The 63,635-nt window shown below is 42.6% G+C and overlaps 3 protein-coding genes across 4 annotated transcripts; 2 read left to right on the top strand and 1 right to left on the bottom strand.

Annotated features, from left to right (window-relative positions):
- Positions 1–7,617: 7,617 nt before the first annotated feature.
- Positions 7,618–35,842, top strand: LOC106612456 (myeloid leukemia factor 1). The gene is made up of 7 exons (XM_014213602.3): positions 7,618–8,111; positions 9,421–9,583; positions 27,574–27,660; positions 27,842–27,982; positions 30,250–30,409; positions 33,580–33,727; positions 33,948–35,842. Exons 1-7 carry the CDS (start codon positions 8,065–8,067, stop codon positions 34,030–34,032), a joined length of 831 nt encoding a protein of 276 aa, XP_014069077.1. The 5' UTR covers positions 7,618–8,064; the 3' UTR covers positions 34,033–35,842.
- Positions 35,843–36,940: 1,098 nt separating this feature from the next.
- Positions 36,941–45,761, bottom strand: LOC106612459 (mediator of RNA polymerase II transcription subunit 29). 2 transcript variants are annotated; one of them, XM_082956149.1, is made up of 4 exons: positions 45,684–45,761; positions 38,763–38,821; positions 38,577–38,661; positions 36,941–38,405 (listed from the first exon to the last, which is right to left on the bottom strand). In XM_082956149.1, exons 1-4 carry the CDS (start codon positions 45,738–45,740, stop codon positions 38,178–38,180), a joined length of 429 nt encoding a protein of 142 aa, XP_082812275.1. In that variant the 5' UTR covers positions 45,741–45,761; the 3' UTR covers positions 36,941–38,177. The 2 variants fall into 2 exon arrangements, with proteins under 2 accessions (XP_082812275.1, XP_014069079.1); XM_014213604.3 differs by lacking the exon at positions 45,684–45,761 and adding an exon at positions 40,186–40,384.
- LOC106612458 (serine/threonine-protein phosphatase 2A 65 kDa regulatory subunit A beta isoform) lies at positions 44,506–59,991 on the top strand. Its single transcript, XM_014213603.3, has 15 exons — positions 44,506–44,834; positions 45,706–45,796; positions 47,315–47,415; positions 47,555–47,787; positions 48,031–48,178; positions 48,575–48,730; positions 49,668–49,782; positions 49,900–49,970; positions 50,835–50,969; positions 51,899–52,072; positions 52,477–52,537; positions 56,689–56,843; positions 57,843–57,985; positions 58,305–58,396; positions 58,662–59,991. Exons 1-15 carry the CDS (start codon positions 44,757–44,759, stop codon positions 58,676–58,678), a joined length of 1,770 nt encoding a protein of 589 aa, XP_014069078.1. The 5' UTR covers positions 44,506–44,756; the 3' UTR covers positions 58,679–59,991.
- The last annotated feature ends 3,644 nt before the right edge of the window (positions 59,992–63,635 follow it).

Here is a 63,635-nt window from a genome sequence, read left to right on the forward strand (position 1 = left end):
CTTCAACATGTTGTCTGTGTGCATGGACCATTTCAGATTGTCAGTGATGTGCCGAGGAACTTGAAGCTTTTCACCCTCCACCCTCTCTTCTCCCTGTCGATGGGGATTGGGGCATGCTCTCTCTACTGTGTCCTGAAGTCCACAATCAGCTCATTCATAGTGTTGACATCGAATTAAGGGTTGTTTTCCTGGCACCACTCCGCCAGGGCCCTCATCGCTTCCCTGTAGGCGTTCTCGTCGTTGTTGGTAATCAGGCCTACCACTGTTGTGTCGTCAGCAAACTTTAGGAGATGTGTTAGGACAATAAGATGGCTGTCCAGCTTCCTCAGATGTCAGATCTATTTTCCTTGTTCTTAATAGAGCTCCGATGACTTATAATGCTGACCTATCTGCCTGTGAGAGTCAGGTGAGTCACAGTACACAAATAGAGCCCAGCGTTCTGTGTTACTGTCTGGGCAGTGGGGTGGCTGAGGGCTAGCCAGGTCCAGACTGCAGCTCTATTTGTGGGCTGGGGCAGATGGTAGACTTGGAAAGAGATGGAGGATCGTGGTTAGCTCTCGTATTCCCAGGCTGCCCGTGTACTAGTGAAATGTCACTGTGAGCGTGAACATACCTCAAGTTTTATAGGCAAATTATATGGAAGTGTTCCTATTTTCTTTTTTTCTGAATGAATTATTATTTATATGGCCTTGTGTTTGTGTTGTTGTGTGCATCATGATTACAAGTGGGTGTGTTCCCTGTCATATGCATACTCGAGCACATATGATTTTACACATCTGCATACCAGTCTGTCTCTTTTCTGTTTCAGTGTGTGCCCCCGGTGTGTGACTGTGTGCTCGCTCATGTGTGTGTGTTGTATGTTGATGGTGGGCTTCAAGGATCTGTTGGTTACTCTCAGCAGATGGTGCTCCTTACATCAGTCAGCCACATGCTAGAGTGTCAGGTAGCAAAACCCACTCCCAGAGAGCCTGGTGTTCTTGCAGTCAGCTGTTACTAAACATTTAGACAAAGGGCCACTTGTCAACTACAAGCAGGAGGATTCAGATTTTTGTGTGATGAGGCTACAGTAGGCCTTCTGACAAACACTTGACTACATGGCTTATTAATCATTAGAAGCACAGGGTTTAATGTAGGGGTTTTTAGTTTACTTTTATAGTTTGTTTCATAATTTGCCTCCAGAAGAGGAGTTACCAGATAAACTAGAGACATTAAATCTCCTTCCTCATCATTGAAATGTAAATGTGTTGCTTGTTATGCGCTTTGAGATTATTTTCTGTAATGAAAAGCTCTATACAAGTTTGTTTGGCCTTTTTACTTTATACATTTTACCTTACATGTGCAATGCTCCACATTTTTCAACATTCTATCATCAATGAGCTCGAGAAGATCAGATGATTTGATCCTGATTCGATAACCCTGACCGCTATCACCCAGTCACAATGTTTGTGCAAATTAGACTGATCGGAAAACGTTCAAACTTTGATAGAAGCGGTGAAGTAGGCAATGGAATGCAGACGTTCCATTGACCAGATTGGCACACATTCAACAAATCCGTTCTAACAAAGTGGATATTCTTCAAATACGTCATATCGACTCGGACTATGTATGTATAAAAAAGTATTATACCTACACAGTCGTAGTCGGTATTCACGTAATAATAAGGTAATGTTGCAATGTTTTACGTGAATACCGACTAGTCCGAGTCAATATTCACGCAATAATAAGGAATTCCCTCGACCATGGTGGTCAACCATCTTCCAGGAGAGCTAATAGGTGTGCAGGCTTTTATTCCTGTCCCTCTCAAACAAACCACATTTTAGAAATTAGCTGCTCAACCGGACCTTGATAAATAGTCTCTGATGTGTTTGAGCAGGGCTTGATCAAAAGCCTGCACACCCAGTAGCTCTCTAGACTGAGGGTTGACCATATATGTTTAATATAGTTGCTTAACAGATATTCTACTTTGTGGGGGGTTAAGTACCTTGCTCAATAACAGGAGATGGTACTGTACATGGGATCAGAGAGCAGCCTCACAGTGTCGATAGCATTTTACGTTTACTTTATTATTTGTTTATATGTTAGTTTTAGAATTGACTAAAACAAGCAGACAACAAGAAAATTGCTTTTTAAAAAGGTTACGTTTTTGCTCTGAGCCAATGGGGTAGCCTAGGTAACCAAACCCTGGATTGCTGAAGCTATGAATTGGCCATTGAGAGGCTTTGAGGCTCCGGTCGGCCATATTGGCACTCCCTACTAGGAGCAGTCCTCCATAGGAATGAATGGAATTCTACAATATTTCAATGAAATGTTTCAAGGACAAAATTACATTAATTTAAGTATGTTTTTGCTGTAGTGGGGACAGTAACATTAGTACTCTCTGTAAAAAAAAATATTTAAGGGACAAGTTTTTTAAAATTGTTTTTATGTTTAGCTCCCATAATATAATTTAAAAGTATGCATTAAGGTGTCTAAGGGTTTAAGCTTCGATCACACCGTCATTGCATTTTGGTACACCAGAATTACATTAATTTCCAATTAAACGTTTGCCTTGCAGCATTGCGTTGTAGAGGCAGTTGCAGTGCGTTCGGTGTGGTGCATACGTTGGATTTATCGCACGTACATGCCTCAAACTGTATACGTAGGCGGCTTGACAGAAATGGTTGCAGAAGGTGAATGTTTAACTTTTGTTGCATACATAGACAGATGATGCTGAGTACTATTTTGCGCAATAACACTGTCGGTGTGTTCGAATCGTTATACAACTCATTGGTTACGACATTCTATCTAATACCCAGTAGATCTATTGGGAACATTCTAACATTGGGCGTTCTGATGTAATACATTTAATTGTTCGTAAATTCACTCTGGCCATCTATGGACACACCCGTAAACATAAACATTGGGCGCGGGGAGAACAGGGGATTCACGTTTATTGCATTTTTACCACCAACCAATGTGATCACATCACACCAGAGAAGCTCTCGCCATTCACACTTCCCCGCCAGTTCATTGTAAACGCTGTAGCCTATTTTATATCCAGCAACGAAGAGCAAGGTAGGGCCTACTTTCCTCAAGTATATATATACAGTACCAGTCAAAAGTTTAGACACACCTACTCATTCAAGGGTTTTTCTTTATTTTTACTATTTTCTACATTGTAGAATAATAGTAAAGACATAAACTATGGAATAACACATTTGGAATCATGAAGTAACCAAAAAAGTGTTAAACAAATCAAAATATATTTTATATTCTTGAAAGTAGGCACCCTTTTCCTTGATGACAGCTTTGCACACTCTTGGCATTCTCTCAACCAGCTTCACCTGTGTTTGAATGTTAAATGACGAGACAGAGGCGTTGATGCGAGTAACAAGTCTTGTTCAGTACATTACAATATATCCGGGTATCTCAAGCACACCACTGGAGTTGCAGTAATTAACATTTACCAACAGATGGCATCACTGTGCCATTTTACACCCATAACAACCTGGGAATGCTTTTCCAACAGTCTTGAAGGATTTCCCGCATATGCTGTGCACTTGTTGGCTGCTTTTCCTTCACTCTGTGGTCCAACTCATCCCAAAACATCTCAATTGGGTTGAGATCGGGTGATTGTGGAGGCCAGGACATTTGATGCAGCACTCCATCATTCTCCTTCTTGGTCAAATAGTCCTTACACAGCCTGGAGGTGTGTTTGGGTCATTGTACTGTTGAAAAACAAATGATAGTCCCACTAAGCGCAAACCAGATGGGATGGCGTATCGCTGCATAATGCTGTGGTAGCCATGCTGGTTAAGTGTGCCTTGAATTCTAAATAAATCTCTTGACAGTGTCACCAGCAAAGCACCCCCACACAATCACACCTCCTCCATGCTTCACGGTGGGAACTACACATGCGGAGATCATCCGTTCACCTACTCTGCGTCTCACAAAGACACGGCGGTTGGAACCAAAAATCTCAAATTTGGACTCATCAGACCAAAGGACAGATTTCCACCGGTCTAATGTCCATTGCTCATGTTTCTTGGCCCAAGCAAGTGTCTTCTTCTTATTGATGTCCTTTAGTAGTGGTTTCTTCTCAGCAATTTGACCATGAAGGCCTGATTCACGCAGTCTCCTCTGAAAAGTTGATGTTGAGATGTGTCTGTTACTTGAACTCTGTGAAGCATTTATTTGGGCGGCAATTTCTGAGGCTGGTAACTCTAATGAACTTATCCTCTGCAGCAGAGGTAACTCTGGGTCTTCCTTTCCTGTGGCGGGCCTCATGAGAGCCATTTTCATCATAGTGCTTGAAGAAACTTTCAAAGTTGTTGAAATTATCTGGATTGAGTGACATTCATGTCTTAAAGTAATGATGGACTGTCGTTTCTCTTTGCTTATTTGAGCTGTTTTTGCCATAATATGGACTTGGTATTTTACCAAAAAGAGCTATATGCTGTATACCACCCCTACCTTGTCACAACACAACTGATTGGCTCAAACACATTAAGAAGGAAAGAAATTCCCCAAATTAACTTTTAACAAGGCACACCTGTTAATTGGAATGCATTCCTTATGAAACTGCCAAGAGTGTGCAAAGCTGTCATCAAGGCAAAGGGTGGCTACTTTGAAGAATTTCAAATATCATTTTTTGATTACTACATGATTCCATGTGTTATTTCATAGTTTTGATGTCTTCATTATTATTCTACAATGTAGAAAATAACAAGTGACCAAACTATATTGCTACTTCTGGGACACGCATTGGGCTATGCTACTGGTTCAAGAGCTATACACGGAAGAGAGAGGCCAGTGGAGATGCATCATGCATAAATGCACAAGAGTGGGACAGTGAAGATGGATATATGTAAATTAGAAGTTAATTCATTGGCTGGGCTATTAATACACCATTCGAATGCTAGCCTATAAGGCGTAGCCTACTACAGTGCATTTAGGCGACCACCACCTGTGCTCTGCCTGCCCGTTTTGTGCCAATTAATTGAAGTTGAACATCCCCAAATACGTCAGTTGAATTAAATGTGCAATATAAAGTATAGTGCCTAAACCTATTTAACCCCCTAGAGTCGATGTCCGCGCAGCTGAAACCTAATTAGCATAATAATAAACAGCCCCATAAAAATCTGTACATTTAAAATAGAGAGATACGTTTTTTTTTGCATTGGGTGCTTCTCAATCCACAGCGTCCGCCGATGTCACACTTCCACATATGCTGTGAAAAGTGACAGCGCTAGAGCGGTGTTTGTCAGACCATGAGACATCTCGAAAATCGGTCTTCTCACAAAATCGTCTGTAGTGTCAGAAAGGTTTGGCCTACGGGTAAAGCTCCACAAAAAAGATAAGGAGCCAATGACCCTTCTATGGAAATATGAGACTCTCACAAACACGGTTGTGTTCTCCGTTTTGCTCCATGACACCCACAAGTGTTTTGGGACTGGACATGCCGATCTGCCAACTTCTGTAGCGTTGAAACAGTGGACGTGGAAATGTGTTCAACATCCACTGAAGTAGCTAGCAAGTTTACTACTGTAGATAGCTACAGTAGTTGCCTTGGTAACCAAACAATCCGACTTGCTAGTTTAGCTAACCAAACCATCAGTCATAGCTAGCTATTATGAAAATGTTTTCAATTCGGCTTTTGCTTTCACAGCTCAAACATAGAACATTTAAGTGATAATGCCCTCGAAGCCAGTGTTTGGAGGATATATTGGCACGCCTCGAAGCCGGTGTTTGGAGGATATATTTTCACGTGCCCAATGTTCTAAAATGTAGCAAGTTTCGATAGTAACCAGGGGCTGTCACACACCGGCTAGAAGGAGCCGCTTCATAGATCGAATCAGAAAATAGACATTTCATACTTCACTTTTCCCCGTCCAACACCCGTGGAAATGTGGAACAGTCTTCTCAGGGAATTTGACGAGGACCCTTTCTTCTCGTAAGTAGTATCAATTATTGTATTCTGCCACTCCTTCATTCGACTGTCTGAAGATTTTTCTAGAAAAATAATATTTATTTTAAATATCAGTCAAAAGTCAACACCACTTTGAACATGACACATTGTTTCAGATAAAGGACAAGAACCACTGTACCCACCCCTTGTCTAAAATTATCTGTAGTGTAGGCTATTATCAATAACGTTATAGTTTGCCAGTGATAAGATTGTGTAAAATAATGAATGTGGAGAATGTATCAGCACTGTATGTGTGTTAGCTTGCTAGCCAGCCAGACAATCTTAGAGAGGGATTATTCCATTTTACAATTTTCAATAACTGCCAATATGCTAACATTCCATTCAAACAATTCAAAACTCTCATCCTTCTAGACCTATCTGCTGCCTTTGATACTGTGAACCATCAGATCCTCCTCTCCACCCTCTCCGAGTTGGGCATCTCCGGCGCGGCCCACGCTTGGATTGCGTCCTACCTGACAGGTCGCTCCTACCAGGTGGCGTGGCGAGAATCTGTCTCCGCACCATGCGCTCTCACCACTGGTGTCCCCCAGGGCTCTGTTCTAGGCCCTCTCCTATTCTCGCTATACACCAAGTCACTTGGCTCTGTCATATCTTCACAGGGTCTCTCCTATCATTGCTATGCAGACGACACACAATTAATCTTCTCCTTTCCCCCTTCTGATAACCAGGCGGCGAATCGCATCTCTGCATGTCTGTCAGACATATCAGTGTGGATGACAGATCACCAGCTCAAGCTAAACCTCGGCAAGACGGAGCTGCTCTTCCTCCCGGGGGAGGACTGCCCGTTCCATGATCTCGCCATCACGGTTGACAACTCCCTTGTGTCCTCCTCCCAGAGTGCTAAGAACCTTGGCGTGATCCTGGACAACACCCTGTCATTCTCCACTAACATCAAGGCGGTGACCCGATCCTGTAGGTTCATGCTCTACAACATTCGCAGAGTACGACCCTGCCTCACACAGGAAGCGGCGCAGGTCCTAATCCAGGCACTTGTGATCTCCCGTCTGGATTACTGCAACTCGCTGTTGGCTGGGCTCCCTGCCTGTGCCATTAAACCCCTACAACTCATCCAGAACGCCGCAGCCCGTCTGGTGTTCAACCTTCCCAAGTTCTCTCACGTCACCCCGCTCCTCCGCTTTCTCCACTGGCTTCCAGTTGAAGCTCGCATCCGCTACAAGACCATGGTGATTGCCTACGGAGCTGTGAAGGGAACGGCACCTCCATACCTTCAGGCTCTGATCAGGCCCTACACCCAAACAAGGGCACTGCGTTCATCCACCTCTGGCCTGCTGGCCCCCCTACCTCTGAGGAAGCACAGTTCCCGCTCAGCCCAGTCAAAACTGTTCGCTGCTCTGGCACCCCAATGGTGGAACAAGCTCCCTCACGACGCCAGGACAGCGGAGTCAGTCACCACCTTCCGGAGACACCTGAAACCCCACCTCTTTAAGGAATACCTAGGATAGGATAAAGTAATCCTTCTAACCCCCCCCCCCCCCCCCCCCCCCCCCCCCTTAAAAGATTTAGATGCACTATTGTAAAGTGGTTGTTCCACTGGATATCATAAGGTGAATGCACCAATTTGTAAGTCGCTCTGGATAAGAGCGTCTGCTAAATGACTTAAATGTAAATGTAATGTAAATGTAAACAATGCATTCAATCCCCAGCCGTACTCTGGCTAAAATCAGTTAATGATAGGATTTACACAAGTTGTAAATGCAACACGTACTGATATTGTATCATATAATAGCACTAACAGCTTTTCAAGAAAATATAAAACGTTATGGTCTTGTGACACACGCTGGTATAATAGTTAAGGCAAAACTTCGAATATTGTTTTTATAGAGCGAGCTCGGTTGTCACGACAGCTACTGCTCGAGCGTTGAATAGCCAGCCAATCGGAGGGTTCGTCGGAGGTCATGTGGCTGTTTGTTCATCAGCCCAACGTTCTAAAATGTAGCAAGTTTCGATGGTAACTTCATTGACACCGAGCGCGGGGGGCTGTCACGTTCACACACCGGCTCGTAGGAGCCGCTTCATTACAGGAGACAGAAAATAGATATTTCATACTTCACTTTCCCCGTCCAACACCCGTGGAAATGTTTAACAGTCTTCTCAGGGAATTTGACGAGGACCCTTTCTTCTCGTAAGTAGAATCATTATTGTATTCTGCCACTCATTCATTCGACTGTCTAAAGATTTTTCTCGAAAAATAATGTTTATTTTAAATACCAGTCAAAAGTCAACACCACTTTGAACATGACACATTGTCTCAGAAAATAGACAAGAACGACTGTATGCTACCCACCCCGTGTCTACAGTGACACTATGTAGGCTATTATCTATAATTTTATATTTTAAGAGCTGCATTCACAATCAATAGGTTGAAGATATTATTATGGGAAAATTGTGTTTCCAATGCTTTGTTATCAACATAGCCTATTTCCTTATATAAGCAGTTCCAGACTGAAGAACTGTTTATATCTCCAGGCCATCAGAATGCTGAACAGCTATCACTTGCTGCATGGCTACCTGCCTGTACTCTGCCCTGCACCTTGGAGACTTATGCCCCATGTGTATATATAGAGTCATATTCAAAATAATTTAAATGACAACTAAGGCACACCGAAATCGATGTTTGATGTGTTCAATAGCTACTGGTTAACATGTAGACTACAGTAATAGCATGGTACTTACTACTCAAGGCATAGAGTTACCGGTGTCAGCAAAACATTGCTTCATGTTTTTCATTGGTGAATAGATGCTGTGACCCATTCCCCAGGATAAGTGAGAGAATGAAATATCTATTAATCACCTGGTCTAGATCCTTGTCATATTTTAGGCCTGCAATAAAATCTGATAAATGTTACATTACAACCCCCATTTTCAGTCCACAAACCAGCCCTCCCTTGCAATGCCCAGTTGCATGTTCTTGCTATTACTATTTTTATTATTAGAATTTAATTTTTTAAAACATACATTCTACACAGAAGTGAAGCCGCTCCGAACACCCAAAAACCTTGTTGTCCCCGAACGCCCCCCCACCCACTCCACATCTAGCTATGACTATTTGTACTATTTTCACACAGAAATAAAAATGCCGATCACTGATTTGACCTAAGAAATAAGGCGGAGCAACACTGCCTCCTTCATTGAAGTGTTTGGGGAGGTGTTCCACTAATTGATAACTAATATAACTATGCCTACTCATATTAATTGTGAATTTGGTTGTATGACAGACAGTAAATTATGAAATGGTGAATGCCTGGTGTTAAGAAGTTTCCTTCCTTCCTTTATCTCCCTCCACTTTCCCTTTTTCCAATCTACAGCTCGTCAAGGTAGGACCATTTGTTTTTCACTCATCAGCACAGTCATCAATTCTGCAAAGAATTACAGAACCAGCATCTCTGGGAACATTGAGGCTAATTCCCTCTCCTTCTTTGTCTTCTCCACAGGGATCCATTCCAGGCACACAATACCCGTGTACAACAGATGATGCGGAGTTTCTCAGAGCCCTTTGGTAGGGACTTCATGCCCAGTCTGACTGGCGGGCGGGACAGGAGCCACGTATCCGGGGGCCAACTCAACACTAGCATGGTGCCACGGGAGGACCACAGGGTGAGGACTGCTGCTCTGACTGTGACACACTGACTGGGGTAGGGTAACTAGGGCCAATGTGTTGTTATGGTGAACCAGGTTAGGTCCCACACATAATAATAATATTTAAGTTGTAAAGTGCATTTCCTATGCTCAATGTGCATGACACGAGTAGCCTGGGAGTATCGATATTGGCTAAAGCACATACAGATCCTGACCAGGATATGTCAGGTCAGGAGAGGGTTGTTGGTTTGAATCTCAAACAGGTGACTGCTTCAGTGCCTCTAGTTCATACCCTATCCTTAAGCTGGTCTTCTTACTTGGAGAGCATGTCCCTTTGGATTTATTCTCCTTATCTGCTTGTGCTATCATGTCAACTCCTTATCATGCCAAACATTTGTCTGCACAAACAGATCTGGGACCAGGCTATGTTCTCTTGGCTTGAGAAACAGAAACTGGCGACCATACCTCCCAGTACATTGTAGATTCTCCCCATTCACTCGTACTCTCTTGATGAAGGTGTGAAATCATATCCTTGGCCCAGGAGTTGGTCAGTTCCTGGTAATGACATACATACTGTCCTCTTAATCTGTGTCAGTGAGTGAAGAAACCCAAACACCTGCACCACAACTCGCCCCCCTCCACCCACCTCCCTCATTTCAGCGCCCAGCATTCAAACAAACAAGAACGCTGACCAGCCGAAAGAGAAAAAAGAAAAGGGCTTAGGTTTACTGGGGTCGTGATGGAAAATGGCCATGGACATGTAACCGGATCCCCCCTGCTGCCAGGTCAGGCCAGCGATGCTGTAGTGCTTATTGAACCTCTGCTGCTCTGCTGGGGCACTGGAGAGTGTGGTGGGTTGTAGAAGGGCAACCCCCTCGCCTCTCTGGCCAGCTATCTTCGGCCTGAGGAGGGTATATTTAGAGCATTGTTCCACTGACACACTGCTTTCTCACTCAAACACACCAATGGCCCTCTTGAGGACCCTGCTGCCCGAGCTGTTGAAAAGACAAGTCAAAACAGACATGTTTGTTTTCATAGCTGTTTGGCCCATGGTTACATGCAGCAAATCAGGAAGGATACACTGTACACATTTCTCACGACAGTGTTGGTTATGAGTTTATCACAATATAGTTCTGTTTTCTCATAGGCCTGTATCTTGACTTGAGATCCTTGTACAAATGTTTTTGTGCAAATCATCCATTGACATTAATGCATGATTGCAAAGTTAAGCATGTGCAAAGTTAGGATTCAGTGTGTGGTTAATTTTCTCTGTAAATATGAACAGTACTGAATTACAGTTTCATTACATTTAAACACTAGCCTTTTAGCTCAGCTTTGCAATGCAGTTAGAAACATTTTCTATCAGAAGGCAAATAGACCATGTAGGCTGATGGGAAGACCACCACATTTTTTTAGGTACCCCTACCCAAGGTAGAACAAAGCACAACCATGTTTTTTTTTACATCCCTAATGTCTCCCATTTATGAAATGGATGGTTGTGTCCAAATATTTTTCTGCAAAAGTGGTTAAATTGATAGATATTATTGACACACACCCTAAATTCAAAAAGTACAGAATAATGCCTGGCTGTAGGGGGAATGGGCCGCATAAGCTCATGTAACCCAATATTGCAAGCTCTGATATCGCAACATTTTAAAATACAAGTAGTCAGTTGTCTGGTCTACATGCATACACAAACAAACAGCATTAGGATATCATAATGCATCTTGGTAATATAAACCTGTAAACACAGAGATACAATAGGCGGAAATGTCAGCTATAAATATTTATGATGAATGTAAGCTTTACTTTTTGCTACGTGCTTAAATTCTAACTTTCCATGTCAAATGTGCTCTCATTCAGTGATGTATCCTGCCTGACAAAAGTACATACAGTTACATGTCTTTTGATGTTGTGGCTAGTGTTATCTGCTCTAAGTAAAGCAAGTGGGCTCCGACATCGGAATTAGATTAGATTTTTTCCCATAATTGTATACAACACTCATGCCCATAAAGACTGATTTGGTGTAAATCCATTTTATTCAGAATCTAATATGGTCAACATGATTACATTCAAACACCTTCGCCTGCATGTAATTTGCCCTTGTTAATTTTGGATTGAATGTGTTATTCTGTCTTTAAAAAGGTTTCATCTTGACATATCTAGGACTATGGGTGGCACTCCCACTGCCTCTGTTGTTTGAATACCAGATCCAAATAGCTTTTCAATGTGTTTTCATGTTTCAATCTCATTCACACACTTACAATGGGCAATTCTGAAAAATATAATCACAAACCTTTGACGACACAAGCACATAACCAAGTAACAGGAAAGCAACCTGTAATACAACATTCACTCACTCTAGTAGCGTATATGTACAGCGCTAACCTTGCCCCTCTTTCCCCACTGAAACTAAGTGTGCAAAGTCTTTGAGGTGACCAGGACATGAGTGTGTCCTAACAGGGTGAGGAGACAAAGTAGCCAATAGTGGTTGTAGTTCTGGGGCCTGACCAGCTTGCATAGGTAACTGGCCATTCTAGGCAAGCTATCCTTCCTGTATGACGGGCAGGATAATGGGGCTGTGTGGTGATCAGTTTCCAATTCTACAACAGTTGGGTGCAGACTCTCAGGAGGTGCAGCTTGCATGCCAACCAGGGTTGGGCTCAATTTGAATTGAAGGCGGTCAATTCAAGAAAGTAAACTGAAATTCCAATTCAATTATTGAAAAAAGGGCATCAATTTTCAATGACTTCTCAACAAACTGAAAAGGAAAAGCTATTAATGTAATACGTTTTAACATTTTAGAATTTTTAATTCAAATCACTTCCTGAATTGACTGACTTCAATTCGAATTGAGCCCAACGAGACCCTTTGACTAATTGGAATGTTATCTCAGCCTGAATGATTTTGGGGATACTTCAGTAGTGAAATGGTTAGTTGTCGGGTTGTGAAGGAGAGTCTGTGAAAGGGCTGTCACAAACAGACCTGCCCATAGACATTTACATTTACGTCATTTAGCAGACGCTCTTATCCAGAGCGACTTACAAATTGGTGCATTCACCTTATGATATCCAGTGGAACAACCACTTTACAATAGTACATCTATATCTTTTTTGGGGGGAGGGTGGGGGGGGTTAGAAGGATTACTTAATCCTATCCCAGGTATTCCTTAAAGAGGTGGGGTTTCAGGTGTCTCCGGAAGGTGGTGATTGACTCCGCTGTCCTGGCGTCGTGAGGGAGCTTGTTCCACCATTGGGGTGCCAGAGCAGCAAACAGTTTTGACTGGGCTGAGCGGGAACTGTGCTTCCGCAGAGGTAGGGAGGCGAGCAGGACCTTTCCAACACTTAATAATTTAGTTTTTAATTTGTCACTATTCCTGCAGTTCACATCCTACAAATTCCTTAATATTCTTCTGGAAGTCAGGTAGGATGATAATTTGGACAATATTAACTGTGGGTAGTTGGCTGTGAATACAGTCTGGGGCAGGACCAGCAGGAGATGAGGGTGACAGAACCAGTGATGGGGACCTCAGGAAGAAGTGTTATGATGGACGTAGCACAGCTCCACACACATACTGTACATTTAAAGATGATCCCTGGGCTTTGATGGACTGTAAAGGGTTTGCAGAGGAGGTGGCGCTGGTCAAGCATGGTGCACAAAGACATTTTTACATTTTAGTCATTTAGCAGACGCTCTTATCCAGAGCGACTTACAGTAGTGAATGCATACATTTCATACATTTTTTTTCTCCGTACTGGTCCCCCATGGGAATTGAACCCACAACCCTGGCGTTGCAAACACCATGCTCTACCAACTGAGCCACACGGGACCACAAAGATCACTATCTCACAGTCAATCCCCAGCCACCATACACGATCACATACAGCAGGGCTGCCCAACCCTCTTCCTGGAGATCTACGGTCCTGTAGGTTTTCAGTCCAACCCTAATTTAGCATATCTGATTCAGCTAGTTAAGGTCTTGTTGAGCAGCTAATTAGTAGAATCAGGTGTGTTAAATTAGGGTTAGACTGAACCCACAAGATCTCCAGGAAGAGGGTTGGGCAGCCCTGACATATAGCATCTTTGTTTCAGTTTGACCATCCTAAGGGGCCTCTTGTTTGCCCTAGATGGCATATGTCCTTAAAGGGATGTTGGGATTACTGCACAGTTTCCCAGACCAATGCATGAGTCACCCCAACATGAAAGCTTATTCTTTACATGCAAGTCCAGTTCCGGTATCACATGGGCTGGCCAGCCATCGCAAAATAGGTACATATGATGGCAATGCATGGCAGCACTTTCCAGCTGGCATTTTGGTTATTGAACAGCCTACTGACATGTGACAGTCCAATTCCATGGTGTCTCTGTCTGTAGTAACTGCCAGTGGGGAGGACTGTTGGTGGATTGGACCTATCGAGGACAGTTCTGTGAGATACAGGATGGCATTGACATTGAAGAGGTGCAAATCCTATCATATGTGAAAGCCTAGTAAGTTGATGGCATTTCTCGTCAATGAGTGTCAGGTTGTGTTGGTTCAATGTGGGGAACACCTGCCTTATGAGCTTGTCATCATATGTGGTTACATCCTCCCCATACCTATAATGTCACCATTGTCAACATGTATGGTGACTCCAGGGCAGACTGGGAGATTTGGGATGGCATTGACATTGGAGAGCTGACATTCCTATGTCATGTGAAGGTCCACTAAGTTTATGGAATTTCTTGTCAATGAGTGTCAGGTTGTATTGCAAGAGTAGGGGCTGAACAAATAAAATCCACAATGAGAGTATTCAGTGTCTGAGCCCAATTGTTTTTCTTAGAGCCGATGCGATTACAATAGCCACAACATAAACGTGTAACTGTATGCATTTGTCAGGCAGGACTATGCAGCACTGAATGATAGCAAAGTTGTCTATTAATCAGATAGCAAAAATCATAAATATTCATACTGTGCCTTCAGAAAGTATTCATACCCCTTTACATATTCCATATTTTGTTGTGTTACAGCCTGAATTCAAAATTGATCAAATATATTTGTTTTCTCTCACATATCTACACACGGCCCCATAATGACAAAGTAAAAACATGTTTTAGAAATATTTGCACATTTATTGAAAATGAAATACAGAAATATGTCATTTACATAAGTATTCACACCCCTGAGTCAATACATGTTAGAATCACCTTTGGCAGTGATTACTGCAGTGAGCATTTCTGTGTAAGTCTCTAAGAGCTTTGCACACATGGATTGTACAATATTTGACCATTATTCTTTTCAAGATTCTTCAAGCTCTGTCAAGTTGGTTGTTGATCATTGCTAGATAACTATTTTCAAGTCTTGCCATAGATTTTCAAGCAGATTTAAGTCAGAACTGTAACTCGGCCACTCAGGAACATTCACTGTCTTCTTGGTAAGCAATTCCAGTGTAGATTTGGCCTTGTGTTTTAGGTTATTGTCCTGCTGAAAGGTGAATTAATTTCCCAGTGTCTGGTGGAAAGCACCAGGTTTTCCTCTAGGATTTTGCCTGTGCATTGCTCCATTCTGTGAATTATTTTATCCTGAAAAACTGCCCAGTCTTTAACGATTACAAGCATAGATGCAGCCACCACTATGCTTGAAAATATGGAGAGTGGTACTCTGTAATGTGTTTTATTGGATTTGCCCCAAACATGACACTTAATTTCTTTGCCACATGTTTTTGTAGTATTACTTTAGTGCCTTGTTGCAAACAGAATGCATGTTTTGGAATATTTTTTACTCTGTACAGGCTTCATTCTTTTCAGTCTTTCAATTAGGTTAGTATTGTGGAGTAACTACAATGTTGTTGATCCATCCTCATTTTTCTCCTATCACATCCATTAAACAGTTTTAAAGTCATTGGCCTCCTGGTGAAATCCCTGAGCGGTTTCCTTCCTCTCTGGCAACTGAGTTAGGAAGGATGCCTGTATCTTTGTAGTGACTGCCTGTCTTGATACACCATCCAAAGTGGAATTAAAAATTTTGCCATGCTCAAAGGGATATTCAATGTCTGCTTTTTACATTTTTACCCATCTACCAATAGGTACCTTCTTTGCAAGGCATTGGAAAACCTCCCTGGTCTTTGAGGTAGTTCATGCAACTTATGTGACTGGTTAAGCAAATGTTTACTCCTGAACTTATTTCAAAAAACATTATTCCACTTTGACATTATGGGGTATTGTGAGTAGGGCAGTGACAAAAACATCTATATTTAATACGTTTTTAATTCAAGCTGTAACACAACAAAATGTGGAAAAAGTGAAGGGGTGTGAATACTTTCTGAAGGCACTGTAGTTGCTATTTCCTTCTATTGTATCTCTGTATTTACAGGTCTATTTTTCCAAGATGCTAATTAAGATACACTAATGCTGTCTGTGTATGTAGTGCAGACAACTGACTACTTGTATTCAAAATCTTCTCAATATCAGAGCTTGCGATATTGGGTTACATAAGCTTATGTGGCCCTTCCTCCCTCCAGCCAGGCATATTCTGCATTTTTAGGGGGGTGTTACAATATCTATCAATTTAACCACATTTGAAGTAAAATATTTTTACAAATTTCATAAATGGGAGAGATAAGAGATGTGACAAAACATGGTTGTGCTGTTTTACATCGAGTAGGGGTACATTGGAGGCTCCTCAGAGCAGGACGGGGAGGACCATCCTACTCAGTTAATTTCAGAAAAAATATTGTAATACATTTAAGTTATCATTTTTAGTTTAAACTATACTAAATATATTCACGTCACCAAATAACTGATTTTAAAGCACACTGTTTTGTAATGAAGGTCTACATTGGCCTCAATGTAGACCTTCTAGAGGATAGCACGATGGTGTAGCCGGAGGACAGCTATTTTCCGTCCTTCTCTGGGTACATTGACTTCAATACAAAACCTAGGAGGCTCATGGTTCTCACCCCCTTCTATAGACGTAGTAATTATAATGACTTCCGGAGGACGTCCTCCAACCTATCAGAGCTCTTGAAGTATGAACTGACATGTTGTCCATCCAATCAAAGGATCAGATAACAAATCTAGTAATGAAAGCATAAGCTACAGCTAGCTAGCACAGTATATAGAGTGTGGTGAGTAGTTGACTCAGCGTGAGAAAGATGATAGTTGAACAGTTTTGAACAAATTAACTCCATCAAAAATGAAGGAGAAGCAGCAGAATGAGAGAGTTATATTTCATTGTACTTTTTTCTTCTTCTTAGTTTACCTTTCACTTAGCTAATGCAGCTAATTTAGCCTACTCAACAACCTGACTCAAACAAACAGAGTGGAATGCTATTTATGTTAGCTAGCTGGCTAAGGCTATCCAACACTGCAACTCTTCCAAGTCAAGGTAAGCTTTCTGTTTTATTGATGTATTGACAACTGAGCCCGCTGGTGTAACTGCTAATCTGCTTGCTGTACACTACTGCCTGATTGTACACATGGATTGGATTGTGGGTTTACTAACACAATAATTCTAGTTTGTTGACAATAGCATTAATATGGTGACAACAATGTAGGCTGTGTAGCGGTTATGGTATAAATGTTTGTCTTGGAGAGGTTTTTGCGCTTTGTCACAGACAGCTGTTTTGTAGTGCACTGGAGTTCACAAGTGAAGGGGAAAAGGTGAGAGCAAGTGATGCTGTGTGTTGCTGCTATGAAAGTGAACTGTGTGTGCGGGTGATTAAAGGTATATTCATTGCGCCAATTCTGTTGCAAAACGATTCTTAAATGGAAGCAAACAGAACAAAACAGGGAGGGACCTACCTAAATTTGTCCAATAGAAATTCTTGTTTTAGTTGCAAAACAGAATCAATCAATCAAATGTATTTATGAAGCCTTTTTTACATCAGCAGTTGTCACAAAGTGCTTATACAGAAACCGAGCCTAAAACCCCAGAGAGCAAGCAATGCAGATGTAGAAGCACATGGTGGATAGGGAAAAACTCCCTAGAAAGGTTGGAATCAAGGAAGAAACCTAGAGAGAAACCAGGCTCTGAGGGGTGGCTAGTCCTCTGCTGGCAGTGCCAGGTGAAGATTAAAAGAGTACATGGTCATTAAGGCCAGATTGTTCTTCAAGATGTTCAAACGTTCATAGATGACCAGCCGGGTCAAATAATAATCACAGTGGTTATAGAGGGTGCAACAGGTCAGCACCTCAGGAGGTGCAACTGTTTGGACTAATGATTACACACCCCAGATCAGCTAGATGCAGGCAAGAGTGTGCAAGGCGGTATTGAATGCATCACTGTTTGTCACCTTGATTACTCAAATTTGTCTCTCAAACCTTTGCAACTACGTTATAAACTTAAATTTTTAGGTTAGGTTGTAGCAACTTTATGATGGGTATAGGGCAAATTTCAGTATCATGTAGTAGGCTACTAGCCAAACCTATCAATGTTACATTGAGCTGGGTGAATGGAATATGAATGATAGTCATTCATATTCCATTCATATGAATGACTCATATGAATATTATAGTCATTATTTATATTATGTTATAATATAAATAAGGCCATGCTCATTAAGAAAAAAAATCTCCCTAATCTTAAAGGGCACTAGGGTTGCAAAACGACCCGTAGTTTACCAAAGTTACCGGAATCTTCAGTAATTATGGTCATTAACAGGAAATCTATTGTAACTTTGGTCAATTATACTTGAATAACTTGTTTTTTTTAAAATTCATATATAGTATTCATATTCTTCTGTGTCCATATTGTCCATGAGTTTCTAGTATGTAGACCATATGGTTCAAGAGAAAATAGCCTAATTAATGAAACTAATATCTAATCAACAATGGCATTATTTTGAAATATCTCTGCAACTCTTCCAATATTTATGCAAAAACATTGCCAACAAATGCATACTGATAAAATAAAATGTAAAAAACTAAAACAAATACAAAGGATATTTCAGGCTGAAACCCTCATTAACACCAATGGTATTAACTCAGTTGATGGTTTATATTAATGTTTACAGCTTTGTCATGAAATGTTTTATTTGAAAATTATGTTATTTAATTATTTGGTATATTTTACATGTGATAAGACCAAAAAGAGAGCAAGAGATAATTAGACAGCTGTAAAAATCAGAAGTACCCAAAAGGGCCACTAGATGTCTTGTGATATATTAGATAAAATCCTTGAATGATACCAAAAGTCTGGTAGTATACTGGTAAACTTAGAAAGTTTCCAGTAATATACCCTCCCTTTGCATCCTTAAACGGCACCGACCGCCACTGCTAAAAAACTAAAGCCCTTTTTGAGGATTGGCCGATGGTCTAATGGTCATATTCATGTTCTAAAACGTTTTGCAACAGATTCTAAAAATGTTCTTATTGGACAAATTCAAGTTGTCTCTCCCTTTTTCAGTCCGTTTTCTTCCGCTTGGTGCCTAATGATCATGACCGAGATCTGTCTAATAGGCCTTTGCTCCCATTTCCCCTAAAGACACCTTCTCTCCCAGTATAAAGGTCTCATGATGACCAGGCAGCTGCCCAGCTTTAGAAGCCCTGAGGTGCTAAACTTAGTCCCTGTGTCCTTTCACTAATCCTGCACCCCTCCCCGTGTGCCCAGTATATTTATCCCTGGTAATTACTTTCAACGGACACCAGCCTCAACTCTATCTTGCTGCTCGTGACCCTGTAACTTTTTATTAGTCCTCTCCTCTCTCCTCAGAGGCAAGCATGCCGAGTGGCCTCTTGTTGAGTACAGCACAGAGAAACTGTGTACTTCCCAAATGGCACCCTATTCCCTAAAGTAGTGCACTACACAGGTCATTAGTAGAGCACTACATTGGGAATAGGGTGCCATTTGGGAGGCAGACACTGTTTTAGAGAGCTTTAAAGAGCGCTACTGTAGCTAGCTAGCTCACAGTCGAAGGTGTTGTTGGTAAGAGCGTGTGGTGCACTGTGCACAGCAGTGGCTAGTTCTGTAGCAGTGGGCTGTTGTAGGGATCTTTGAAAAGCTACTGGTGGATGCAGGGCCAGATTAAGAAATCAATGGCCCCTGGGACTTTGCTTTTTTTAAATATAAAATAGTTTCTATTGGTTCTACAGACTGATTAGTCTTCTCTTTTAAGCAGTAGGAATTTCTTTCCAAACTGTACATTTTTCCTGCGATTGTATTTTAAAATCTGCAAAAGGCAAAGCAGCTGCAACCATCCATAGAAATATAATCCATAGATGGCAGTTCGCATTCAAGTCAGAACTGGCATCCATTGCTAGTGTACCCATGAGTTTAACAGTCAAATTGCCAGGTTAAGAGGTTACAAAACCCTTCTATGGATTATATGTCTATAGCCACAATGCAACAAGCTGTATATTTGGTGTGCATGCTGCCCAAACTGCGGTCTTCCTGACTGTAGGCATACCGGTAACTGCCAAAATAATGGAAACACCTGAGTAAATGAGGGATGCAAAGTATACAGTGCATTTGGAAAGTATTCAGACCTCTTGACTTTTTCCACATTTTGTTACGTTACAGCCTTATTCTAAAATGAATCAAATATATGTTTTTCCTCATCAATCTACACACAATACCCCATAATGACAAAGTGAAAACAGGTTTTTAGAAATACCTTACTGACATAAGTATTCAGACCCTTTGCTATTAGACTCAAAATTGAGCTCCGGTGCATCCTGCTTCCGTTGATCATCCTTGAGATGTTTCTACAACTTGATTGGAGGCCACCTGTGGCAAATGAATGTGATTGGCTATGATTTGGAAAGGCACACAACTGTCTATATAAGGTCCTGCAGTTGACAGTGCATGTCAGAGCAAAAACCAAGCCATGTGGTCGAAGGAATTGTCTGTAGAGCGCAGAGACAGGATTATGTCGAGGCACAGATCTGGGGAAGTGTACCAAAACATTTCTGTAGCATTGAAGGTCCCCAAGAACACAGTGGCCTCCATCATTCTTGAATGGAAGAAAGAACCACCAAGACTTCCTAGAGCAGGCCGCCCGGCCAAACTAAGCAATCGGGGAAGACGGAAGCCACTCTTCAGTAAAAGACACATGACAGCCCGCTTGGAGTTTGCCAAAAGGCACCTAAAGACTCAGACCATGAGAAACAAGATTCTCTGGTCTGGTGAAACCAAGATTGAACTTTCTGGCCTGAATGCCAAGCGTCACATCTGGAGGAAACCTGGCACCATCCCTACGTTGAAGCATGGTGGTGGCAGCATCATGCTGTGGGGATGTTTTTCAGCGGCAGGAACTGGGAGACTAGTCAGGATCGTGGCAAAGATGAACGAAGTACAGAGAGATCCTTGATGGAAACCTGCTCCAGAGCGCTCAGGACCTCAGACTGGGGTGACGGTTCACCTTCCAACAGGACTACGCCCTAAGCACACAGCCAAGACAACGCAGGAGTCTGAATGTCCTTGAGTGGCCCAGCCAGAGCCTGGACTTGAACCCCGTTCGAACATCTCTGGAGAGACCTGAAAATATCTGTGCAGCGACGCTCCCATCCAACCTGACAGAGCTTGAGAGGTTCTGCAGAGAAGAATGGGAGTGCCAAGCTCAAGACTCAATGCTGTAATCACTGCCAAAGGTGCAGAGTAAAGGGTTTGAATACTTATGTAAATGTAATATTTTTTATTTTTTTTATTTTTATAAATTAGCAACAATTTCAAAAAAACTGTTTTTTTCTTTGCCATTATGGGGTATTGTGTGTAGATTGATGAGGGGGGAAAATGGTTGACTCAATTTTAGAATAAGGCTGTAATGTAACAATGTGGAAAAAGTCATGGGTTCCGAATATTTTCCGAAGGCAGTGTATACAGTATATATAATATTTGTTTTTAATTTTTGTAATTTGTAATTTGTATATATATATATATATATATATATATATACACAAATTACAAACAAATATTATATATACAACCCGTGACTAATATTTGTTTGTAATTGGTGTGTGTATGTGTGTATATATATATATATATATATATATATATATATATATATATATATATATATATATATATATATATATATCTATCTATCTATACTGTATACAGTGCCTTCGGAAAATATTCGGAACCCATGACTTTTTCCACATTGTTACATTACAGCCTTATTCTAAAATTGAGTCAACCATTTTTCCCCCTCATCAATCTACACACAATACCCCATAATGGCAAAGAAAAAACAGTTTTTTAGAAATTGTTGCTAATTTATAACAAATAAAAAAATTATTATAAATATTACATTTACATAAATATTCAAACCCTTTACTCAGCACCTTTGGCAGTGATTACAGCATTGAGTCTTGAGCTTGGCACTCCCATTCTTCTCTGCAGATCCTCTCAAGCTCTGTCAGGTTGGATGGGGAGCGCCACTGCACAGATATTTTCAGGTCTCTCCAGAGATGTGGAGTAATGGGGTAATAATATAATAGTATGGGGTAATAATATTTATTTTTTATTTTTTGGCTTCCACTTGGGCCCCACAGGCCTGGGCACAGTGGTTTCAGCACCGGTAAGCCCCTGCATTAATCCGGCCCTGGGTGGATGTTGTTTTGGGTTGTTCCTTTTGCTCTTCCATCTGCTTGGCAAGCGTGCTCTGGCACCCACTGCAGAAGGGTTAGCAGCTATGAAAGATATTATTGCTCCGCTACCGATCTGAAGTATCACGCATGCTTTAGTGACTATGCACCCTATATCAGATACGTGCACACAGGAGCACACACACATCAGCACACGCACGGACGCATTCACGAAACACACGCGCACACACACACATGACCACACACACATTCACAGCATCGTTGAAGTAAAGCTGCTGTTTCTTTTGCCGATTTGCTGAGCATTCGATCCCCCCAGCCTGTGAATATGTTCCGTCTTCTCTCTCAAAGGTTGTTTGGCTGTTTCGGAATATCACATTTCGTTCCCTTCCATCACACTCAACTACTTGCTTAGTTAATATCATCTTTCATAAGATACCTTGGATTCAGAGGAGTTAGTTTTATTTTGCTTCACGTTATTTAATCGCTCATTAAAGAAAATATCAAATTGTTTTATTTTGGTTCATTTAATTTCACTGCTTTAATTAAAGCCAAGATCAAATCTCAGCTTTTTATATACCTGTCATAATAAAAAAAACTTTATCATGTGTTTTGATTTATAAAAGGAAATGGGCACTTTGTCGCTAAAGTTACGCCTACTCTCTGTATCATTAATCTGCTGACCAGTTTTTTATTTTTTATTAGGGTGGCATCTTTAGCCTCCCCAGTGGTTTATAACAGTTCCTAGAACCCATGCCTTCACAGCTCCCCTATCCCTCCAATCCCTGAGAGCTGAAATAAAAGCCCCATGCCCTGGCCTCAGTCTGACTCATAGCTCCACTTTAACCAGCGAGAGGGGGGAATAGATTAAGACGCGATGCCATGACAGGCTGGGAGGGGGGGAAAGAGGACCATGAGTTTAAAAAAAAAAATCGAGCAGTAGCACAGCCGCCCCCAAAATAATGTGTTAATGCTTTACATTTTGCATGATCAACCTCTGCGGCCATCTAAAAATATGCCTGACGTGGGAGCGTAACGGGCATTTATTAGTTTATACATGCTATTCAGAGATATAATTGGCCCGCCATGCTACATACAGGCCTATCAGGGGCAGCAAGGAGCGTTTTACATCACCCTGACCTTTGGAAAAGAGCTGAGCGAGCAACCGAGATAGACCCAGACTCTCCGCCCCCCACCCATCTGCCCACCCGTTGGGTCCATGCAGGTTTTTTTCAGAACGAGGATATGTTTTCAGTGTTAAACCTCCTGTAATCCATGGCAACGGGTCCCAATTACATGGAGAGCATAGCTCTCTCAACACCCTCCAGGCTGAGCTCCAGCCACCAGCCCAACCTCTCTCCCTCTCTCTGGTGTCTGTGTCCACATACGGTGCCCCTGGCTTGGGTTGGGATGTTTGGGATGCCTGCCCAGGCCTCCAGGGGTTATAAACACCCTGGAGTAGAGAGTCAGGGGAGCAGCGGCTAGGACTGAAATAGTCTTTCTCCCAATTTGCACATTCAGCAGGTTCTAGGCCCATGTAAATGTGGGAAGGGCTAAGGTTCAGATTCACAGTGTAATATAACAAGAAAACAAAGCTAAAGAGACTAGACTACATACTGAGAACAAACTGAATACATGTGTAAAGACGGACACTATTTTGTATATGAGCCTTCCTGCCTCAGTGGTGCTTTGCTTTCTCAGGCTTCTTTGTGCATGTGTGTGTATATGTGTGTGCTTATGTCTGTGTTGCTGCTGCTCTTCACTCTATGTTCATTCTGTATTGTACTGCTTTTCAGACGATAAGCCAGTCGCTTTTGCCTTTCGGCTGTGTTGATAGCACGGTTAGTACGGCAGACTACTCAAATGCTATAATGCAGCACCATTCCTTGTTTCAGCCTTAATCTGACCATTGGCAAGTACTAACCCCTCTCACCTACACTATATCTTTATAGACACACACAGCAAGTTTGAATCTAGCTGAAGTTATCGTAATACCGTAATATTTGTTATATTATTTGTTATATTATATTATTATTATTTGACCCTGCTTGTCATCTACGAACATTTGAACATCTTGGCCATGTTCTGTTATAATCTCCACCCGGCACAGCCAGAAGAGGACTGGCCACCCCTCATAGCCTGGTTCCTCTCTAGGTTTCTTCCTAGGTTCTGGCCTTTCTAGGGAGTTTTTCCTAGCCACCGTGCTTCTACACCTGTATTGCTTGCTGTTTGGGGTTTTAGGCTGGGTTTCTGTACAGCACTTTGAGATATCAGCTGATGTAAGAAGGGCTTTATAAATGCATTTGATTTGATATATTGTGAATCTGAGCAAAGGCCACATTCACAGTGCACATGTGCCATGCCAAATTGGTAAGATGTGAGAGAATGCATGTATTTACCCCATACCAAGTGTATGTGTAGGCTTACTAGGCTACGTGTGTGTGCGTGCGATTGTATCTACCAGTATCAGTGTGCGTGTGGTCATGCACACACGGCCTGGTTGTTTTACAAGCTGGTTGACCCCTCCTGTTGATGGTGTTGGGTCAAATATTACCCCAGCCAGCTGGCACCCACAGCGGGCCAGATCAACTCTGCTGGCTGGCTGGTACCCATGGTGGCTCAGCCAAGAGCTTTAGCTCACTCTAGCAGTTCTAGGAGGCCTGTGGTTAGTTACTGTAACTTACACTCCACTACAAGAGAGACAAGGATCATGTGGTTGGGTCGAGTATTGTAAAACAGTCAAAGAGCTCTATTTACCCAATGACATGCACAGGATGTTGATTTAAAGCCCTATTGGCCCTGGTAAAAAGTTCTGCACTATAAAGGGGATAGGGTGCCCTAACGGACGCAGCCTAAAGCTACGCTAACTTATCAGTGTGATTTTTGCAGTTGTGATGTTTTTTTCCAAATCACAAAGGTTGCATATGCCCAACTAATGCACGTTACTAAAACATATCTATCCACTGAGATGGAGATGCAGAGTAGGTGAACAGATCTCCACATATGTGGTTCCCACCATGAAGCATGGAGGAGGAGGTGTGATGGTATGGGGGTGCTTTGCTGGTGACACTGTCTGTGATTTATTTAGAATTCAAGGCACACTTAACCAGAATGGCTACCACAGAATTCTGTAGCGATACGCCATCCCATCTGGTTTGCGCTTAGTGGGACTATCATTTGTTTTTCAACAGGACAATGACCCAAAACACACCTCCAGGCTGTGTAAGGGCTATTTGACCAAGAAGGAGAGTGATGGAGTGCTGCATCAGATGAGCTGGCCTCCACAATCACCCGACCTCAACTCAATTGAGATGTTTTGGGATGAGTTGGACCACAGAGTGAAGGAAAAGCAGCCAACAAGTGCTCAACATATGTAACTCACCACCTGGATTTGGTCTTATGTAGCAAAATGTGAAATTGTGTTTTTTACATTGGTTAAAAGAAGAGACTCAGAGCTACAACACGGTATATCATACACTGCATTTTTGAGGAACAATGGGAAAGTAATTCTGCTTTGAAAGTTGATAAATTTAACTCACTTTTGAGGAAATGGTCTTTGAATGTTTTGGTATCTAGAGATTTTTGTCTACACCCATTCAGCATCGTTCACACCCTCTTAAGCTTTAGCCCCACCCATCTCGTTTCGCTATCGGAGCATTCAGAGCGCACACCTAACGCTCTGGCCGAAGATTTGTTTACCTCTGGATAACATGGAAACAGCCTAAGCAGCTCTGCTGGCAAAAATTTCATTACGCTTTTTTGCCAACGTTTACTGACACCGGCCATATTCAACAGGTGTAATAACGTCATACACGTAACGTTAGCTAGGGAGCCAGCCAGCTAACATTAGCTAACTAACAGTACACTTTAGCTTAAGACATGTAGCTAGCTAGCTAGCTAGGTAAACAACATGTAAGATCACACACGTAACGTTAGCTAACGAGCCAGCCAGCTAACGTTAGCTAGTTAAACAACAATGAACATAGTGACAAATCATGTTGTTACTACCCTGCACGAATCTGCTGGGAACTAACCAAACCGGTTCAATGTTAGCTAGCTAACGTTAGGCTCTAACTAGCAAAGCAAATGGCTCTGGGATACGAATAATGTCATACACATAATGTTAGCTAGCTAGCTAACAGTACACTTTAGCTTGAAATGAAACCACTTTTGTGTAATATCTGAAAATGTAGCTAGCTATCTTACCCGTATACATCATCATGCATGATGGATGCGTTACCCTGTCACGGATGCCATGGCACGGTTGCCCTTAGTTTGAAGATATTATCCGGAGACCGGTGTTTTCTCCATCTCTTTAGCTATCATACTCTAATTCCACTGATTTCAAAACTCAAGCCTCCAGAAAGTGGAAAGCAGCATTAAAAAAACAAAAAAAGCGTTTGACAGGATTACCAACACAGACTGACCAGCTCAAATAGACAGAAGCCTTCTAAATGGCAGACCAATCCGAACTCCTCTCTCGGGCATGTCCAGCCCACTCATTATCTCAGCCAATCATGGCTTGTGGGAAGGTTGCTCACTTTTTCTGTGGCTTAACCAACAAGGCTCGTCATTTAACAATTTTTTTATTCATTTTTACAGACATATATGTTTGTTATTAACGCACATGAAAGTTCACGTTCCAGAAGGCCTTTCTGCCAAAAAACGCATTTTGATCAAAATAAAAAACTTTCAAATGGCTCTCCTGTGAAGTCGTGACTCGCGTTATACGCCTAGTGTCCTGAAACGGGTCACATGTGGGAAATCCTTCTAGACTGTTGAAAAAGCATTCCACATGAAGCTGGTTGAGAGAATGCCAAGAGTGTGCAAAGCTGTCATCAAGGCAAAGGGTGGCTACATTGAAGAATATAAAATATATTTTGATTTGTTCAACACTTTTTTTTGGTTACTACATGATTCCATTTGTGTTATTTTATCGTTTTGATGTCATCACTATTCTACAATGTAGAAAACAGTAAAAATAAAGAAAAACCCTTGAATGAGTAGGCGTGTCCAAAATTTTGACTGCTACTGTATATTTAACGAGAATTGGTTATGTTCTAGTATAAAATAACAGCATACAGTGTTCAGCTGCACACTCTGATGACGTCACAATTTGTCCACGCTCCTGGCGGACTAAGGAATCACTCTCCGTGTAGCTCTGATTGATGAAAGATGTCCAATATAGTGATGAGTGAAGTTAGCCTACATTTCTAAATAGATTTTAACAAACTAGATTATGATTATAATTGTTAAGCTAATGCTCTATGGTGTGAATCCTTACTTTAGTTTAAGTCAAGCATTCACCCAGTCATGCATTGATGTCAATGGGAAAATAAGTCGAAATGCAACTAGTGAAAGTTTTGCCCCTATGATGGTACAGCGTGGAGGGAGATTTTATATTGTATGGTATATGGATGTCTGTTGTAATGGTGGTATGGACCATAAAGTTAGCTTTGAATGGCCCATTGTTCTTGTTCCCTCTGCAGGACATGGAGTCGAAGAATCCATTCAGTATGTTGGACAGCATGATGTTCGGCGTGAGGAACAGGATGGAGGACATGCACAGAAACTTTGTGAGTCACGTTGTGTCTCTTCTCAGACCCCACACAGCCCATACAAATAGAATTACTAGAAGGGTAATAGTATGAATTAATTAATTATATTTTTATGACAGACTTTGTTCATCAGTGTTTTAGCATGTGTGTTCTACATGGCTTTATACTCACGTCAATCTGTGTGTGGGTTGTTTTCCAGGAGAACCTGTCCACAGACTCGAACGGCAACACCAACGCCCACTCATTCAGCTCTTCCTCAGTGATGACCTATTCCAAGGTTGGAGACGAACCCCCCAAAGTGTTCCAGGCCTCCTCCCAGACACGGCGCGCCCCCGGCGGGGTATGTACACTCAAGTATGGCCAGAGATACTGCTGAGGGGCTGGGGGAGGGCTCTCCAAGCTGATACTGCACTGAACACGAAGGAAGAAGCTGTTTACGAGAACAGCAAGCGCTCAGAGTCATATAGAGAGTATAAGAAGAGTTTAATTCCAAAACGCTATATATCCATTTGTTAGCTTTTATTGTTTAAAGAAATTATGAAAGAGATTGGTGTATTTTTTTTTTTTCACTATCTAATCATGGCATGGGGATGTTCAATGACAGAGTTTAAACAAATACTGTGCATGTCTATCACTTGATGGTTTCATTTTAGAGATGAATAAAAAAAATTAGCAAAATGCTTTATATTTCTCTCAGAGAAATAAGTAGTACTGCTAGGTTTCACACAAATGTAACAAATATTTTTTTGTTTATAAAAAACTGGACAAATTATACATTTGTTGACAGTAATATAAGTATGTATCTGTATGTAAAACATTTTACATTTTAGTCATTTAGCAGATGCTCTTTCGTTGGGGCATGGACTCTATAAGATGCTGTCCCATGTTGACTCCAATGCTTCCCACAGTTGTCAAGTTGGCTGGATGTCCTTTGGGTGGTGGACCATTCTTGATACACATAGGGAAACTGTTGAGTGTGAAAAGCAGCAGCGTTGCAGTTCTTGAAACATTAAAACTGGTGCGCCTGGCACCTACTAACATACCCCATTCAAAGGCACTTAAATCTTTTGTCTTTCACATTCACCCTCTGAATGGCACACATACCACAATTTTCTCAAGGCTTAAACATCATTATTAAACCTGCCTCCTCCCCTTCATCTACACTGATTGAAGTGGATTTAACAAGTGACATCAATAATGGATCATAACTTTCACCTGGATTCACCTGCTCAGTCTATGTCATGGAAAGAACAGGTGTTCATAATCAGTGTATAGGGTTTTGGGAGATTTTTTTTCATACACCTAAAATCTATAAAATTGTAGACCTCCACAAGTCTGATTCATCCTTGGGAGCAATTTCCAAACGCCTGAAGGTACCACTTTCATCTGTACAAACAATAGTATGCAAGTATAAACACCATGGGACCACGCAGCCGTCATACCGCTCAGGGAAGGAGACGCGTTCTGTCTCCTAGAGATAACGTACTTTGGTGCGAAAAGTGCAAATCAATCCCAGAACAACAGCAAAGGACTTTGTGAAGATGTTTGAGGAAACGGGTACAAAATTATCTATATCCACAATAAAACATCGACATAACCTGAAAGGCCACTCAGCAAGGAAGAAGCCACTGCTCCAAAACCGCCATAAAAAAAGCCAGATTTGCAACTGCACATGGGGACAAAGATCGTACTATTTTGGAGAAATGTCCTCTGGTCTGATAAAACAAAAATAGAACTGTTTGGCCATAATGACCATCGTTATGTTTGGAGGAAAAAGGGGGATGCTTGAAAGCCGACGCACACCATCCCAACCGTTAAGCACAGGGGTGGCAGCATCATGTTGTGGAGGTGCTTTGCTGCAGGAGGGACTGGTGCACTTCACAAAATAGATGGCATCATGAGGCAGGACAATTATGTGGATATATTGAAGCAACATCTCAAGACATCAGTCAGGAAGTTAAAGCTTGGTCGCAAATAGGTCTTCCAAATGGACAATGACCCCAAGCATACTTCCAAAGTTGTGGCAAAATGCCTTAAGGACAGCAAAGTCAAGGTATTAGAGTGACCATCACAAAGCCCTGACCTCAATTCCATAGAAAGTTTGTGGGCAGAACTGAAAAAGCGTGTGTGAGCAAGGAGGCCTACAAACCTGACTCAGTTACACCAGCTCTGTCAGGAGGAATGGGCCAAAATTCACCCAACTTATTATGGGAAGCTTGTGGAAGGCTACCAGAAACGGTTGACACAAGTTAAACAATTCAAAGGCAATGCTACCAAATACTAATTGAGTGTATGTAAACTTCTGACCCACTGGGAATGTGATGAAAGAAATAAAAGCTGAAATAAATCATTCTCTCTACTATTATTCTGACATTTCACATTCTTAAAATAAAGTGGTGATCCTAACTGACCTAAGACAGGGAATTTTTACTAAGATTAAATGTCAGGAATTGTGAAACTGAGTTTAAATGTATTTGGCTAAGGTGTATGTAAACTTCCGACTTCAACTGAATGTCTGAGCAAGAGTTTCCTGATGCTGGCTTTCTCAGTCATTATTGTCCATCGCCTCTTTGGTAACTCATTCTGATTGGCTGTCCTCATGTCTAGATTAAGGAGACTCGGCAGTCCCTGAAGGACTCAGAGAGTGGTCTGGAGAAGATGTCCATTGGACACCACATCCAGGACCGAGGACACGTGGTGGAGAAACGACACAACAAGAAGACAGGGGAACGGGAGCTCAACCAGGACTTCCAGAATCTGGATGAATGTAAGTCAGTTGTAGTGTAAGGGGGTCAGCATCCCAAAAAAACCCAAAGGGTAATACTTTACTTTAACCCTGCAGGTAATATGCATTATGATATGGTTCTAATGCAGTGTAAGACATGTTGTAAGAATATGTCACCCCCTTATGTCTTATTATCATCTCATAATGATCGTTACTTCAGTCTGTTGAAAATGTCCTACATAAATCAAATCAAATGTATTTATATAGCCCTTCTTACATCAGCTGATATCTCAAAGTGCTGTACAGAAACCCAATCTAAAACCCCAAACAGCAAGCAATGCAGGTGTAGCAGCACGGTGGCTAGGAAAAACTCCCTAGAAAGGCCAAAACCTAGGAAGAAATCTAGAGAGGAACCAGGCTATGAGGGGTGGCCAGTCCTCTTCTGGCTGTGCCGGGTGGATATTATAACAGCACATGGCCAAGATTTTGAAATGTTCATAAATGACCAGCATGGTCAAATAATAATAATCATAGTAGTTGTCGAGGGTGCAACAAGTCAGCAACTCAAGAGTAAGTGTCAGTTGGCTTTTTCATAGCCGATCTTTGAGAGTATCTCTACCGCTCCTGCTGTCTCTAGAGAGTTGAAAACAGCAGGTCTGGGACAGGTAGCACGTCCGGTGAACAGGTCAGGGTTCCAGCAGGTCTGGGACAGCAGGTCTGGGACAGGTGGCACGTCCGGTGAACAGGTCAGGGTTCCAGCAGGTCTGGGACAGCAGGTCTGGGACAGGTAGTGTAACCGATGTGAAATGGCTAGTTAGTTAGCGGTGGTGCGCGCTAATAGCGTTTCAGTCAGTGACGTCACTCGCTCTGAGACTTGAAGTAGGGTTTCCCCTTGCGTTGCAAGGGGCTTTTGTGGCGCGATGGGTAACGATGCTTCATGGGTGTCAGTTGTTGATGTGTGCAAGGGTCCCTGGTTCGAGCCCAGGTTGGGGCGAAGAGAGGGACGGAACCTACACTGTTACATTGATGCTGTTGACCCGGATCATTGGTTGCTGCGGAAAAGGAGGTCAAAAGGGGGGTGAGTGTAACCGATGTGAAATGGCTAGTTAGTTAGCGGTGGTGCGCGCTAATAGCGTTTTAGTCAGTGATGTCACTCGCTCTGAGACTTGAAGTAGGGTTTCCCCTTGTGTTGCAAGGGCCGCGGCTTTTGTGGCGCGATGGGTAACGATGCTTCGTGGGTGTCAGTTGTTGATGTGTGCAAGGGTCCCTGGTTCGAGCCCGGGTTGGGGCGAAGAGAGGGACGGAACCTACACTGTTACAGTAGCACGTCCGGTGAACAGGTCAGGGTTCCATAGCCGCAGGCAGAACAGTTGAAACTGGAGTAGCAGCACGCCCAGGTGGACTGGGGACAGCAAGGAGTCATCATGCCAGGTAGTCCTGAGGCATGGTCCTAGGGCTCAGGTCCTCAGAGAGAGAGAGAAAGAGCACGTCCGGTGAACAGGTCACGGTTCCAGCAGGTCTGGGACAGCAGGTCTGGGACAGGTAGCACGTCCGGTGAACAGGTCAGGGTTCCATAGCCACAGGCAGAACAGTTGGAACTGGAGCAGCAGCACGGCCAGGTGAACTGGGGACAGCAAGGAGTCATCAAGCCAGGTAGTCCTGAGGCATGGTCCTAGGGCTCAGGTCCTCAGAGAGAGAGAAAGAGAGAATTAGAGAGAGCATATTTAAATTCACACAGGACACCGGAAAAGACAAGAGAAATACTCCAGATGTGACAGACTGACCCTAGCCCCCCGACACATAAACTACTGCAGCATAAATACTGGAGGCTGAGACAGGAGGGGTCAGGAGACACTGTGGCCCCATCCGATGAAACCCCCGGACAGGGCCAAACAGGTAGGATATAACCCCACCCACTTTGCCAAAGCACAGCCCCCACACCACTGGAGGGATATCTCCAACCACCAACCTACCATCCCGAGACAAGGCCGAGTATAGCCCACAAAGATCTCCGCCACGGCACAACCCAAGGGGGGGCGCCAACCCAGACAGGAAGACCACGTCAGTGACTCAACCCACTCAAGTGACGCACCCCTCCCAGGGACGGCATGGAAGAACACCAGTAAGCCAGTGACTCAGCCCCTGTAATAGGCGTAGAGGCAGAGAATCCCAGTGGAGAGAGGGGAAACCGGCCAGGCAGAGACAGCAAGGGCGGTTCGTTGCTCCAGCCTTTCCGTTCACCTTCACACCCCTGGGCCAGACTACACTTAATCATAGGACCTACTGAAGAGATGTGTCTTCAGTAAAGACTTAAAGGTTGAGACTGAGTCTGCGTCTCTCACATGGGTAGGCAGACCATTCCATAAAAATGGAGCTCTATAGGAGAAAGCCCTGCCTCCAGCTGTTTACTTAGAAATTCTAGGAACAATTAGGAGGCCCGCGTCTTGTGACCGTAGCGTACGTGTAGGTATGTACGGCAGGACCAAATCGGAAAGATGGGTAGGAGCAAGCCCATGTAATGCTTTGTAGGTTAGCAGTAAAACCTTGAAATCAGCCCTTGCCTTAACAGGAAGCCAGTGTAGGGAGGCTAGCACTGGAGTAATATGATCAATTTTTTTGGTTCTAGTCAGGATTCTAGCAGCTGTATTTAGCACTAACTGAAGTTTATTTACTGCTTTATCCGGGTAGCCGGAAAGTAGAGCATTGCAGTAGTCCAACCTAGAAGTAACAAAAGCATGGATTAATTTTTCTGCATCATTTTTGGACAGCAAGTTTCTGATTTTTGCTATGTTATGTAGATGGAAAAAAAGCTGTCCTTGAGAGACATAACATATTATAAGCCTTATAATAAAACATCACAAAGGTGCATACATGCTTATAATAATAATACATAATACTTGTGGTCTTTAATTAAAGTGTTACCAATTTATTAAGTGTTTTTTATGGTGCTTTGATGATTATTTTAAGGCATATAGGTTATCAGTGTTCGATGAATAGTCATAAACAAAGACAGAATTTACTATCAGAGGATTCTCCTATGCCAGCTCTGTTTGGGGTTTATATAGTCTGAGACATTCAGTTATGTTCCTATCTCAGAGAAAATAAGGTATTCAAATTCCAAGGAACTGCCCCTTGCCAGGTTAATCACAGCATCCCACAGAGTAATACCTAAACTGTTCCTGACCCCTAACCTCTGCCCTTTCCCCTCATAGCCGAGGCGCAGTCCTTTGACGAAGAGTGGCAGCAAGAGGTGTCTAAATTCCGACCATTTTCCCCCAAGTCCCGTCTGGAGGCCCCCAAGCCTAGGGTGGTGCACCGGGCAGCCCTCACTGCAGCCACCGGCCCCGACCAGGGACGTAGGTCAGTCATCATGTGTCATAGGTCATATAATGACACGTAGGACAGATCCGCTCGAGGAGGAGTGGCCGTAAACCAAAACAAACCATTTCTGGATGCTACATCAGTGAACATTTTGGTTATGATTGAAGTGTCAAGATTATACTACAGTTGATCAATGGTTTATTGAAATGTGGGTTGATGGATGAATAATTTATGTCTGCTTTCTCATTTTCCCCCTCAGGGACAAAGCAAACCCAAAACCTGAAGTAAGGAAAATACACATCGACGATCTCAAAGTCAAAGGATCAGGCATTGTGAAGCAGTAGAAATGTCTAGCAAATAAAGCTATGTCAGGCAACAACTCTTTGATGCTTTTACCTGTCTCCAAGACAAGCTTGGTTTCCAGGTATTTTGTCTCATAGAAAATCAGACAATGACCCAGTTGTTGATATGCTTTTTACCCTTTCATTTTCACACTACCAAGTAAAGTAAAGAACACTTGTCAAATCAGGCACTTATTCTGTCAGAGTAGATCCACACAACCTTCTTCCAGAAAGCTCAGGACTCCTGTGGAAGTAGCATTAAGACAGGCACACATAAGCTACTAGCGATTATATGTGATATATGATTTCAGAATCATGACATGAGAGCAGACATAATTTGTCATATGTTATCATTGGGCATCAGATCAACAGCAATGTTTTCTCAGAAATACTATCCTTCTGCTTTTGGAAATGTCATGTTCACATTGTATAGATTGCATCAAAAGGAAACGTATATATTTATGCAGTTAGACATTTGAAGTCCATAAGTGCACTTAGACGGCAAACTTGTGCGCTTTTTATGTGTAGTGGCCATTGTTTTATTAATGTATTTTACCTGCTGTAATCTTTGTAAAAAATTATACCCTTTTTATATTGTTATTTGACATGGGGTTCTGTTTTTCACAATGCTATTAATTTATACCATAAAACACAGAATTTATGGTTGGGATGAAAGTGTCCGGTTCATTCTAAAATATTCTTATCATGGGATTCTTATAGATTGAACTCATAAGATCCTCAATTTGAAAATTAAATATTTCATCTCGAAAGCAAATGGTAGCGTAGTCTATTCTTAAAACTGAGTGTGTATTTTGAAGGTTCCAAAACATCCTTGTATTTGATTAGTCATCAAGCAGTGTGTTTATCACTGTATAAGAGCACTGCTGACTGTGCCTGTGTGGCAGATACATCTAACAGGGTATTTTTAGAACAGACCTGTCAGTGACTCAGATGTCTGAGGTCACACACAGATGTTATGAACCCAGCGCACTCTCGCATCACGTGCCCCATCATGTGCTCCTGATTTAGTTTAACTTGTTTTTGTCTCCTCGCATTTATATCCAGTGTGAAAATATATTATGGAATCACCTATGATGTTAACTCAACAAATGTCCATATATGCAGGCTTCTCAATTAGAAATTAAGAGGCAGGGGAGGGAGGAGAAGAGCAGTTAGCTCAGAGGGGTGGCCTCTTGCCTCAAGGTTTCAGGACAAAGTGGCATAACTCCTCTGTGTTTATGTAACAAAGTAAATGTCCCATCTATCTTAACAGGGCTGCAGAAATTAGCCAGGTCAGTAATATCATCTGGGTGTTAGGATTGAAAAGGAATGTGTGAAGTGGCTTCCTCTCCTCAATTTGCACTGATCTAACTGTGACAATACATAATAGGTCAATGAGATTCAAATGCTGGCTCATGGATGCCTACCGAGAATTTGCTTTCCCCTGACCGGTTCCATCACCTCTGGGCTGATGAAGGGAAGGAGACAAGAGGCCGTTTGACTATTTACCTCTAGTCTAGCAAGGCCGTTCTTTCATATCTCGTCAAAACGTGGGTGTCCGAAGCTACCTTACCTCAAACATTGTTCTGTGACAGACATATACTGAACAAAAATATAAAACGCAACAATTTCAAAGATTTTACTGAGTTACAGTGTGTTCGGAAAGTATTCAGACACCTTAACTTTTTCCACATTGTTGCGTTACAGCCTTGTTCTAAAATTGTTTGTCATTTCCCCCCCCTCATCTTCACACAATGACAAAGCAAAAACAGGTTTGACACTTTTGCAAATAAAAACCACATTTACCTAAGTATTTAGGTGTTTTCCCTGTGGCTCAGTTGGTAGAGCATGGTGTTTGCACACCATGCTGGCGTTGCAACGCCAGGGTTGTGGGTTCGATTCCCACGGGGGGCCAGTACAAAAATAAATAATGAAATTAAATGTATAAAATGTATGCATTCACTACTGTAAGTTGCTCTGGATAAGAGCATCTGCTAAATGACTAAAATGTAAATGTATTTAGACCCTGTACTTTGTTGAAGCACCTTTGGTAGGCAGTGATTATAGCCTCAAGTCTCAGAGTTCAATCTTGGTTTCTTCAGACCAGAGAATCTTGTTTCTCATGGTCTGAAAGTACTTTAAGCGCCTTCTGGTAAATTCCAAGCAGGCTGTCATGTGCCTTTTACTGAGGAGTGGCTGCCATCTGGCCACTCTACCATAAATGCCTGATTGGTGGAGTGCTGCAGAGATGGTTGTCCTTCTGGAAGGTTCTCCACAGAGGATCTATGGAGCTGTCAGAATGACCATCGGGTTCTTGGTCAGCTCCCTGACCAAGGCCCTTCTCTCCTGATTCCTCAGTTTGGCCAGGCAGCCAGCTCTATAGAGTCTTAGTGGTTCAAAATGTCTTCCATTTTAAGAATGATGTGTTCTTGGGGACCTTCAATGCTGCAGAAATGTTTTGGTACCCTTCCCCAGATCTGTGCCTCAACACAATCCTGTCTCAGGGGTCTACAGCCAATTCCTTCAACCTTATGGCTTGGTTTTTGCTCTTTGCTCTGACATGCACTGTCAACTGTGGGACCTTATATAGACAGGTGTGTGCCTTTCCAAATCAGGTCCAATCAAGCGAATTTACCTCAGGTGGACTCCATTCAAGTTGTAGAAACATCAAGGATAACCAATGGAAACAGGATGCGCCTGAGCTCAATTTCGAGTCTCATAGCAAAGGGTCTGAATACTTATGTAAATAAGGTGTTTTACAATTTTAAGAAATGTCTAAAAACCTGTTTTAGCTTCGCCATTATGGGGTGTGTAGATTGCATTTCCCCCTCATGTCAGAATAAGGCTGTAACGTAACAAAACGTGGAACAAGTCAAGGGGTCTGAATGTATGTAAAAGTAAGAGACAAATGGAGTGAAAAGAGTTTATTATAATTAAGACAAAGCAACTCTGCCACAAAGGTTTTGCAATTTGGTTGAATAGTAGCTGCTCTTGGAAAGCATTGGTACTCATGACTTGGTCACCCTCTCTGGTGGTCATATTTGGTAATGTGCTCTACTTGTAACAAAACACTTATTTACACGTTACGGCATGCAAACTTGATTAAAGCTGAACTCCGTAGTAGCGGTAGTCAAAATTAACCAACTCGTTAGTTCTCACTTGAATTCTGAACGGTGCTGTGCCAGAATGACCACCAGAGCCCGGCGCGCTATATGGTTGGGAAAATGTTCCTCAGTCCAGAGATGGAATGTTTCGCTGTACTCCTAATTATCCCGAAAATATGAATGGCGAATCAAGAATATTGAAATATCACTAATTGTGTATTAAACTGCCCTTTGTCATCGTGCTAGGTTAGCTAAAGGTATATTAACTCATTGGCTTCAACAACACTTCGGTTGTGTTGTTGAATTCCTCCCGACACTCGCAGTCGTATTTTAATGGAATCCAACGGGCTGCTATAGCATTAGCTAGCCAGCATGCTGACAACAACGGCCCGCGTTCTGGCATAGCACCATTCCGACTCAAGAGAGAAATGAACGAGTCTCATTTGGTCTACAGTAGCGGGAAAGGGTGCCAAAGAGGTGCCACCTCGTTGTTTTTGTGTCCGAGCTCAGAAACGTGGAGCAGCATAGGGGGGAAATGCAGTACATATTGATGTTGTGCTCTTCTGTCGCGCATTATATCCGAGGGGGGAAAAAAGTGTGTCAATAACTTGGTTGTTTCATCCTTGCGGATTGCAGCTTTAAGTGTTATTTCAATTGGATTTATTTTCTTCTTTTTTTAAAGAAGCGCGAGGTACAAAATAAGAAAGGACCGGATTGTAAAAATACTATAGCAACCTTAGTTCAACGACCAGTGACCTCGTCAAGACCCCATTGGTGTCAAAAGTGGGATAGTGTTGTTGAAAACATGACTGACCGGATCTGAGGCACAGTTCGTTTTCCATTATCCAAGAAAGTTATGAATCTCATTACTTGATGCTTGAGGACATTTTGTTTGCTACTTTTCTGATTTTGGGGGGCAGAAAATTGAAGAGGGGCATCCGTTAAACAATTAATAAACTGTGTATGTCCTTATCAATCATTACAAAAAAATACAAAACTTTAGAAAAAGAACAACCATGTGATAGTATAATGGAATGCCCATTTCTACAGGATTCCTTGCGGCTGGCATTTTCCTGCGATTTTCTTGGAGCACTCCAATAGAGCGTTGTGAATGTCTTTGGCGCAGGAGATCTGTGACTTGATCATGCTGAGGTACTGTGAGTAGGACAGGGACTCTGTCTGTACGGTGTCAGGCTTGGTGGCTGTTGGGACCAGGTTAGGAGAGTGCTTGGCACTGTCAATGCTCTGGGATAAGCACTCATAGGCAAGCCGCTATGGGGGAAAGAAAAGAGTAATAGTGAGCAGATAACCAGGCTGCCAGCTTTATCAATGTATAAACTATGCTGTATGTTATGGTGAATGATGCTCGGTACTCTAAAAGCCAAATAGAAAGATGTGTAATAATAAGAGGTGGTGAACAATTTCATTTTGTGTGTGCCTCACTAAGCAGAGTTCCAGCTGATCGCACAGGGCATAAAACTCTTCCAGACTCTTGTCAAACCGCTGTACACTGGCATCACTGCTCTTTCTGAAACACAAAGGCATTAGGAAAGATGTGCATCTCCAGCTCCAGAAAAAAACACTTAGATGTGTGTGTGCCATTGAGCGTTAGGGAAAAAGGGTACTTACATGCCATTGTCAATTGATGTATTATGTCCCATATTTAAAGAGGCAATCTTCATGACATTCTAGACAGAAAACAATGCTTAGTTATCCTATATTTGATGTAGCTACATTTTGCAATAGCTGTAAGCATAATATTGTATTATTATGCAAACATATTCCATTAAAAAGCATTATCGCCCTACTCCCTGTCTCTGACCACTATTTGCAGCTCAACTTAAAAGGTAGTCATAAAAAATATTGCCTAGTCAGATCATTACTACTCTTCCAGATGGCTGATGGGCATTATTATTTAGGTAGTGTAAAGCGTAACACAGACAATTTGACCAACCTTTACTTGTCGATACGACAACGCATTGCTAGTTGCAGATGGTTCATTTGAAAAATGCTGTTATTAAATAATAATTGCTCCATGAACTAATCAAGAATGTGTACTCCGCCATCTTGTACATTTAAAATCTTCTCTCATTGAGACATGCGAGTCTCCACCCCAAAGTTCTGCATGTCATGAGTGACTCAGAAATATTGAATGCAGTGGTTGAATTGGGCCAGGTCCTAGACCTGCACTTATGATCCAAATTAGAGCCAGGTGGGGCTCTTGCACCTTTGGTAATGATAATTTTGAATATAATGAAAAAGTGTTGTCCACATTTAATATTTCCTCAGCCAACAACACGAGTAATCAACAGCAGACATTTAACATTTCCTGCGCCCCAGACGCACAGAGGTCTAAGGCACTGCATCTCAGTGTTTTCAAATTGCGAGCGGCACAGGGAGAAAAACACGCACGCCCAGTTGTTGGAAAAACACTTTTGAAAGCAGTTTAATTGCCACTTAACAGAGCAGGATCAGCTTTCTATTCTACTTACATTTATTCCTCAAATGCCAGTTGGACCATTTTAAAAGCAGGGTTTTTAGCAGCAACATGGATTAGGCGCATAGCAATCACCAATGGCGTTGAATGCATTGTCGGAGATCTGAGCTGACTCTAACATGGGTTAGTTGCTAGCCCTTCTCATGACACCAATGGATGCATTGGAACGCTGTATCACAACCCATAGTGCGGCGCACAATTTGCCAACGTCGTTAGGGTTTGGCCGGGGTAGGCCGTCATTGTAAATAAGAATTTGTTCTTAATTGACTAGCCTAGTTAAATAAAATATGAAGGATTGATTGAACTCTAAAGCTGGGCAAGGCTTGAGCTAGTCAGCTGGCTACATCCTTGGCTGAGTGCCCCCCGCACCTCCAGAATTAACCACTGGTTGAATGACACTCAATCAATGAGAAGATTTGAAAGACAGATTGCAGCGTACGAAGGATCGCCAAGTAAAGGTTTTTCGAAAATGCACTTTTCCCCCTCTGTGTGGCAGTGAAGAGACCAGACTGACTAGCCCTTGTTACCAGCTCATGTAAACAAAACGTGGAGTACCTGGAGGCTCTCTTTTAATTGTGGAATAAGCATTTTGAATCGATGAACTGGGTCGAAATCTTGCTGTTGACTCAACTGCTGTTGTTGAAGTGTAGCAGCTTGCTGCATTCCAACTTGTGGAATCGGTCCACCGGGTTGTTGCTGCGCTGCCATTTTGGTAAACTTCTTCGGTGAAATTTTTACGGGGGACTACATCCTTTCATTGTGCGTTGCCGCCACCTACTGGGTGGGGTGAAAACTGAAACTTTAACCCCAAAGAGAAATAGTCATGGAGTCGTTTTGGATACTTTTTTAGGCACTCTTTTCGTTGGACAAAGCCTATGAGGAAAATTAATGGCGTTTTTGTAGGATTTTGGGATAAACGCCTTAAATAAGGTATGTGGTAAACACAGTCTTCGATCTTAAACGTTTTGTTCTATGAGATAATCAGCTAACCTCACTTTGTGAATTTATGTAACAAAAACAAATATTTCATAAAGGTCATGTTAACTGACTGCTATTATCTCATAGAACAAAGCGTATAAAATCTATGCCTGTGTTAACCTCAGACCTTATTTTTTCAGTGTTAATTCCAAAACCATATTCTTTCCCCATAGGGATGGCCGAATGAACCAGAGGTAATGTATTTCTGGTAAGGACTAAATATACACTGCTCAAAAAAATAAAGGGAACACTAAAATAACACATCCTAGATCTGAATGAATGAAATAATCTTATTAAATACTTTTTTCTTTACATAGTTGAATGTGCTGACAACAAAATCACATAAAAATAATCAATGGAAATCCAATTTATCAACCCATGAAGGTCTGTATTTGGAGTCACACTCAAAATTAAAGTGGAAAACCACACTACAGGCTGATCCAACTTTGATGTAATGTCCTTAAAACAAGTCAAAATGAGGCTCAGTAGTGTGTGTGGCCTCCACGTGCCTGTATGACCTCCCTACAACGCCTGGGCATGCTCCTGATGAGGTGGCGGATGGTCTCCTGAGGGATCTCCTCCCAGACCTGGACTAAAGCATCCGCCAACTCCTGGACAGTCTGTGGTGCAACGTAGCGTTGGTGGATGGAGCGAGACATGATGTTCCAGATGTGCTCAATTGGATTCAGATCTGGGGAACGGGCGGGCCAGTCCATAGCATCAATGCCTTCCTCTTGCAGGAACTGCTGACACACTCCAGCCACATGAGATCTAGCATTGTCTTGCATTAGGAGGAACCCAGGGCCAACCGCACCAGCATATGGTCTCACAAGGGGTCTGAGGATCTCATCTCGGTACCTAATGGCAGTCAGGCTACCTCTGGCGAGCACATGGAGGGCTGTGCAGCCCCCCAAAGAAATGCCACCCCACACCATGACTGACCCACCGCCAAACCGGTCATGCTGGAGGATGTTGCAGGCAACAGAACGTTCTCCACGGCGTCTCCAGACTCTGTCACGTCTGTCACATGTGCTCAGTGTGAACCTGCTTCATCTGTGAAGAGCACAGGGCGCCAGTGGCGAATTTGCCAATCTTGGTGTTCTCTGGCAAATGCAAAACGTCCTGCACGGTGTTGGGCTGTAAGCACAACCCCCACCGTCTGTTTCTGACCGTTTGAGCAGACACATGCACATTTGTAGCCTGCTGGAGGTCATTTTGCAGGGCTCTGGCAGTGCTCCTCCTGCTCCTCCTTGCACAAAGGCGGAGGTAGCGGTCCTGCTGCTGGGTTGTTGCCCTCCTACGGCCTCCTCCACGTCTCCTGATGTACTGGCCTGTCTCCTGGTAGCGCCTCCATGCTCTGGACACTACGCTGACAGACACAGCAAACCTTCTTGCCACAGCTCGCATTGATGTGCCATCCTGGATGAGCTGCACTACCTGAGCCACTTGTGTGGGTTGTAGACTCCGTCTCATGCTACCACTAGAGTGAAAGCACCGCCAGCATTCAAAAGTGACCAAAACATGAGCCAGGAAGCATAGGAACTGAGAAGTGGTCTGTGGTTACCACCTGCAGAACCACTCCTTTATTGGGAGTGTCTTGCTAATTGCCTATAATTTCCACCTGTTGTCTATTCCATTTGCACAACAGCATGTGAAATGTATTGTCAATCAGTGTTGCTTCCTAAGTGGACAGTTTGATTTCACAGAAGTGTGATTGACTTGGAGTTACATTGTGTTGTTTAAGTGTTCCCTTTATTTTTTTGAGCAGTATATTTGCTACAAGTGAAAAACATACCATAACTTATCGGTTGTAGTGACCAGATAGTCAAGTGGCTTCTCTATCAATTAAAATAAACATCTCTTAAATGGAAGGCAGTCAGGAGGCAAGAGCAGGTGGCACCATTCTAGCCAATGAGAGGGCAGATGTGTGTGCACAACTCTTTTTTTCTCAAAGTTGCCAGGATATCCGACTTATGTCAATACACTTGCAACACCCTAAGCATTATGTAGCGAATAAGCAATGACATTTTTTGTTAACCAATTAAAGTACCACATTATGTGTCATAATACCCAAAAAACCTAGCAGTCAAACAGGGAACTGGTTCCAATTGTTTTTCCACCATTCTTTTTTCCCATAGCAGATTTTAGAACCAATTAAAAGAAGGGCTGTCTTCTGTGAAAGCTTAACCTGGCGTAACGTTTTGATAATCATGCACAGTCAAAAGTATTCAGACATTTTTACAAATGTTGCAATAAAGCCTTATTCTAAAATGTATTCAATATTTTTTATCCTTATCAATCTACACACAATAATACCCCATAATGAAAAAGCAAAAACAGGTTTAGAATTTTTGGCAAATGTATAATAAAAAATAAAAAAAGATCACATTTACATAACTATTCAGACCTTTTACTTAGTACTTTGTTGAAGCACCTTTGGCAGCGATTACAGCCTTGAACCTTCCTGTGTATGATTCTACAAGTATGGCACACCTGTTTTTGGGGAGTTTCTCCCATTCTTCTCCGCAGATCCTCTCAAGCTCTGTTAGGTTGGAAGGGGAGCATTGCTGCACAGCTATTTTCATGTCTCTCCAGAGATGTCCGGGCTCTGGCTGGGCAACTCAAGAACATTCAGAGACTTGTCCCGAAGCCACTCCTGCGTTGTCTTAGCTGTGTGCTTAGGGTCGTTGTCCTGTTGGAATGTCAACCTTTGCCCCAGTCTGAGGTCCTGTGCAGGTTTTCATCAAGTACTTTGATCCGTTCATCTTTCCCTCAATCCTGACTAGTCTCTCAGTCCCTGCCACTGAAAAACATCCCCACAGCATGATGCTGCCACCACCATGCTTCACCGTAGGGATGGTGCCAGGTTTCCTCCAGACGTGACACTGGGCATTCATGGCCAGAGTTCATCAGAGCTCAATTTTGAGTCTCATAGCAAAGGGTCTGAATGCTTTTGTAAATAAGGTATTTCTGGGGTTTTTTTTGTACATTTGAAAGGAAAAAAAGTTTTTGCTTTGTCATTATGGGGTATTGTGTGTAGATTGATGATGCACTGTAAATCTCTCTTGGACCAGGTGACTTATTAATATTGGCCTGTATAGACACCCAACAAATTCATTGCTAATTAGCTGCTAATGTGGCTATCAATCAGAACTACAGATGCCATCATGATCTGGACGATACTGCCAAATTGAGGTAAAGCTAAGAATCTCTGGATGAACTATCTAATGTTAGGTAAATGACTAAATGTATTTAAATGGACAATTCTGTGAACTGTCTTTGGCAAGATTTACATTTACACAATACCTGTTAGTAAAGTTGTCAACTACAGATGACGTGCAGGAGCTTGCATGGATTTGTAGTTTTGCATACTGTCTACTTTAATGCTAATTTGCATTTTCGAATCTAAGATTAAATAGAGCTGAATTATTGATAAATCACCTTTACATGGTTATCCTACACGAAACACAACCATTATTTTTAAGTGTTTCTAAAAATCCCCTCTGGTAAAAATGTATGGTGGAAAAAACATTGGAACCATTTCCCTGTTTGACCGCTAGGTGTTATGGGTATTAATGACACCCCGCTGTGGGGATTTATTCAAGACTCGCTCATTGACCTCCTTACAAATACTCCTTGCTAGGTAAGCGAAAAAGACGAAAAACGTAACCTGCTGGGGAGGCCAGATTTCGGACCAAGTTATCCCTCTCGCCTTTTCCACTCTGAATATACTCAATGATAATACGTAAACTTAAAAAAATAATAATAAATGCTCAGTCTTATTCAAATGTTTTCTCAGATCCCTACACAGGCTCTGGGGCCTTTTTGTCAACTTTCAAATCCAGCGAGAACATCAACTACCGGTATCATACTCTCACGCCTTCCAAAATAAAAGTCGGTTTCCACTCGTTACCACAGCCACACAGTCAAAATTGGCTATATCGTAAAAAGGGGTGAAAAAAATAAGCTTTTGCTCTTAATCAAAGTGTAGGGTTAGCCATAAAGTTGGGGTCTGGTTTAAAACGAGATTTTAAGAAGATAAATGGTAGAAATAGGCGGGGTTTATTACTTAGTGACAACAATAAAACGCCGTAGAGAAAGGAGAATCCTAGTAATTCGCTTTTGGCTTACTGCAACACAAATCTAAAATGGCAGGAGCTGATGGAGATGATTCTCTCTACCCCATCGCCGTGCTCATTGACGAGCTTCGTAATGAGGATGTGCAGGTAATCACAAATGCTGTGTTCATACGAGGTATTATATTGGTGGTGTTTTGTTTTACTCAAACATGTCTGATTTCAAAAAGGATAGCTACCTAACCGTACCTTACATCCCGAGGCCCCTTGCCTTGGCCTGTTCGTGAAGTCTGCCTGGCGCACCCAGTCTGGCTAACTAGATAGCTAACGTTAGCGTGTTTCTTGGTGTGATAAATATCAAACGGAATAGCTGCATGTCGTATTTAGTTACTGCCGTGTATAACTAACTGGTGTTAGCTAACGTTAACCAAGTGACCTAACGTTAGTAACTACCTAACGTTAGTTTGCTGGGCTACTGTATCACTATGCTAGTTAGCAGCTAACTACCTTAACTAGTTAATAAACGTCGTCTAACTAGGTGGTCAAATTCGCATGTTAACTTGCAGAGGCACCTATCTACTTTATTTTGTTACTGAAATATCAAAATGTACACTTAACACAACTTTACTGTAAACTCATGTCAATAGCTGCTAATGTTAACTACATAGCTTCCTTCCTTGTTGTACCCGTCGGTCATCCAGCTCCACCCTGGTAATGGTTGTGAGACTATCATTATTGTAACAAACTAGTTATCTAGGTAACTACTGACATGGTTAGTTATGTACTATATCTGCATCTTGCTTTGGTGTCGCTGAAATCATTTCAAAAACACCGATTTTCTATACACTAGTAAAAGGTTGTGTCATGTTCATAGGAAGGCATCTACATGGGAATGTGCTCACGTCTGAAATAGTATTTTTAGTTGGCCATACTGAAACGCTAAGATGGTTTTTATAGATAATGGTGGCATCTCTTGTAAGTTTCATGTAATAACATTACCTGGTATTGTCTACTTTCCAAGCTGCGACTGAACAGCATCAAGAAGCTGTCTACCATCGCACTGGCCCTGGGAGTGGAGAGGACCCGCACTGAACTCCTCCCCTTTCTCACAGGTACAGTGCATTCAAAGTATTCAGACCCCTTGACTTTTTCCACATTTTATGTTACAGCCTTATTCTAAAATGGATTAAATACATAATGTTCATCAATTTACACACCATACCCCATAATGACAAAGCGAAAACAGGTTTTTAGAAGTGTTTGAAAATGTAAAATAAATACCTTATTCACATAAGTATTCAGACCCTTTTCTCTGAGACTAGAAATTGAGCTCAGGTGTATCCTGTTTCCATTGATCATCTTTGAGATGTTTCTACAACTTGATTGGAGTCCACCTATGGTTAATTGATTGAAATGGATTTGGGAAGGCACACACCTGTCTAAGGTCCCACAGTGCATGCCAGAGCAAAAACCAAGCCTTCAGGTCGACGGAATTGTCCATAGAGCTCTGAGACAGGATTGTGTTGAGGCACAGATCTGGGGAAGGGTACCAAAACATTTCTGCAGGATTGAAGCTCCCAAAGAACACAGTGGCCTCCGTCATTACTAAATGAAATACGTTTGGAAACACCAAGACTCTTCCTAGAGCTGGCCAAACTGGGAAATCGGGGGAGAAGGGCCTTGGTCAGGGAGATGACCAAGAACCTGATGGTCACTCTGACAGAGGTCCTCTGTGGAGATGGGGGAGAACCATCCAGAAGGACCACCATCTCAGCAGCACTCTACCAATCAGGCCTTTCATGATAGTGGCCAGACGTAAGCCACTCCTCAGTAAAAGGCACATGATAGCCTGCTTGGAGTTTGCCAAAATAAGATTCTCTGGTCTGATGAAACCAATATTGGTTTGTGCCAAGATGCCAAATGTCATGTCTGGAGTAAACATGGCACCATCCCTATGGTAAAGCATGGTGGTGGCAGCATCATGCTGTGGGGATGTTTTTTAGCGGAAGGGACTGGGAGACTAGTCAGGATCGAGGGAAAGATGAACGGAGCAAAGTACAGAGTGATCCTTGAGGAAAACCTTCTCAGGACCTCTGACTGGGGAGAAGGTTCACCTTCCAACAGGACAACAACCCTAAGCACAAAGCCAAGACAACGCAAGATTGGCTTCGGGATAAGTCTCTGAATGTCCTTGAGTGGCCTAGCCAGAGCTCAGACTTGAACCCGATCAAACATCTTTGGAGAGCCCTGAAAATAGCCTTGCATCCAACCTAACAGCTTGAGAGGATCTGCAGAGAGGAATGGGAGGAACTCCCCAAATACAGGTGTGCCAAGCTTGTAGCGTCATTCTCAAGAATACTCTAGCCTTTAATCGCTGCCAAAGGTGCTTCAACAAAGTACTGAGTAAAGGATCTGAGTAGTTGTGTGAAAGTGATATTTCACTTTTATGAACTTGCAAAAATTTCTCTTATTTTTGCTTTGTCATTATGTGGTATTGTGTGTAGATTGAGGCCAGTGTCTGAATACTTTCCGAATGCACTGTATGTCCTAAAATTAAGACCCAAGTTAGAGCAATCATTATGAGTTGTCGCCCACCCTTTTAATTATGTTTCACACCTGACCTCTTGTAGACACCATCTATGATGAGGATGAGGTGCTTCTTGCCTTGGCTGAGCAGCTGGGCAACTTCACCATGCTGGTGGGAGGCCCTGAATATGTTCACTGTCTGCTGGTACGTATCTGTTGCAAACAAAATCTGTCCATGAGCATATAATGCATACAGATATGCAACAGACCTGACAACACCCTATTTTTACTTATCCAGTCAGCTACACATACGCACATTTATGTCCCTGTGTCTTTCTCTGCAGCCGCCGCTGGAGAGCCTGGCTACCGTGGAGGAAACGGTTGTGCGAGACAAGGCGGTAGAGTCTCTGCGTAAGATCTCCCAGGAGCACTCTCCTGTGGACCTGGAGGTGCACTTTGAGCCCCTGGTGAAGAGGCTGGCCAGTGGTGACTGGTTCACCTCCCGCACCTCCGCCTGTGGCCTGTTCAGCGTCTGCTACCCCCGCGTGTCCAGCACCGTCAAGGCTGAAATACGCCAGTGAGTAGCTATATCAGGCGGGATATAGCTTAGACCTGATTAACTAAGATTCCAATGGGATTGAAATATTAGAGGTGCTGACATTACTTTCTCATATCAGGGGTCCAATGCACCCACCTTCTGTAGTCACATACTAGCCTTGCAGGCCCAAGTCAATCAAATTGGGATGATTAACTACAGTCTTCTGTAGAGCCAATCCAATGGATTTATGGTCTGACGGTGGGCGGGGTGTCCTCTCCACAGGCATTTCCGCACTCTGTGCTCAGATGACACTCCCATGGTGCGCCGCGCCGCAGCGTCCAAGCTTGGGGAATTCGCCAAGGTTCTGGAGCTGGACTATGTCAAGAGTGACATCATCTCCCTCTTCACCGCACTGGCCTCTGATGAGCAGGTACATGCATGTACTGGAAACACGCACACGGGGTGTCCTGTAACATTGCGGTGGGAAGTGCGTGGAATTCTTCCAGCCATTTGCTAAATCGAATGGCTTGTTGCCAATGGAAATATCATGGCCATACAAATTAGATGTTTTTGAATGGGGATGGATGAATATTGAATGGGCTTAGAACAGTCATATTTCAGTGACTTCAATAGGTTGCCCCAACTGGGACTCAAAACCAGGTCTAGCTATTGTTAACCCAACGCCTCAGCAGTTACACCATGAAATCCGGCCCATGGGGAATTGCGTGTTCCCTCTATGCATTTCTATGGTGTTGCGACAGTATTTTATTAAATTGGTACAGAATCGGTAATAATCCCATGGTCGTCGTCCCCCACCCACCTGTAGGACTCAGTGCGCCTGCTGGCCGTGGAAGCTTGTGTGAGCATCGCCTCGCTGCTGCCCCAGGAGGACCTTGAGACCCTGGTGATGCCCACCCTGCGCCAGGCCGCCGAGGATAAGTCCTGGAGGGTCCGCTATATGGTGGCTGACAAGTTCTCTGAGGTCAGCATGTGGAAACATTGATGTGTTGCATGTAGCCATAATGGATGAAAAATATTTGCTGCTTTACTGAACCTGGAATGGATGTAATGGGGGGCTGATATTCAGTGCTTCACATATGGTCACTTTAAAACTGCCTATCAGTAAAAATGTTGTGCCAAATTGAGAGATTTGGCAGATGCAATTGCTCAAATTTTTGTCTAGGAGGAGTTATATTTTCAGTGCATTACTGTATTGAACTTAAGTAATACAATCCAAGGGGGAGTAGAGTAGAGTGGACATGGATAGCAGGACAGTTATGGGGGCCTGTAATGTTCATAGTCCCCCAGCGTAGAATGTTCTTATTGTTTTATTTACCACTTACATTCACTACACTAATCCATTGATTTCTAGCCCATATGACCTCTTGTCATTTAGTATACAATGGGTCATATTGCCACTGTTTCATAATGTTATAGAAGTTCAGTCAATCAATATAAAAGCTTTCAGGCAACCTCTCACAAATTAAAGCTTAGCAATGTTTTTTTTTTGTGCACCACACTTACTGAAAGGTCTTCTACCACTTTCTCCCTTGCGACCATGAACTTTGGTAGCGTATGTTCCCTACCCAAAATCCCATTAGATTAGTGTGTTGATCAACAAATCAGAGCAAGTTTAAAAGGGGGATGGTCAGAGCCGTAGATGGAGAGCTCTGCTGCATGTTAATGGCCATGCCCGTAGTTTGTGGTAGAAGTTCCCTCAACCAATTTAAGTTGGCAGGAAACATCCACACAAATTAAAGCCTGGCAATGGCAAATCGTTGTGTGCACTTCCCCCTTGCTATTATGGACTTTGTAGCCTGTGTGTTCCCAACTTGAATCCCATCAGTTAAGTGTGTTGGTTATGGAGTCTCACACACAGGTTTAGTGGTGGGTGTTAAATGCCTTGTCTCTGACTCCAGCTCCAGAAAGCAGTGGGCCCAGAGATCACCAAGAACGACCTCGTCCCAGCCTTCCAGAACCTGCTCAAGGACTGTGAGGCTGAGGTCCGATCCGCTGCCGCCAAAAAGGTCAAGGGTGAGTGTCAGGATGCTATCTGCCAGTCATAAAGCCTATGTTGAAATAATGGTTTGAATGAGAAGCTTTTACCGTCTAATATACCACGGTATTTACAATCCCCATTTCTGTCCTCAGAGTTTTGCGAGAACCTTCCAGAAGACAGCAGAGAGACCATCATCATGACTCACATTTTGTCCTGTGTCAAGGTAAAAAAAAGTCACTGTTCACTTTTATCCCTTTTTTATTCTGCTAACTTACGTATGCAGGTTTCTTTGACCTGTCAATTTCTCACTCGATGGAAGTAATTCTGAGCACCCATGACTCACGAAGGGGCCAAAACAAAATCACTTGTCTAAAAAATAAAAGATGTTGTGTTCTGAAGTCTCGACAATAACGCATGTCAATCAATTTCTTGTGTGCGGAAGTAGCAGATATTTTTACACCCACAAATCAATTTTTAGCATGAGTGTCTGTACTGAGGTGTTAAACTGAGGAACTGGTTGTTTTTGACTGTACTTTCTATACGTGAGCCATGAGGATATGGTGCTTTTGTAGGTTGGGGTCTATGGCTAGATGAGGAGTTGTGCTCAGTATAGCCTTTGGACAGCAGGGGGCACTGTTGTATTCTAAATTACTTCCAAACCACCACATCATTCCTATTCTGTCGAAGTGTTGGAACTCACTGGTTGGTTCCTGAGTTTAAATAATACCCTTTTATTTAGAAAATATATTTTGTTGGGGAAAAACATCTCTTCTAGGAACATCCCCAACCTATAAAATAAATGCTTTCACATTTTAGTTATTTAGCACATGATCTTATCCAGAGCGACTTACTGTAGTGCATACATTTTCCTAATCCCCCCCCCCCCCGTGGGAATCGAACCCACAACCCTGGTGTTGCAAGCGCCATTCTCAACCAACTGAGCCACACAGGACAATTCAGTGCCGGGTCAGCTTGAGTAAATTGATGATTCATTTCAACACAGAGGCTAGTTTCTACCCCTCTATTTTAAAATACCAGATTTGCTGTCACTGTCCACTGCAATATCTGACTCTTTCTCCTCTGACAGGAACTGGTGTCTGACACCAGCCAGCACGTGAAGTCTGCCCTGGCCTCTGTCATCATGGGCCTGTCCACCATCCTGGGTAAAGACAACACAGTGGAGCACCTGCTGCCTCTGTTCCTGGCCCAGCTCAAGGATGAGGTAACACCAGTCACTACTGCTCCTACTCGTTCTATTCATTAAGTACCAAATGGGTGGGGGGGACTGCCTGAACTTGGAGAAATGTCTCACGTGTCTAGTCTGATAACCCTCTTAATATCCTCTAATGCTATTGACCTGGTGCAGGATCAGATGTACCTGGCTGGCTCCCTACCGGAGTAAAAACCTAGGGATGACCCATATAGGGTTTGAACCTTTTCCCTGGTGACATTTGTTCTAGTGGTGCTAGGCTATTTGATGTGATTTTTAGTGACGTGTGGTTTATTTCTGACATATCCTTCCTAAATGTAACGTGTATCACATGTAAAATCCTGTTGAAGCATTAGCCGACACATTTACGTATCTCTGGTGGCTTATTAATACCAGAGTGGAAGGTTTGGGTAGATGAGGGAAATTGCCCTGACAGCCTTCCTATTAAAAGATGTTCTAGTTTGCCTCGCAGACAAAGCTGACTTGACAGGGTTTATGTCATAAAGGATTACAGTCAGAACGGACAACCGAGGTGCGAAACACCCCAAATGACTCACGGATATAAAAAAATATCTGTATTCTTCAATATTTCTACTCCAAATGTTTAGTATCTCAGCTGGCTGGTATCTCTGTCATCTCCTATTAGGGTCACAAAATGCTTGATGTGAAATCTGTGTGCACATTCTGAGGCTAAGAATCAAGGGACTGGCGTAAGGTCTTTGGCAATTCGTTTAGCCTTTGTTGCTAATGTCATGTCGAGATTGGAGCCAAGATAGGCATCATTATAAGCAGATGGGGATGCAATAGCTGTCACAATGATTTTTTTCCACTTTTTAAGACCGCTTGAAATAAAATGGCTTTCATTCTTAAAGGAAGACAGACATATGAAATGTAATTGTCCCCACAACTTAAACAAGAGATCCCTCTCTCTTGTCCTGCAGTGCCCTGAGGTGCGCCTCAACATCATCTCCAACCTGGACTGTGTCAACGAGGTGATCGGCATCCGCCAGCTCTCCCAGTCGCTGCTGCCTGCTATCGTGGAGCTGGCCGAGGACGCAAAGTGGAGGGTCCGCCTGGCCATTATCGAGTATATGCCCCTGTTGGCCGGACAGCTGGTGAGTCAGCGGCTGCATCCCCAAACGGCGCCCTATTCCCTACATGGTGCTCTACTTGTAACTAGAGCCCTTGCACCCTTTTCCCTATATAGTGCAAAACTTTTGATCAGAGCCCCCTCCAGTCCCACCTCAGAAGACCTGTCACATCCTCCCTTCCCCCTAATCACACATCTGTCTGTGGCCTACATCTGCCTCGTGCCATGCATATGTGCTCGTCACTAATATCATCCATGAATTTGTAAAAAAGAGCTATGCAGATTGTAAGTAATTCGGATAGCTTTATTTTTGCTTTCTGAGAACTACATTTTTGGTTGAATTGGAACCCTATTCAATAATAATGTTGCTTAATGTTTGGATATGAAAATGTTTTAGAAAAGTATTCTCTCCTAATCGCTCTTCTCCAGGGAGTGGAGTTCTTTGATGAGAAGCTGAACACCCTCTGCATGGCATGGCTCATTGACCACGGTAAGACCACTTTTCAATGCATTTGTCCTCTGTGCGCTTAGTCAGTAGTTGGTGTCCTCTCCATTGGACAGAGGTGGGGTCACGTCCCAGAAGGATCGTGTCCCATGCTGCTCTCTAAGCTCTCACTGCTTCCCTCCTCCCATGCATCCTATGTGGTTTGTGGGGCAGAGATGGAGACTCGTCAGGCTGCAGCTCTCTCTAAGCCTCACGGCTGTGCCAATGACAAAGGTCTGATGACAACCCAGTGACTTAGACTGGGAGAAGCCAAATTCTCTCTCCTTAATTGCATGCTGCCCTCCTCTGTAGCTGAGATGGATAGAATGGGAAAACTACTGCAGTAGTCTGCAACCCAAATGGCACCATATCCCCTATATTGTGCACTACTTTATTTTTTTTTATTTAACTAGGCAAGTCAGTTGTGATATAGCCTGGAATTGAACCAGGGTCTGTAGTGACACCTCTAGCACTGAGATGCAGGGCCTTAGACCGCTGCGCCTCTCGGGAGTCCAATACCCATAGGGCTCTAATAAAAAGTAGTGCACTATATAGGCAATCGGGTGCCAATTAGGATACAAACCATACTGTAATACACCGTAACAGGAAGGCATTTGGATATGAGCAAATCAGCTATTTTATGCAGTAGCCTTTTCTGTTAAGTTAAATTCAATGTTGTATTGAGTAGAGATGTGACTATCAGGGACAGGTTTTTGTGCAGAATGTATAGAATACGGGAACAGGCATCCTGGGGGGGTGGGACAGACCCTGGTTATCACGATACCGGTGATACTTGGCCTGTTATCACATTGTTGGTATTGTAACAACCCCACTCTGAAAATAGGCACATCTAGCAGTTTACATATTTTTGGTCTTTTGAATGCGCTGGTTTGATTTGCATGTGATATGGAGACCTTGTTGGCTTCGTCTCTTCGCTCTGCCTTTAATGTCAGCAGAATGTATTTTTTACCTGCTCCCTTTTTTAGATTGTTCTTGAGACGGGTTGGTCGTTTAGCAACAAAACCGTTGCTTGCCCAACTAGGGGTCAAATCTGGTGGGGACTCTGGTTTAGACTGTTGACTGTATTTAGTCTCCAAATGTTTATTGGAACATAAATACATTTACACAATGAGCACTTGTCTCTCAAACATTGTTACAGTTGTTGGTTAGCTTGCTAACTAATGTTTGCCATATTAGCTTAGACGTGAGTTTCCCTTCGTTTTTTTTCAGTAGCGGTGGCAAAGTTAACGTGGAGGACACGTAGTGCTGTCTCTGACCGACATGTTATGCTTTCTTGACAGCAGAGATTATTTGTTTTCAAGCCAATTTTCTGCAGTTCAACACATTTTGCCATGGGGCTGAGAGAAAATGTGAAGTTTTTGCAATTGCTTATGCCCAGTTGTGCTATCTGAGTTACTCAAATACCAATTTCAGATAGAAGATGTGGTATATTACCTGGAAAAATAAAAATACACACACACACACCAGTCAAGCTTGGACACCTTCTCATTCAAGGATGTTTATTTTTAATATTTTCTACATAGTAGAATAATAGTGAAGGTATGACAACTATGAAATGACTCATGGAATCATGTAGTAACCAAAAAAGTGTTCCTCAAAATATATTTGAGATTCTTCAAAGTAGCCACCCTTTGCCTTGACAGCTTTGCACACTCTTGGCATTCTCTCAACCAGCTTCATGAGATGGTCACCTGGAATGCATTTCAATTAACAGGTGTGCCTTGTTAGTTTGTGGAATTCCTTAATGCATTTGAGCCAATCGGTTGTGTTGTGAGAAGGTGGGGGGGAATACAGAAGATTTGATAAAAGACCAAGTCCATATTATGGCAAGAACAGCTCAAATAAGCAAAGAGAAACGACAGTCCATCATTACTTTAAGACATGAAGGTCAGTCAATCCGGGAAAATGTCAAGAACTTTGAAGTGCAGTTGCAAAAACATCCAAGTGCTATGATAACTCTCTCATGAGGACCTCCACAGGAAAGGAAGACCCAGAGTTACCTCTTCCGCAGAGGATAAGTTCATAAGTTACCAGCCTCAAATTGCAGACCAAATAAATGCTTCAGTTCAAGTAACAGACATCTCAACAGCAGCTGTTCAGAGGAGACTGTGTGAATCAGGCCTTCATGGTCGAATTGCTTCAAACAAACCACTTCTAAAGGACACCAATAAGAAGAGACTTGCTTAGGCCAAGAAACACAAACAATGGACATTAGACCGGTGGAAATCTGTCATTTGGTCTGATGAGTCAAAGTTTGAGATTCCTGGTTCCATCCGCCGTGTCTTTGTGAGACGCAGAGTAGGTGAACGGATCTCCGCATGTGTGGTTCCCACCGTGAAGCATGGAGGAGGTGGTGTGTCGGGGTGCTTTGCTGGTGACACGGTCAATGATTTATTTGGAATTCAAGGCACATTTAACCAGCATGGCTACCATAGCATTCTGCAGCGATATGCCATCCCATCTGGTTTGCGCTTAGTGGACGATCATTTGTTTTTCAACAGGACAATGACCCAACACACCCCCAGGCTGTGTAAGGGCTATTTGACCAAAAAGATGAGTGATGGAGTGCTGCATCAGATGACCTGGCCTCCACAATCACCCGACCTCAACCCAATTGAGATGGTTTGGGATGAGTTGGACCGCAGAGTGAAGGAAAAGCAGCCAACGTGCTCAGCATATGTGGGAACTCCATCAAGACTGTTGGAAAAACATTCTAGGTGAAGCTGGTTGAGAGAATGCCAAGAGTGTTAAGGTTGGCTACTTTGAAGAATCTCAAATGTAAAATATATTTTGATTTACCACCTTACTTTTTTCTCTTTTGGGGGGGGGGGGGGGGGGGGGTTTACTACATGATTCAATGTTATTTCATAGTTTTGATGTCTTCACTATTTTTCTACAATGTAGAAAATAGTAAAAATAAAGAACCCTTGAATGAGTAGGTGTCCAAACTTTGGACTGGTACTATGTTTTTGACCCCCTCATTGACCACTTTCTTGCAGGTATATCCATTTTATGCATATCAGTGAGTACCTGGCAAATTTGGAGTGGGGAGGGGTGTTTGCATTTCACATTTATGCTAATTGAATATAGGGGAAGTACTGCATAACATCTGTCAAAACAAGACATGGTATCAACACAACGAGCTGGACCGAGAGCCACCTACGATTCCTGTCTTAGTCAGCAACAATGACGAGAAGCTGCAATCTGACCGTTCATAATCATTATCAGCCAACCTGTACATAAAGCCTTCAACAGCAAGATTGCATCTCTTTTGGCCTATCACATACATTTTATACTAAACAGTACGTTCAAAGTAGTATGATTAGCACACAGTATGTAGTTTTAGTAAGAAGTTGGTAAGACTGATTTTTGGACACGGCCAGTGTCACACAGGTTTTAATATCCCATTGTGGCTCCACAGGCTATTGGCATGGTTCTTCTAACCACAACGTGGTTCTCTAGCAGTCTGTTTATGTCTGTATTAGGGGCCAAATAGGGTTCGGTTAATCAGTGGTTTAGAAATGTGTTGTACCCAGGCCCCCTGGTCTCCCACTCTTTGTCCAACAGCTAGTATCGATTATCAGGCTTGTGTGTACCCAGATGTCAAGTCACTGTATTCTGGGCACAATTGAGTGTTTTCAGCAGTTCTGCAGTCACTAGCCTCTTTAGCCATGTTTACTGATGGACATGTTTTCCATGCGAATGGGATTTTTGCCAATATTTATTTGTTACAAGGCAAACAAACTGACAATAATCCAAAGATGGCTGCCAAACTGGAATGGGAAGAGCTCAAAAGAACCAAGAATCCTGGCAAACATTTAAGGGCTGGGTATTCAAGGTTTTTACTGAGTATTGTACTGACTGCCTACTCTTGTAGAGTTTCGATGTATAAATTGAACTTTGATCTGTATAATTGAGTTTTGTACACATTTTCTTTTTTGGTAAGATTGCCATTTCAATTGAGAAATGCTTGTCAATAGGTCTACCTAGTTCAATTAATATTATAGTGTCAGGGCTTTCCTTTACCAAAATAGCTTTTTTTTCCCTCCTGACAACTACAACAAATATACTACTAGTCCTAATTTCTATCTAGTTCTACAGGCCAAGGTCTCTAAGCGTGTTTGTGTTGTCGACAGTATACGCGATCCGCGAGGCAGCCACCTGTAACTTGATGAAGCTGGTGGAGAAGTTTGGAGCCGAGTGGGCCCAGAACACCATCGTGCCCAAGGTGCTGGGTATGGCCAACGACCCCAACTACCTGCACAGGATGACCACCCTCTTCTGCATCAATGTGAGTCCTCCTGACCTTCACACCACACATAAACCCTCAGAGACCATAGGCTTATACTAAGATGGAAGCTAGATCTACTCAGGTTTTTATAAAGCTAGCCATATTACCAAGGTGGATATTGATCATGTAGCTGCCACCAAATAAAGTGGTTTGTACCTTCGCGTGCATGTCACACGTGGGTAGATGAACGCCAAACTATTCATTGAGTTGACGCTGAACCATCAATCCATGGGCGAGTCAATGCCACATTTTCACTTTTGCCGAAATCAACAGGAAAGAAGATCTTACAAATTTTGCAGGCTATGGTGTAAAATAGGATATTAGAAGTGGGTATTTTATTACGTATCATTAGTGCATTGAAAAGCACAATGCACAAACGGTTCCCCCCCCATCAATAAAATGATTGTATTAAGTCATACAAATGTTTTACTGTGCGTGAACTTTCAAATAAATGCTGTCACACTAAATGTGTGATGTGTATTTTATTACTATTAACACATTTGATTCATAAAATATTGAATCGGTCGTCTTCCTCAAATTAAGCGGATGACGCAATCTTTGAGAAAGGGAGGGAATCTGATTTCAGTGGTCCTCACCTCGCGGCTCTGTCATTTCATTCAGGGTAAGTGGAGTTAGCGGTCTGCCCTGGAGCAGGTTAGTTATGAAGGATTCTTTGCATAGAAATGTACCTGGCTAAAAGGTGAGACACTTTCGTATGACCGGTTATCCCGCGTTAAACTCAGTTGACCAAAGTTACCTCGCTTACCTTTTAAACCTGATTCGTAGTATAGAGCTCATGTCATTAAACCTCAGATGGATTTAAACCAAGCCATTTTTGAAAAACGTTTGTTTTTAAACTAAATCATACTGTTTTATCATGACTTATTTTACATCCTGATATTTTAGGCATTTATCAGATGCTCTTATCCAGAGCAACTTAGTCACTTGTCTAACAATCATTTGTTTATGCGTTGTTGGTTTCCGTGCCATCCACCCCAGTCGCTGTCTGAGGCCTGTGGCCAGGACATCACCACTAAGCATATGCTGCCCGTGGTCCTCAAGATGTCCAACGACCAGGTGGCCAATGTGCGCTTCAATGTGGCCAAGTCCCTCCAGAAGATAGGCCCTGTCCTGGACAGCAGGTAGGTCCTCATCCACCACAAAGCCCTCGTTCATATCGTTCAGGCATACCTGAACAACCATCTCCAATGAATTGTACACAGTCTACATCAGGGTTGTGTTCAGTAGGCACAAAATGGGAGAAAATATTTTGAAACGGAGGAGGCTCTTGCTTGAACTGGTCCAGTAAGGATGCTCATTTGTTATTCCGTCACAGTATGTTTTGCGTCTATTGAACATGACCCAGATGTCCATGCTTAATTCTAGCACTCGGCTAATCCATTATGGCATGGGAGTGTGGGGAAAAGGAGTGCTTTGTCTGAAACCTTTTATTTTCCTCAGTGCCCTGCAGACCGAGGTGAAACCGGTCCTGGAGAAACTAGCCACAGACACCGATATGGATGTTAAGTACTTTGCCCAGGAAGCTATACGTGGTAAGTATAGTACACTGTCCATCTTCTATGAAGTCTCCTCATAGGGCCACGTTCAGTTTGGCACGTTGTGGAACGTTGCTGATATAAATGTCCTTAGAGTTGCCGTAAGTCCTTGTGCTACATGTCAAAGAAGCATGTTTGTTAGGCTGTTTCTATATTATGTATATCTGAGTATTCCACAATGTTATGCCCTGCTGAATGTGTTGCCCAATGTGAACGTTAGTCCCTCTTGTCATTCTTCTGATTCAGTCTGTTTTCCCCATAGTTCTGGCCCTGGCATAAACCAACTCAAGCTTGGCTATCCAGAGGAAACAAAAACCCAAGATGGCACGACATTGAACACTTTTCACAATATATTTATTGATGTTGAAGAGGAAATGGTGATGTATGGAGAATTAATGGCGCCTATTAACATCTATTGTTCTTTTTCTTTACTCCGAAAATAAAATGTCCAAGAAAAGCGCAGGCTTCTAATTTCCCCTCGCTGTAAATCTTTTGCGTTTCCAAGTGTGATGAAACATGCATTTAAGCACAGTATGCTGACCACTGTGCATAAGTAACATTGCTGGTTTGACCCACACATTCCTCCCCGTACATACATAGCCGTTGACTGTAACGTTACTATTAGCACGGCCCCTTTCGCTGCCACGTTTCTCTGTACGAAGCACCCAGAACACGCAAGCCATCTCTTGGTTGCTTGTCTAAGTGCTAGACACATGCTATTGCTGCAGCAGATGGTGAGGAAGGCTGTTTTATTTGCTTGTGAAGAACCGCAAGGCTAAGGCACCCACAGATTTGTTTACATGTGCTGCTTCCTCTCCTGGGACATTTCTCATGTATTCAGAAAAGCTGTTGTGCAGCACCCCATCCTCTTTTTCTGTCCTGTGTCCACAATGAATTATGGTTTAATTCGTTTGAGAACATTGGGTGTGGATTACTCATTTCTATCTAGACTTAAGGGGATACTTTGATTTTGGCAATGATGCCCTGTATCTACTTCCCCGGAGTTAGATGAACTTGGGCATACCATTTTTTTGTGTGTCCAGTATGAAGGTAGTTTCATGAGCCAAAGTGAACTAACGCTAGTTAGCAACTTCGTTCAAACTGCACACCGAGACAAATGGTATCCACAGGTCTGTTTGTTTGACGCAGGGGGGAACAGTGGGAGAATTTGTCCACAATCTCTCTTGCTATATTGCTCTTAATTGTTGTGCCAATTACTGATGAGCAATGTTTTTTGGTTTTTTTTGCAAGTTTTCATAAGGTTTAACTCTTGATTGTCCTAATGTTTTCTGTTCTCTAAAGACAAGGCATCATTCCTCAGTTAAACAAGGCTGGCCACTACAGCTAAAATGACCGGAGCACTAAGAACAGGGCTCTGTGTAGGTGGTTGCATAAATGTTTTATAGAATGATTTGGTCAATTACGGTCAAAAGAAACTCATTGTCTCCCTCCCCATTTCCCATCGTTCTCTTAAATAAATAAACCTTGATTTTTCTCATATCATGAAGACCCCACTTTGGTTTTTATTGAAGTCTCTTCACAATTGTGATGCTGTACTTTTATCTTGAACTGAATAAAGTAATATAAAGATTTGGCTGTTTACTGATTTTTCTTTTACTCTAGAAACCATACAATATAAACTTTTCCATTTTATTGTTGTAGTTGTTTAGTTGTCTGCACACCCAAGGAGTTTACAGATTTTTGCTACCTTAAAGGTAGTCAGCGAAATGATGTTGCACAGAAGCACCGTAATGAGTAAGATTAAAGACTACTCCAGTGGTGGATTTAGGTATAGGCGACTTGGGCAGCCGGCCAGGGCCACATCTTGCCGAAGGCAGCACGGGGAGCCCGCACAATTCTGAATGGTGACATTTGCGCAATCGGTTTTCTATCGCTCATTTGCACGTCACATCAATGATATGTCACCTTGTGGGACTGAGTCAATTAACCTTGTCGGAGTGGGTGCCCTGATTCTAGTTTGAGCTAGGCAGGCTACTGCCTGGGAAGGTCTCCTACTCAGAAGTTCGAGATGGGGCCGGGGTAGGTTGACCTCAGAACTCTGCTTGAAGCCCGAGGTACTGTAGGGTGAGCGGGGGAATCTATCAAATTGTGCACCTAACTTTGTACAGTACTAATGCAATTAGTAAAATCAGTCATACTACGAAATGCTACCAAATAAACCACCATTCATAATACTGTGAATATATAGTTTCGGACATATTTTTAAATGTATTTTCTGGTTTGTGCGAAATTGTTAAGAGTAATATAAAACCAGTCTGCACACAGGTGAATTGATTTAGTCTTGAATCTTGGTTGACCATGTTGGGGGATGGGTAATGTATTGATGCTCGAGTGCCAAATCAACACAAATGGATAAGAAAAGGTATAATCCATCAGGTGCCCAGTTTAGGAAAGAGAAATGTGCAAAAGATAAAGGTATGCAGCCATGACGTCTCTTTATGAGTATAATATGATGCATGTAATGAAACAGGCTAACACATAAGTGTTATACTAGCCTATGTTGCTTGCTATGCTATTACACATACAGCGACAATATTCTGTTTTCTGTCCAACTAGCATACATAACATTGGATATCATTTCACACAGTTTCATCATGATATGTGCAGCCTGCAGCAAAACGATTACAACCTAACTAGCACATTATTGATTTGGTTAACTTTCATTGAGGTGACATAAAGATTTTCTGTGATTGTATTGACTAGGTCCTGAGCTCAGTAAGGGGAATTTCCAATGCTAACTTAAGAGACGTTTATACTATGCTGATATTTTGTATCTTTTGTGATATATCGAGTGCTGAAGGGGGGGCCATACAAGCTAGAACCGCCACTGCTCTGCTCTGTCACACACAGTATGCGTACTGGTTTGCTTCAGGCTCTTATATGATAGCCACGGGACCAAAACAGTAGAGAAGCTTAGCCTGGCACGCCAAAGCTCCTAATTCTGACCTGAGTTCAGTACGTAAATGGGTGTAATTAATTTGGTATGCACTTCTCTCTAATCGTGTTCTGACTGTACTTAAGCATGAGAATGAAGGTGGCGGAGGTGACTACAGATACGCCGTATTCTGATTTAGACTTAATTCCCTCATAATTCCACGACCTTTGCGCGCAACATAATTTATGAGGTTGAGCCACCGTTGAAACCTCTACTTAATTTTTTCCGATAGAAACAACACCATTCTCCATGCACTGTCATTTAAAAATGTATAAGAGCTAGGTAAATGAGTAAACTGTTTGGATAAGGGGATTGTAAATATAAATCACAATTGATTTAGATCTATTTTGTCACTGGAGAAGTGAAACCAGACGTGGCAGCAAACTGAAGCATATCAACCAACATATCACCTTTTCCACAGTGAAGTTTATGAAATGCTGGCCTTATAACTTGCGATACAATTTGGAGACCCAAGCTATAGACTTCTGTAGCAATGTGTAAATGTATAGTATAGCGCCAAACCAATCAAGTTGATTTGTGATTTCTAGAATGTTTTAAATGTGTGGCTGGACTTCGCACTGTATTTTTTACAATTTGTATCCCGTTAAATATTAGCCACTATCAGTGGCCACCGTCAGTTATACCCACGTACATTTACACTGAGTATACCAAACATTAACACCTTCCTAATATTGAGTTTGCACCCCTCCTCTTTTGCCCTAAGAACAGCCTCAATTCGTCGGGGCATGGACACTACAAGGGATCAAAAGCGTTCCACAGGGATGCTGGCCCATGTTGACCCCAATGCTACCCACAGTTGTGTCAAATTGGCTGGATGTCATTTCGGTGGTGGACCATTGATACACAGAGGAAACTGTTGAATGTGAAAAACCAAGCAGTGTTGCAGTTCTTGACACACTCAAACGGGTGTGCCTGGCACCTACTACCATACCCCGTTCAAATGCACTTAAATATTTTGTCTTACCCATTCACTCTCTGAATGGCACACAATCCATGTTTTAAGGATTAAAAATCCTTATTTAACCTGTCTCCTCCCCTTCATCTACACTGATTTGAAGTGGATTTAACAAGTGACATCAATAAGGGATCATATCTTTCAGCTGGTCAGTCTATGGCATGGAAAAAGCAGGTGTTAATGTTTTGTATACTCAATGTATAAATGTCACTGAATTTTTCATCATTCCATTCCATTATTAGATGACCTTTATTTACTCTGCCATGTTCGTGTAGTTGTTCCTAAGGAAGTGCAATAGTTTGGGACATATAGCCTATTTGAATCATTATGGAACGTGACCATACAGTGCATTCGGAAAGTATTCAGACTCCTTGACTTTTTCCACATTTTGTTACGTTACAGCCTTATTCTAAAATTGATTTAATCGTTTTTTTTCCTCATCAATCTACACACAGTACCCCATCATGACAAAGCAAAAACAAGTTTTAGAAATGTTTGCAAATTTATTCAAAATAAATTGAAATATCACATTTACATAAGTATTCAGACCCTTTACTCAGTACTTTGTTGAAGCACCTTTGGCAGCGATTACAGCCTTGAGTCTTCTTGGGTATGACGCTACAAGCTTGGCACACCTGTATTTGGGGAGTTTCTCCCATTCTTTTCTACAGATCCTCTCAAGCTCTGTCAGGTTGGATGGGGAGCGTTGCTGCACAGCTATTTTCAGGTCTCTCCAGAGATGTACGATCGGGGTCAAGTCTGGGCTCTGGCTGGGCCGCTCAAGGACATTCAGAGACTTGTCCCGAAGCCACTCCTGCGTTGTCTTGGCTGTGTGCTTATAGTTGTTGTTCTGTTGGAAGGTGAACCTTCGCCCCAGTCTGAGGTCCTGAATGCGCTCTGCAGCAGGTTTTCATCAAGGATCTCTCTGTACTTTGGTCCATTGATCTTTCCCTCGATTCTGACTAGTCGGACAGTACCTGCTGCTGAAAAGCATCCCCACTACATGATGCTGCCACCACCATGCTTCACCGTATGGATGGTGCTAGGTTTCCTCCAGATAAGACACTTGGCATTTCAGGCCAAAGAGATCAATCTTGGTTTCATCAGACCAGAGAATCTTATTTCTCATGGTCTTAGAGTCCTTTAGGTGCCTTTTGGCAAACTCCAAGCGGGCTGTCATGTGCATTTTACTGATGAGTGGCTTCCGTCTGGTCACTCTACCATAAAGGCCTGATTGGTAGAGTGCTGCAGAGATGGTTGTCCTTCTGGAAGGTTCTCCCATCTCCACAGAGGAACTCTGAAGC

The sequence above is a fragment of the Salmo salar genome, chromosome 09 (genome assembly GCF_965601325.2).
Source record: "Salmo salar chromosome 09, fSalSal1, whole genome shotgun sequence".
In the NCBI taxonomy this organism is placed as follows: Eukaryota; Metazoa; Chordata; class Actinopteri; order Salmoniformes; family Salmonidae; genus Salmo; species Salmo salar.

Bases quoted from the DNA above. Each gene is read 5' to 3' on its own strand.
- LOC106612456 (XM_014213602.3), top strand. From the start codon at position 8,065: ATGTTTAACAGTCTTCTCAGGGAATTTGACGAGGACCCTTTCTTCTC. The intron at 27,661-27,841 runs GTGAGTCACGTT...GTTGTTTTCCAG, and splicing joins AGGACATGCACAGAAACTTT to GAGAACCTGTCCACAGACTC. The intron at 33,728-33,947 runs GTCAGTCATCAT...TTTCCCCCTCAG, and splicing joins GGCCCCGACCAGGGACGTAG to GGACAAAGCAAACCCAAAAC.
- LOC106612459 (XM_014213604.3), bottom strand. From the start codon at position 40,338: ATGGCAGCGCAGCAACAACCCGGTGGACCGATTCCACAAGTTGGAATG. The intron at 38,822-40,185 runs GTACTCCACGTT...TTTTCTGTCTAG, and splicing joins AATTAAAAGAGAGCCTCCAG to AATGTCATGAAGATTGCCTC. The intron at 38,662-38,762 runs GTAAGTACCCTT...TTTGTGTTTCAG, and splicing joins ACATCAATTGACAATGGCAT to AAAGAGCAGTGATGCCAGTG.
- LOC106612458 (XM_014213603.3), top strand. From the start codon at position 44,757: ATGGCAGGAGCTGATGGAGATGATTCTCTCTACCCCATCGCCGTGCTC. The intron at 45,797-47,314 runs GTACAGTGCATT...GACCTCTTGTAG, and splicing joins ACTCCTCCCCTTTCTCACAG to ACACCATCTATGATGAGGAT. The intron at 49,783-49,899 runs GTGAGTGTCAGG...TTCTGTCCTCAG, and splicing joins TGCCGCCAAAAAGGTCAAGG to AGTTTTGCGAGAACCTTCCA.